The sequence below is a fragment of the Netta rufina genome (assembly GCF_964035555.1).
Source record: "Netta rufina genome assembly, chromosome: 4".
In the NCBI taxonomy this organism is placed as follows: Eukaryota; Metazoa; Chordata; class Aves; order Anseriformes; family Anatidae; genus Netta; species Netta rufina.
In genome coordinates, this window is record NC_140127.1 from 2,798,018 (window position 1) to 2,870,106 (window position 72,089).

Genomic DNA, 72,089 nt, shown 5'->3' on the forward strand with positions numbered 1-72,089 from the left:
GAAAGTACTTCTGTATTATTTTGTGGGGGTTTTCCATTTAACTGGAAACACACACAAATTAAATAAGCAGTACACCAGTTCACTTTGCGTGACTGGTATCTCTAACCAGAGATAATGGTCTCTCTAGCACAACACGTGACATACCTGCTTGTGGCCCTGCGTTGGGTAGGGACTGGACAAAATGTTCTTACAGATCCAAGCAATTTTGTTGAAGCAATCCCAGCTTGAAAATGGATGGTACTGCAAACCACACGGATATGGAAAGCTTAAAAGACCTGTATATTCACATACATATCTTCACTGGAAACTGAAGATGGACCTACAACTTTGTCTTCATTTAATCAGAATCACGGTGATTCATGTAACTTTGTCTAGCATATTGCTTAAATTGATAGTTTACGGTCAGAGGGTTAAAAGCTTAGGAAATGACATTGCTTACATAAAAAACTACCCTCCTGAAGCCCGTCAGCCTGAACAATGATATTTTCCTTTTAACTTGACCTGACCAGCAGGGTAGCCTCCGGTTGCACTCACACACTGTCCACACTTGCAGCTCCGTTATTCCCCACTCCCATACAGCAAATTCTCTGATGTTCCCAACAATCAGAAGAAAAGGGGCGTCTCCTCCCAGCAGCTCTGGGTTTCTGGCAGAGCTAGCCGAAACCCTCCAACTCCTCTTCATCTAGGCACATGCAGCACTGCAGTCTCAGCACCCAGACCGTGCTCACCATGTACATGGTCCCCATGGGCTACTGCATGGCACAGGGCATCTGCCTCCTCCAGGGTCACCCTTGACTAGGTGGCTGCTAACAACACTGGGGAAAAAACAGAGCAGTGCAGGGGTGTTGTTAGCACACTGGAAAATAACATAACAAAATGAGTGAGATGATAATTCCCAGAAACGGTGCATCATGCAAGGTATTGCATAGAAAGATCACATTTTAATAAGGATGGGACAGAAAGCTGATATGTTGTAGGCACATGCAAAAACAAAGATGTTGCACAGAGTGGTGCAGGTCTAAAACTCAGTAAATAGCTCAAGAATGGCAGTCAGGAACACCCTTGGCAATATTTAGATCACAGCTAAAAGCAAAAGTGAGTGATGTGGCTGAGAGAGGGGGATCCATGAGGACCCCCTGCACAGAACATAAAAGCACCCAAGATCAACTGCTATATGGTGGAAATAGCCCCTTCTGACTTGGAATGGAATGTGAAAAATTCTTCATGCTGCTGAAGATTGCATCCTGAGATAGCTTGGCCAGAGAAGGGTCACAGCATGTGCTTTTTTGGGAAGACAGCTATGTGAAGAAGAGCTGGAAGGACATCACAGAAGCATGAGGCAGACAGTAGAAGGCACTCACTGCCATGGTGGGACAGCCCTAAACCTGAACTACCGTTAGCCTTCACAGACCTCACACCATAAAATGGGAGAGGGGGAGGAAAGAAAGGAGAAGGAAAAGGTCACATGCTTGCTCTTCCCCCTGAGAGTTATCTCTGTTCTCTTACAGCAACAGCAGCATTGCAAGGTTTGCCTACGCCTGGACGTATGTTGGCTTATATTACACAACTGAAAATGTCAAAATTACCCACCAGCTTAGCCCTTTCCTCCCACACCCAGCAGAGCAGGACTGCCCAGAAGCTGTCCTTGTGAAAAGACCTGGTGAAGAAGTTTGGGTACATGCCCAAAGGAGACAGGTTTCTCTCCAAAAGGTACAGCAGTAATTTTGTCTTTCACCCCTGAGGGGACATGCCTGCTAGGGAGCATCAGCTGCCCCTCAACACTATTCCTCTGTCCCAGCTATGAAGTCCCTTCAAAATACTTTCCAGGACAGCAGGTTGTATAGGCTGTGTTCACCCAAGAAAGCGTCCTGATGGGCAAAGGTGGAGATGGTGAACTATAGCCAGGATCCAGGTGGATCATGCTTTCTCCTCGATCAACACTCTTGGGTCCATCTCCTACATGAGCTCCCTGGTCTCCAGGCTGATGAAGGTGCAGTATTTCTACAGAGGTGCTGCTGGCCAAGACCAGTGCTGTGCAATTAGAGTGTTTCCCTGCAGCTGGTTTCCAGCAGCTACAGCTGATGTTACCAACACAGGAACAGCCCTGGGTTGCCTGCTCTTCCTCTGTTGCTCATTAAAAAAAAAAAAAAAAAAAAAAAAAAAAAGCCATGGGGACATGGGGAAGGTTGATCAACAGATCAACATTTTGAGAAAAACAAGTGCTCACTTGACCTACTCACTCACAAGACATTGACATCTGGCCACCCTGACCTGTCTGGGCACTATGATGAAAGGGAAGCAGCACCAGTCATAGCTAAGCAGCTGCTCCTTGCCCTGAAGTTGCCCAGAGGTCACCAGTGGGCTGGCTGGCTGCTCTGCCAGAATATGCCCACAAGAGGAGACAACATTGCCCTGACTCCTTTGCTGTGATCTGAGAAGATACCCGCTGGAGACCAGCAGCTGTTGGTGGGACCTGCCTGTGGCCCTTCCCCACCCAAAACAACCTGGCAGACAGCAGAGGAAGAAGAGACTTGGCCTCTCCCATGGACCTGCTCCCAGACCATCCCAGGGGTACCCGTCAGCACCTGCCATCACCCATAGCAAGAAACGTAACTCTTCTGGCATCAGTCCCTGTCCATCACAGATAAACTGCTCCATATCAACCGCAATAACATGCAGAATAGCTGCCTCCATCCCACCACCCAAGAAATGAAAAGATGGATCCCAACCCCAACTTTCCCTTCTTTAGGACCTTTTCCTTTGCAAGTGAAATCTCAAGAGACTCTGCAAAACCATTATTTTATCTCCTTTTTTTTTTTTTTTTATCACATTACTAATAGTTAAGCAACCTTCCCAGCACTCGGCAAGCCTGGCAGACCCCCATTTTTAGCACCTTCCCCCTTGCCTCCCCAGCTGTTGCAAGTGAATGGTTACAACAAGCCTCAGCTGAAGGTCTGGGAGAACCTCTTCTTCTCAAACCAGCTGAGCACGGTGCTTTGCCTCTCCTGTGAAACTCCTGTCTGGCCTGTCTCTGTGTCTTCAGGTACATAAACTGTTTAACAGAGACTCTCCAAATGTTCTCAGGACCCTGAAAGCCAAGAATGTGAGGACTGTGTAGTTATGAATGAAGCTGGTGGCAAAGAAGTTGGTCACAGGACTGGGAATAAACTGCAGAAATACAGGGAGCAGGTATCCATATGCCTAAGGAAGCTAGATATAAGGCAGGAGGGGCAACATTTTTGACTCCTGAAACCTTTTAATTCTTTTGCTGGAATTGTTCCTATATCTTCTCCAGGTAAAGGCAAGCCTCACCTCTTTAAAAGATCCTGACTGATCATTGAGGACAACTTGTTTATTACTTAAAGAGAGAGTTGTCTTATAATATTACTTCAGCCTCCTTAACTAAAAGCTTTTCTTATTCATGAACTTAAAAACATCTTACAGCAATCCCATGAGTGATCCTGTGGAAAGGCTAAAATGATTTCTGTAAGAAAATAATGCAGTTAGTGGGTATTAAGGGAAGAGCACCTCGAGCCAACAACAGGAAACAAAGGAGAAAAAAAAAAAAGGAAGCTGACGAGTCTTTCAGGAACCTAAGTGCCATGCACAGGTGTGGATTCATTTGCCTTTTTGGCAAAAGCATCATCATATGGTCCTTCATTACATGCCATACCTTACACATTGCATTCTTCACTGCTCCATCTGTTATACTAATACAAATTTTGTAAGACTGCTTTGAAAAAGGAAACAAACAGGGAAATGACCTAGGTTTTGTTTCTGCAGGGTTATTTTTAACCTGAATCTTTTCACCAGTTTTGCTTATGGTGCAGCTCCACCAAAAATAAATAAATAAATAAATAAAAGAGAGACAGCATGCTGTAGTTCATGGCTGGTGGCAAGGATTCCTTAAAAAAGAACATAAAAAGCTCTTGCACCTAAGTGATGTGCTCCAGGAAACAAAAAATTGCTGCCTTTGCTGTTGCCTGTGATCAATGACATTACAAATTCTGTATGATTTTGTATTTAAAAGAAAAATCTATACATCAGCTGTCTTTTTTCCAGTAAAGTAATGCAAGAATTTTAATGCATGTCTTCTCCGACAATAGACAGACTTGTTATCTTCAGCGTCACCAAAAGACCCAACATCATGCCTTCTGTATCATCAGACAGAAGCTACAGAGCTAAAAGCAGCAGAAAGTAAGGGCGAAATAAACTTTTCTTCCACCAGGACACTGACAGGCTAGGCTCATAGCATTGAAAGGCATTATCTGCAGTGAAACTAAACAACCAAACTTACAGTCTTAAGATCTGAGCTTGAAAACCTTCCCCAGAGCAACAGCCCCCCTTGACTGGAAAGCCAACCAAGCCCAGAAAAGATGCAAGCAGTATGTAGGACCTACGTAAGCTTTCTGTACGCGCAGAGTTAGGATGGGGCTGCTGGGACAGCTTCTGGCATAGTTACTTCGCCACCAGGAGTGTTACCCAGGAAAACAGTGCCAGGAGGACTGCGAAATGCCAAGAGGCCTTGGTAAAGTGGTAGATCAATGCTTAATGTACACGAAAATTATACACACAAAAAAATCTAGTTAGAAAAATTGTTGCAGCATAATGGGAAGATACAGAAGCATGTAGAAAGGCATAAAGGTAACATCGAGACTAGAAAAACAGGGCATGTCAGAGAAGAACCTCATAAATACAGGCAAGTACTTTAATTCCTTGTAGAGCTCCGTGTTTTCTATGCATTTGTTTTCTTTATAAAGAGTTTTCTCGGTGGGCATCTGCTGGAGTTCAAAATTTTCTTGCTCTAAATCTCACAGGAGTCAAAGAAGAGAATTTATTCAAAGCCTGTATCTGAGATTATCACATATCTGATATTTAGCTTCAAGAAGTAAACAAGTTGTTTGTGTTTTGAATGAGGAAAACATTTTCTTCCTATGAAGCTCTCAGGGGAATTCAGTAAATCTTTGCACAATGAATTTTGAAAATGTCCATAGAAGTTTTAGTCGTCCTATGAGAAATACAGATAACAGAGGGAAAAACAAACAAACAAACAAACAAAAAAAAAAACCTCTATAAAAGTATCTGAGTATCTAAAGTGGAGATCTATCACCTCTTTCCTCACTTTATGATGGCTTAATATTTAGCCCAAACTTGCCAAACCAAGTCAGACTAATGATCTTTAAAGCCTGATGCACCATCACTGCAGATCCAGCCTGTAACTTGGACTTCAAAGACCAAAGCTAGTGATTTGTCTTCTAAGTAAGCGATATCTGAGCCACCAGGGAAAAGGACGAAGCTTTGTAAGAACAAAGGGGAAAGTTGCTTCCCAATTTTACCTAGCTATTGCTTATGTCTTGAACAGAGAGGGACATCTACCACCTTTTAACCTAAGCAAGAATCTGTGTTATTACCGGACAAGTTGCCTACAGCACTGATGGCTCTTGCTAAAGCTGTGTTAAAAGGCAACATGGCAGTAGCTCAAATTAATTGCATATTATGCAATGCAGCATTTTAATTCCTTGAATCATTTTTAAATGTGCGGCTCTTAAATTTTACTCAGTTCTTTGCCATTGGGAAAGGTACACAGGTGAGTTCAATTTTGCCTTCCTGTACCATTATTTTAATACCTCAGGTTTATAACATCACGGTTTTGTTGAGGCAGTGGTTACTGCAGCTTCATGCTGGTGCAATACAGATCAGGTACTAAGCTTTTTTTCTACCTTTTATTTTTCCTCAGGCTGAATGATTTCCATTCCTCTCATTATTTGTTCACTCCCTGAACTGTCTTTTGTCCATTTTATCTGTTTAAGGTGGCCTAAAACCAAGGGCTCAGAGAAACTTATCGTTGGTTTACTTGTGTTTGTTTACCCCTGAGCACAAGGCTGATACATACATTAAGATGTATGAGTGCTGAAGCTTGTTTTACTCGTTGCTTGTGGCTTATTTCGAACTAGCCCCTGGTTCAAGGCTTCCTTTTTCATAGTTCACCTTTGTGCCCAAATTACTAAGCTGGATCAGCAGTTCCTATATGACCTTTGCCATGTCTAGTTTTGAACAATTGATGCAATTGTGCGTTTTCTTGTAACGCCAGTACAGATAAAGACATAAAACACTGCTTATATCTCTCCCAGGTTAATTATTACACTACACAGCCCAATCAGAGCAACACCGCGCAAGAAAAAGTGAGATAAGGAATCCTCCCTGATTTCTAAAGAACCGACACTTCATACCCACACCTGCTTTCCTAATCTCAGCTTCGCCCCTCTGCTTTCCATGGTGAAACATTTCTCAAAAAGGAGGAAAATAGCTGTACATATCTATTTCGCTACATTATCTCACAGTCTGCCCAAGTAATTTCCCAGTTTTATAAGAGGTGGTAAGATTATTATTATTTTTTGGAACAGAGAATAGAAACATAGATATTAAGATTTTGAGCATTAGCTTGTCCTAGATGATGCTTAAACTTGCAGGAACGTAGTAAAATATTTATTTCCATGGAACCCAGACAATGAATTATCTAAACTTTTGATAAAATCTGGTTTTGTCACGCAGTATGCAATTACCTGTCACAAGCAAAATGAGACAAATTGTTTTCACTGCCTCCGAGAAGAAGCACACCAGAGTAGCTCCCTCTCCATCCCTGTGTCATTGCTGTTGGCAGGGAGGGCTCACCCGAGGCCAAGGAGCGCAGCCCTTCCACAGCTGCCAGGAAAGCAGCAGGACACCGAGTAGCTCAGAGCTTCCCAGCTCCAGCCCGACATCACCTCCCAGCTCCTCCCTGTGAGGAACATCAGGCCTCTGGGAGGTGGGGATGCAGGGTCAGGCCCTGCAGGGCTGTGTCAGACACGGCCTGGGAGGAACGACTTTGCCACTTGGGCTCTCCACATCGATTTGCTCTCAGGACTTCTACAAGTCAGCTGTGTCAGTGCTGATATCACCCCTTCCGAACCAGGCTGCATTTTCAGGCCGCCACCATTTTAACCCCAAGGAGCCTGCTTCCCCCTCCAGCCCACCCCCAACTCACTGGACCCGAGGCTGTGAACCTGCTCAGCAAATTACCAACAGCCCTCGGGAAAAACGCACCTCAAAAAAAGAACTGAGTCTGATCATAATGAGAATATGTATTCATATCTTCAACTGACAGAAGCCCTTGAACTTCCAGGCAAGGTTAAAAATGAGCAAAACCAAATCATTTGGATTTGTTAACTAGAGGCCTTCTCCTTTCCTCCAGCTCTGTCTCTGCTTGCTAGAGGATGGATTTATGGCTTGGAGTTGTACTAAACTGAGCACTCTGAAACAGACAACCATATCAAACAGGGATTTTCAGTGCAGGATCACAAAACACAGCAAAATATACAACTAAAGTATGTGTGGTGTTCCTCTAGCTATGAAGACAGGAGCAAAGGAAAGCACTCCTGTGTCAGAGGATCTTTTCTCCCCATTTGCAACAAGTTGAACTGGAGAGTGAAATCTGGCTGGAATAAAAGTGTCTGTGTGGCAATTTTTTTTTTTTAAACCATCTTAATTTATACTGAATTTTGATTACATTTTCTGTCTCATGCATGAAATAAAACGGAAGAAGAAAGGTGGCAGAAATTCTGCATCTCCAGAAAGCTGGCAGTACTGCAACTACTGTGTAGTAGTACTGTGTAGTTGGGACATTCCCTTTGGAATGGTTTGCTTCTCTAGTAGGTACCTTGACATCTAAAATTGTTCCAGTAACATTCCAGTAAAACTATAAAGAGCGACACAATCAAGCCAGATGCCCTACGGTTCAAACTAAGTTCTAACTAAAAATAAAAAATTAAAAAAAAAAAAATCAAACTAAAACAAAACAAAACAAACAAAAAAAAAAACACCAAAAAAAAAAAAAAAAAAGCAACACTGCTATAGACCAACATCCAAAATTATTTCTTTTTCCCTATCAAGCAGTGTTATCAAGGAAAGGTCTCCAAATCTGCTCTAGAGCCATGCCCCATAGAAGGCAAAGTTTTGAAAGAACTTTTTTTTAGCTGTTTCTGGCATATGGTGAGATGGAAAACAAGATGGAGACCCTGGAAACAAGGTCTGCCCTTTGGACTGCTGATTGTTGGCCGTATCTCCTGTGAAAATAAGAGAGACCTGAGGCAAGAGCAAAAGGCTAGGAACCAAATTTGAGGTACCTCGCAAAAATGAAAGTGGAAGTTAATTCACAGACTTAATAGATGGCAGGACAGGATCAGATAAATCATACAGGGAGATGAAGACACCACATGAATGCTCGTTATAATGAGTTAACACTGACATCAAACTGTTACAGAAAAGAGGGCTCTCAGCACTTGGGCATCAGTGTGAAAATCATCAAATTTAAAGATACCAGTGCACAGGACAACTGACTGCCAAAAATGTGCAAGCTCATTTGCAAGAAGTAACAACGCTAACACTAACTCTTACCTGCTTCTAGTTCTTGCGCCTGAACATACAACTATGTCATTAGCAACATATAATCATAGTGACATTTAATATAAAAGAATTTTTAAGAGAACACTTTTAAACTCATTGAAAGTCGCTGTCTGTGGTTCAAACAGCAATTTGACAAACTTTATCCTTCAATCCAAATTTCCCCAAATCATGCTGAAATGTATGGTGCTGTTCTTCTAACGAGCAATTCCTGAATTGCCTCACGATGGTATTGCAAGAAAGCTCAGAAGGGAGGTTTTGGTATTCCTCACCTCTCAGTTTTTTGGGTTTTATTTGATATCTAGATAATATAAGCCAAAGGCATCCTCTTTGCCATAAGGAGCACACAAAGATACGAGTAACTTCCAGCAAATACATTCCTAGTTTTCCTTAACCACTGCTCAAACTTCCAGCCCTCAATGAATGTGAAATACCATCTTTTCTAAAAACGTTTGTTTCATTACACAGTAACTAAAATCTGTTGAGGTATTTTTGAAACAGCAAAGATCCCATGGCTTGCTGCAGCTGAGCAAACCAAACTACCAGGACAACTGTGAGAAGTTCCCATGACAGCGTTCCCACATCGCCCAATTGAGGAATTTAGAAAAATATTGTTACCAGCAGCTGGCTTCAAGGACAAGGTCTATGTGACTGCTAATCACAAGGGGGTTGTTTTCTTGCAGGTGGGCTTGTTTTCTTGTAGTTGTTTGTCTGAGTGTTTTTGACCAATAATCTTGTGTGAGACACTGTCCGCCCCTGTTAAGTTCACTATAAAAGTTGGGCTATTCGGGCAATAAGATGGAGCACGATCTTACCATGTCTGTCATGTTTTCGGCCGTTCTTCCTGCGACAAAAATCATCCAAAGATGCATGCCAGAAACCTATTTTTGTTACTTTACAATGATGTAAGTCAAATTCAGCAGCTTTGTTTAAAACAGGCAAAAAAAACTAGAGGGATCAGTTTCACGTAATGAAAAGTGTAGTTTTCATTAGGATAAACTAACCCTCAACTCATCTCTGGTATTTGCCACAGTGATCAAGGACTGAAGGCTATCTCAGAAGACTGTTTTTTGGTTGTCTATATAAAGACTGTTTTCTCTGTTTAGTGCATAACAAACAACATTGATCAAAGAGGCAAGTAAACCCTCACATTTAGTATCATGATTTGGTATGCAGCCTGGAGCCACATATGTATTTTTACCGTGCCTTGGTGCCTTTTTAACATTCCCTAAACACTGACTTATTTAGATTCTGGCTGAGAGCTGATACCAATCTCTCTTGGATTTTTTAGTCCTGAAAAACAAAAACATTTGCTTATTATGGCAAAGAGGGTTTGTTTGTTTGTTTGTTTGTTTTTTCCCCCCATTTGCCCACAATACAGATTTGGAATATATACCAAAAATACAGGTGGGTTTGGGGCTGTTTTTTGATTGGGGCAGTAGATATGTGTAGCACGTACAGCTTTCCTCAGGTGACTACATGCTGGCACTGACAATATCAAACTCCTCTTCACACAGAATGTGCTGGAATACAATTTCTATATTTCATGAGTAAAATAATTATCCCAATGAAAGGAAGGAGTTAGGGTCTTCCTGATTATAGCCAAGTCTCTCCTACCGCTGCTGCTGGAGTAAATAATATATTATTTGAGTATTTTACAGCTCTGTAATGAAATAATTCACAGAGAACAAACATGTTCTTCTCTGAGGAAGATCCCTCCTACCCCCTTCTTCTCCTCAGACAACCTTCATCTCCATCCTTCCATCCTATTTGTGAATTATAAAAAATTGAGCAGCGTTTTTCAAGAAGCAAGTGCAATAGGGCTGTAGCTCTCACCTTTGTTCTGTGAAATGCATATACCTTAACTACCCTGAGCAGTGATTAAAGAGCAGTGATGTGACTCCGGAGACTCTTGTCCCATATTTCCATAACAATCTTCTCCTGAAAGGTGCTGCCTTCATTCTTAGAAATAGGAGAACATTTCCACTCCAGGGAATCCCAAAATATTTGGAAGCGCTACTACCACTCCATTTTTCTTTTTTTCTTTTTTTTTTTTTTTGATTGCAAGTATGCAGACCTTGTATCCCAATGCACAGAGTATTTCTTGTACAGAACTGGATTTGCTGTGTCCATCAGCTTTGTCTTTGACCCCTCCCCTTTCCTTCCCCTCCCCCCACACCCCCACCAAAAAAAAAAAAAATTCAAACAAGTAACGTGATCTCACTGAAGGAAAAATTACAGTAACATTATGCTGAAATTTGCCCTGTGAACGACAGAACAATCATAACTCTTGTATTTACTGGCCACTAGCCATCTCTAGCATTGTGCAGCAAGATGAGTCATTTATCAAGACACCAAAAACACCTGAAATTTACTGAACATGTTCATGTCTTCCAAAAGCCACCAGAGAAAATTAAGCATAGCTTAATATTTGATATTAATATTTAATATTTGATATTAATATTTGATAATAATCAATTTTTCTAATACTTGATAATAATCAAACACCTCTCTTCTGTTCCTTACCAATGCAGCTGGGCACACGTGAGTGGGTTTATTTATGTATGAAATTTAATACAGGTACCCGCACAAATTAACAGGAATAATTTAGCACCCTGGAAATAACAGGGTTATAATTTTGCTTAAATGTGTGTATGTACATGTATGCACATAGAATAAAACCAGAAAGCAATCAGCTGCATGAGAAGTAGTATCTTTCAATAACATCACAAAGATTAACACAGAATAGTATTAGAAACTTGGTCTTGCAAGTGCTCTGGAGAGTAAGAAATAAATGGTGGCACATTTATTGATTTTCCTTAAACTCTGAATACATAACCATCTCTAGAACCTATTTCTGTAGGTGATAATTAAACTGTCCTGCTTTTATGGCTTCTTTATTCTTTAATAGTTGAGCTATCCAAAGGAAATAAGAAAGAATATCAAAGCCTATGGTGAGTGCCCAAGTCTCAAGCACCTCTGAAGACCTTTATGGAAGTGCCCCGCATCTGCTACACCAGTTGTTGTGGCTACTTCTTGGCTGCCGATTTTTTACATTGAGTATTTTTTTTTAATTTTTTAATTGTTCCAATTACCTTACCCCACAGATACGAAGCACCTGTTTGGGAGAGCAGTTAAACCCACTGACAAAGCTGCATGAGGGCTATACATTACACAGCTCCGCTGTGCTGTTGGCAAACCTGCCCCAGGAACAGCTCAGAAGCAACTTATTTTGCACCAGTTTTACTCTCCTGTCAGACATGTCTTGTGGCAGTGTTCCTCCCAAACCATTGCCATTAACCATTTATTTCTTCTAATACATATTCTTGTATTACTGCAGGGGTGAAGTGAAAAATAGCTACAGCGTCAGATCATACTCTGACTTACGAGAAAGGAAATTTGAACAAAACAGGTGTTTTTATAGTTCAGGTTGATCAGACTAATATAATTGATAAGACTAATATTGTGCTAATTTCCTCTTCATGCAACCGAACTGAAATTGTTTCTGAATAGTCTCTATAAATACATCTCATCTATCACTGTTTTTGGTAATGCTTTCTAAGAAAAAAATATAACATGTACAGAAAAATAACAAACATTCACAAACTAAAACATTTAAACTGACCTAAAAAAGTCTGATTAAGCATTCAGTCTTTCAAGTGATTCAACAATCCTGTAGGAAATAGATCTATGTTCACAAAATATAATGTTTTGTTTCAAAGACATGTCATGCATCACTGCATATACTGAAAACATGAAATTTGTGCATCTTAATAGCCAGTCACATACACACACACACTCGGGGTACTTCAAAATAAACAGCACTCATTTGAATAAAAAATACACTTCCAACAACAGATTTTCTCTATTAAATCCATGTTTATTGCTTAAGTTTTATCACAGTGGAGATTAAATTACGCTTAATCATCCGGTCAGTGCTTTTGTACCTTCTTCAATACCAAAAAAACATTTAAACCAAGTCATTCATACACTCGAAGTCTTATTACCATCCCACCATTCATCGCCTCTGTGTGCTCCTTTAGTTGCCACAAACTGTAAGATTGTAAAAAGGTATAGCTAATAGACCTATTTGTAACACCATTTTCTTCAAGTATTCAGAAAGCAGTACATGTAGCCGTACTGCATATTAGAAACATATCCGTACGGTTATTTATTGCTATAGGACAGAGGCTCCTGAGGGAATGGTAGTGAAATATTGCATCACCGTGTATGAAGATGATCTCAGCGCTCTGTTAGCATCACAACTTTTCCCATGTTAGTGAACAACACTAAGTAAAATGGGTTTCCTTCCTTCCTCTTCCAGGCATGGGATTTCAAACTACAAATAAATAAAGCATACACTCACAACGTGTGTAGTGCAAATTCCAAGTAAACAGAATGACATGGAAATAAACGCATAGTTGCCAGCTCTGGTTCGGCAGGGCCGCGATCATTTATTTTTTTTATCTTTTTTTTGTTTGTTTGTTTAACGCCCAGCCTCCCCGCCCTCGGTTCGCACCGCACCGCCGCAGGAGTCCCGTGTCAGCTAGAATGATTGAAAGAGATTGTTGCAGAAGGGGCCAGCCGGAGCAGGGGGTGGCAGAGACGGCCACCACAGCCCCTGCGCTCACTGGGCTGGGCTTGGCCTCGCGCCTCCCGCCCGGCCTCGTGCCCCGCAGTCGCAGAAGTGACATTGGCAACTATGGGAAACATGGATTGCGCGGCCCAGACCAAGAGAAGGTAATAGTTTTCCAGATACAACCGTTCGAAGAGAACATCTACAACATTGTGATTTAGAAAAAAACGTAATAGTAATGAGAATTAATAGGAAAGACATTCAAACTTGTAGTGTTTTCCTGTTCGCTTGTTTGTTTCCTAAACCTCACACGGTGGTTTGATTCTGCACTGCTCTGGGCCATTACGAAACATTCTGCGTTAAGCACAGGGTAGATTTTTTTTTTGGTTTCATTTTTCTTAATTATGCATATCTACTTCCCACACAGCCATATTTTAAACTGAAATAAAACTCCCTAATATTTTCATGGCATAAATTACATATGCAGAGAAAGGCAACAAATACAGTTTTGTATAAATTAAGAATTAAGACTTATTGTAGGCTTGCTCAGTACCCTTCTCTCTGAAGTACTGGTAGTGAGCAGGAGAGTCATGCAGCTTATCAGAAAAGATAGTACACATCTTTACCATTTTTCTTCAGTGCTCATTTTAAGATTTTTTTTTTTTTAATATCTGTGTTCTCATTCTGCAACTTACTATTTCTTGCAAAAGCATTGGGATTTTTTTTAAAACAGCTTTCTTATACACACTGAGCCTTCAACAAATGAAACACAGCTAGCACTAAGTTCTCTCAGCTAAAAAATGGATATATTAAAATAAAAAAATAGAAGGATAAAACTCTGCAAATAAAAAGAAACCTTTCCTCATTTGGGACACATTTAGCTTTTAAAAACTGAAAATTCATAAATACGATCATCATATAACTTTAGAGAATTAAGGCTTCTAAAAACTTCAGTGCCAAAATAACCTCTCTGCATCAGTATTAAGAATAAAGTATCTTCTATTTTCGGTTGTGCTTGCTTTTCTTTCATTTTTAAAAAAAGACTTTCCTTAGTTCCATAGAATTTTGTCACGTAATATTACATACTGTAGGGGAGTGTTAGAACTGCTTATTGACATTTTAAGTAGTTGTTAGACTAAGTTACAGCGATAAAATTTGATTACTGATCTGATTCATTACTATTTTACATGGGGTGGTTGGCTCATTTCACCTTTTTTTCATGTTTCATGTGGCCATTTCTTCTATACTTGCCATTTGGTATCCCGTTCTGGTAATGTCCATTAATAGCGCTATGTTCATCATTTGACCAAAGATGTTTGCTTTTTTTGCGGATAAATTTTGTTAGCCTGGCCAGAACATAATAAAATAAGGCAGCACCCACTAGAACAACAAAGGCAATATCCAGTAAGAAATACTGATAGAAAGAGATGCTGTAAACAGCGGCACGTAGATGTTGCGCTCCGTTGTGACGGAGGATATAGTTAATCCAGTACACAGTCCGGTTAACGGGATGACCGGGTTGGTCTTTGTGAATTTCAGACAGCCTCTGGGCCCGTTGCCTGTAGCTGTGTGAAAGAAACAAAGAAAATGGGACAAGGTAAAAAGCACAGCCAGCACTCTGAGCAATGCAAGCCTGTAAACACGTAAATATACTCTAGAGGCCAGAGTACGTCATTTACTGCAGAACTCTCACAACAACCCACATTCAGAGGAACATACACAAGGGATGACCTCTCTGCATCAGTCTTTACAGCTCATTGACAAAGAATTACTACAAATACAGACCCATGGATGAGCCAGGTTGAAATCCACCCTTCAGCAACAGGCCTGTAGCAGTGATGAAGAACCGAACTGACCTGCTGACAGATGGGAATCCTATCTGATCTCAGATGAACATATTTGCCCTTCCCACTCAAAGTGGCAACATACCCTAACACGCTGCTCCCTCACGCTATTGTGCAACTGTATTAATAGGGAAACAGAACAAAGTGAGAATCTTGGCTTGGGTCTAGAATTCCTCTTAGGTCTTAAGTTCAGCCTAAAACTGATTTTTCATGATGAGCTGCCCCTGGAAGCTGATCACATCAAATTCCTTCCCTTCCCTCTGCTGCAGGGTCAACGGGTTATTTGTGCAGGACTTACCTTTATACTAGGGATAATTATACAAGAAAAAGCCGAAGCAACTGATGCTACCAAGATGACTTCAGCAACTTTCCCCTTCACTGAGATTCTGCTGCTAACGAGCTCATTTTGTACAGATTTCTCCTTTTCCATGGCAAGTGCTGCTTAAAAACTTTGCTCCCATGAGAGCAAGAAACATTGTCTTCACTATACTCTAAAATGTCTATTAATTTAATACAAGAAGCAACCAGCTAAAACATCACTTTTTTTAATCCAGAGATAGACTGTAAATTGACTGTCCTCATACTTTAATATTACTGAGCAAATTGATTTGATGGGATTAAAAATAGTTACAAAACCCAGTTCATGAGCTTGTATTTATTCCACCTGAATGACAAAGAGTTACAGAAAGGCTGGCGCCCTCATTCATAATAATTTGTTGCAATGACAGTGTTCTAACAAATGGCCCCCATGACCCCTACACATATATTACTGGCCAGAAGACAAAGAATTTTGGGGTTTGGTTTTGTCTTTTTTTTTTTTTTTTTTAAAGTCATGGGACTTTAGAACAGTCACTTTTTTTTTAGTACCTCCACATTTTCAGCTACAAACCAAACACATGACCTGACAATCATACAGGTATATTTTCCCACAAGCCCCCCTAGGGAGCATAACAGATTTAAATACATTATTGTGGTGTAAATCAAGACACAAAAAGAGGTGTTGGTCTACAACAAGAAGCTAGTCAGGCCAGGTGTGTTTCTATAACCTTGCTGTCCTTCCATGGCATCTGTCACAACGACAGAAAAGCAAGACAATTGAGTTTTGGTATGCTGATCAGTGAGCTTGGCATCTATACAGGAACACGTTCAGTTGAGTAATCTTGTGAAATGGGGACATCTATCCGAAGACTTGCCCCAGCTGTACACACAATTAGTCCCAACACAAACTTCTCCCCTTGCGTGAAGGCTCTGCATATACATATCTAACCCATAACAGTAATTTATGACAAAAGCAAGAAACAATCACTCGTTCCATACCTGGGATCATTAATAACTTTTACTAGTGCTTCATACAATTCACTCTCAGTGACAGTCTTCCAGTTCAACAATATTCCCATGCCTTTGGCCTGTACTCGGGTCATAGTATCGTAATGGTCTCCAAAAAGGGGAATTCCCACCACCGGGACCCCATGGTACATGGTTTCAAAAATGCTGTTCAAACCGCCATGACTAAGAAAAGCTTTAATGTTAGGGTGACCTGAAAATAGAAGAGGCATGAAGACAAAAAGAAACTTTTACATCTCCTTAAGGTAAAGTTATCGAAGTAAATGGTACAACACATTTATCACTGGGTTCCTATGACTCCAATTCGGGAAGGTAGAATGAATCCAATTTGTTCTGAAGTTCCCCTCCACTTAAACTCTCTCTGCAGAAATTTTGCATGCATTAGATTATTTCCTTATATACAAATCGAGAGGAAATGGCCAAGGCAAAAAAAAAAATATCTCATGTATACAAGTTGTGTGAAATTATTAATGGATTAACTAATACACTGTCTACTCCTGAGTAACTGCAGTTGGTGACTACAACTGTTATTTACCTATTTAGCATTACAAATGAACCAGGGAGAGAGCATTTTTCCTCATTGTTCATATGAAATACAAGCTATTTAATGACGGGACAACTCATGTTGCATTCTCTCTAAAGCTTCACATGCCTTACTTCAGGCTAGCAAGATATGACAACAATGACAGCAATATACTACTGCTACTATGCAATGGAAAAATGAGACTGCCTCAGAGCAATTTAGTAACCAAAACAAATCTACCTGGTTTAGAAGTCATTTGCCTAATCACTACATTATGATAAATACTCTGGTTGACATGCACGTACATTGACGCGCACACATTCTTAATGCATTCATCAGCACTCATCGTAGTACAGAAGTTATTTTGCAAACACAAATAGGCATCCCAGAGCCAACACTAAGCACTTTGCAGTCCCTGGGATCCAAAATATTCAGCTGCATTTCAACACAGGAAGAAGGGAAAGAAAAAGTAAATACATACACTCTAAGAAACTGTACCAAAAGCTGAAAGAACATCAAGCTTTAGCTCTGCATCTGAGAACTCAGTATCTCAGGATAGTTAAACAGAGAGGTTATTATCAGCTTGCAACACATTCCAAATTTCTGTTAAAGATTTAATTGGAGAAATATATATATATATATATATATGTATTTCAAATTATTATTAATAATAAGCATATAACATTATGTTCAGAGTCTGAAGACTTGTTTTGGTGCGATGGGAACAAATTTTCAATGTCTGGTTTGATGATTCTTCCATGAAGAGACCAATGAAGACCATACCACACTTCTTCATAACCAAGACATCAGTAGTTACAGGCATCAGTTACCTAAAACAGCAGATTCTAGAAAACTCCTACTTATCCTTTAGGATTATTTTTTATTTTTAACTGCACAGATTGCATACAAGATTTTGCATAGCAAATGTCCCTATTATTAAGCTAAATAGGCTTTGGAATAACTATGCTTTTCTACTCAATTGACCAAAGAAAAAAATGGAGGTGATACCAGGTAAAGAGAAGTACCATCAGAAAGATGTTTCATTTCATCATCTTGTGTGAATTCTGTATTCTTGCTCTGTGACTTGTATCACAATGACTGCTATTTCAGTAGAATGTTGTTGGCTGTTGGAAGAGCAAACTGAACTTGAGTGAGAATAATCAAAGTATCATTGTTACAGATACTCACCGAGAAGGTCGTTTTGTGGTAACCATTCTATAAGCTTTGTATTATTGCCTAGATTCCTTGGTTTGTTTCCTGAAAACCTAAAATAAAATCAAATTGAAGCTAAGTTATCAAAACCTCAAAAATTGATAAACTCTAAGCAGAGAATCAAACCAAATGATCCATGAGAGCCGAGCACATTTCTAGTTACACAGAGATACCATTTATTTACCATTAAAAGAAAATAGCCTCAACCAAAATACTATATAATTAATAACTAGAAAATGTTTTTTCATCACTCCATTTCCTTACAGCCTAGTTCAAAATTCAATGTTTTCTATTTACATAATGGCAATGCAGTTATTTCTAAAAATGTATACAACTTACCATGGTGACCGACAGAAGGTTTTATAACCTCTCTGTGGCTCCAAGTTTGTTACTTCACTGAAAACACTGATTAGCACTGCATAACTCCACTGAGAACATCCCATCAGCACAAAAATAATAAGCCCTATTATCATTAACACAAGGCACTCCCTTTCAGTTAGCCTGTTCCTTACAGCTTTTAAGAACCGACACCATCTCATTTTAAGAGAAATTAATACTACATGGAAAGGAAAGGGTGACAGCTCAGTTTATGAGGCGAGAAGCTATTGGTAAAAAAGTTGAGATTAGACTGTAAGGTGCATTTCTGTTACTTGCTCACCTGCCTGAAATCTAATGGAAATGTCTTGGTCACCTGAGGTTTTTGGAAGCTTTATGAACAGAATACATCCTCAAACTGATTTATACATCATGTACAGTTTATATGTAAATTACATATATTTTAAACAAAACAAAGAGGGGGAAATAAGCTAACAGTGACTAGAGAATTTCTTAGTTTGACAGGTCCATCAGAAGACCTAAAAACACTCCTGGTTATTAGACAGCATTAGAACTGTAGCTTCATAGAGAATCACCTACGGATTCCCAATTACTTGAACCATATAGAATATATAAGCTATTTAGAAAGACACGTTAAAAAAAGGCAAATTCCTGACCTTATATAAAAGCAAATAAGCCACATTACTGGTTTTGGTTCTAACTAGTATCACATAAGCAGAAGAATACAAAGAACTGCAAAGATTCCCTTGATTTGGCATCCTGACTTAAGAGTTACAAACAGTACCACCTTTCCTATTCTCAGGAATACCTAGTACAAAAACCACCTGCTTCCAACACAGATCATAGGTGAACAATCTGAAGAGCAAAAAAAAATCTGAGTAAAATTGGACTAAATTTCATATTTAGGTGTCTAACTGTGGATCTCAAATTCCCATAGATCTGACAGAAAGCCACTCGCTCAGCTCTCCCAAAGGCCATGTCTTGCACCTAGTCCCAGAGACATCTTCCCATCGCCTGAATCATGCTGGAAAGAAAGAGAGTTAAGTTTCTTTATCCAAAAAAGCCCCTTAACAGATAATAGATGATAAAAACAGAAGAAGAAATGGGAGAAGTGGGGGAAAAATGTTGCATAGACTGCTAATACAACTCTGAAAGTTCAGCAAGAACAGCAGTCAAACCATTGACCTGATGAAGTGTTACTTGGAAGCCAATGGCTCACGTGTATCCTCCGAATCACACTCCAGAGAATTACGCATCCAGAGAGTGATGCTGCACATGAAACAAAGCTGGCTAAGGACAGTTGATACTGCATTTTTACAGTAACTTTAAGGAGCTGCTCAAGTTTTTACAGCCAAAAAATCTTACTGATTCTTACTTCTGCACATTTTTCTTCCTCTGATTTCTCACAGAGAAAGCCAAATAAAAGGAGCAATATTGAAAGTCCCTGTTTTCAGAGGATAGGGGGGAAGAAACGAAAGCAGGAAGGTTGGCAGGGGGAGCAAGCCTTGAATCCTTCCTTCCTAAGATTGTATCAGCAGAATGTCATTCTCACTCCCTACAGGGATTTCTTTATCACAAGTGATGAGAGCATGTCACAAATGTTATAACCTCAGAAACTCTTTTTGCTCTCCCTAGTCCTTCCAGGATATGAACTCAGCACAGGCGTATATAACCTATGCCTTATCCTGCCACGAAATCGTTGCTCTTGCTTGTTACCAGGGGAATACAGCATTTCCATATAGACTGTCTTTCAAAAGAGTCAGGTCCTCTGTGCCACCCAGACTGCCTGCATTTCAGATTCTGCCTTAGATGCGACTCTGAAGATGGCACAATAGGAAGTGACTGTGCTTCAAATTACCCCAAATACATCTGTCATCACACTTACCTCCAAATAACTCTCTGAGGCAGTCTTCCCAGTGCAAGTGCTAACTTATTTGCTATGTCTTCTGACAGATATTTCACTCCAGCTCCGAATGAAACGAGGACAAAGCCATTTTCATTAGCACCATTCACCCATGCCTGGAGATCCTGTTAAAGCAAAATTTGCATTGAGCACTGTAGAAGCACAGGTGTTTACCAGCTAAATAAGTAGAAACAGATTAAGTAAGCATTGCTTAGCACAATCATTTGCTGGTCCCTGGTTGCTTCATAAGGCAAGTTTCAGAAGTAAAATGCTTTGGAAATTACAAAGTACAATGACTCAGAATACAAGGTATGGGCTATGAACACCAAAATTCTGCCAGGTTTGTTTTAGCTTCCGTATTAACAACTAACTTCCTGAGACAATTTCTTTTCAGTTGACACACAAGTAAAAAAAGAAAAAGAAATAACTCTGCATTTTAACACAGCAAAATATAAATAGATCTTGTAGTATCAGCCTGGTTGCAAAACACAGTAAACACACTAAGTCAGGGACTCAACTGGTTGACCTCTGTCCTTAAAGACAGCGAGAGGTTATTTTTTATTTGACTTATAGAAAAATAATAGAACACAACAGAACCCAGAGCCTTCAAAAGGCACCTGGAGGCATCATGGTGCTCCAGCCCCTGGCCCGAAGAGAGGAAAAGCAAGCAAGAGAGGACTGCAGCAGTGTTGGTGCCAGCCTTCTGGGTGATGGATGGATCCCAGGGAGCGCTGTCACCTCCACCCACACATCAGCTCGGAAGCAAGTTACAACGCCCACCTCCAAGCGACCTTGGTCACCGCAGAAATTACAGGTGAAATTTCCCCTGGGCTTGAAGCAACCAACAAGCCATAAATGTAGCCTGAGCCTCACTGGCACAAGACACTTCAGGGCTGGTACGCTTACCCAAATCCAGCCCAAATCCTGCCGGGCCCGGGGTTTTGCTGCATTGAAACCATGCTGCACTGGGCCAGGCGCAGGTAATTCACCCGCAGCTACTGCTTCAGGCAAGCACAGTTAAGTTATAAAGGAGACAGCAAAATCTGAACCCTGGGGCTGACTTTGTGGAAGCAGGGTTTATGTAACTGATGAAAATGCAAGCCAGCAGATGCGAGTACCTAACACCACCGGGATGGCAGAGCTCTGCAGAGTAAGAGGAAAAACCATCTTAGTGTAGTAGATGGAGCAGAGCTGCAAGCTAAACAAGTCTCCAACACCAGAACAATGTCATTGGGCTTCAGGAAAAAAAAAAAAAAAAAAAGGCAAAAAAAGGTCCGGTGTACCCTTGGTTTGTCAAAACCAATTAAATTTCTATTTCTAATACAACTGTTCACAGTGGAAACTAAAAAAAACTATACCACTGACCTACAGACATGTCAGTCTCCAAAGGATATCTTATTTTTCCCAGGATATGGTTTAATCCTAATCCCATCCAAACTAAACATAAGCCTACTCAGCACCAGAAGAGCAATAGGAAATGAGTAAAAGGAAAACTAAGCACTGGGTTCACAATGTGCCAGTAATGGTTCACTCTTGTCCCAGTAATAAACAGTGGGCCAGACAGTAACAGGGCAACGCTGCCCTGTCGTACCTCGGGATTGTGCACTAGCCCAGTTATGCAGTGAAAAAAGGGATTTCCATTTTCTCTTGACTCCATGCTTCTTCGTTTTTCTTCATCCTCTTCCAGTGCCCTTTCTTTTCTATTTTTTTTTCCTTTGTCTGCAGAGGGAGGGGGAAGAAGGGAAAGCAGAGGGAGGGAAGTGTCTGTGACCTGCCTGGAAGCTGAATCATTTATTATTGGCTACACTTCTGGCACAGAAGTTTCCAACCGGGTTTGTGATTTAAAGTTTGTCCTTGAATTTTACTTAAGGACCTAAGGCATGCTCCAAATGTAATTATATTATAGTCGCGTAGCGGTTCAACTACTTACATCTTGAGCTATTTCCTATCTCTTCTTTAAAGCTAAAAAAAGAAAATCCACTTTGGGGGCTCCAAGATAAACTTTTCTAAAAAGCAATTGCCTACTATGCTCTAAAAGACCTATCTGTGCCTGTCTGTAATATTTCATCAAGTTATATTCCAGGAGCTGAAGTCACCTATTACCAGGTGGACTTTTTTAGGCTCGCTTGTCTCCCAGCCCCTGCGTACCCTGCACTCCCTTTGCTAGGCACCCTTTGCTAGGCAGGTTGCAATTTATTTCCTAGGAAGTGCTTTCAGTACGACTAATCTTTTGAGCTGGAGCTCCTCGTGGCATTGAAAATATAAGACAAAATACATATCAGATCTGCTGATAAGCTCCCCAGCTACTATCAGCTTAAATTTAAACCAGGTCCCTTCCTTTGGAAGACAGCAATGCACACACAAAGCCCACATAAATTCGCTGTGATGATGCATTGCAAGCCCCCGGGTCTCGTAAAGCCCTAAAACCTGGTGTTCCCTGGCACCACAGAAGTGCCCCACAGCATGCCAAAGATAATCTCGGTGTTTCTGAAGGTGTGGAGTTCTGCCTGGGATGGGTGATGAGCCCGCAGGGAGCTGGCAGACGAAGGTTAGCAGAGCAGCACAGGCTGCAGGGTGTGTGAGGAAGAAGTGTGAGGTTTGCTTCAGACAACTGGAAGGAGCCTCTAGAGGTTCCCTGGTCTTCACAGGGGACTTAACACACTGATACCTGCTGAAACCTGGAGGTAACTCCTGTGCCTTGCTGCCAACTTCCTGACAGGCTCAAAAAGCCAGTGAGGGGAGACACTCCATCAGACCTCAGCCTTATAGACAAAGAGGAACTGGACAGGAGCGTGAAGGTCAGGGCAGCCTCGGCTGCTGTGACCGTGAGATGGAGTTAGCTGTTCAGGACGCTGAGAGGACAAGGAAGGCAATAGCAGGATCTCCTGGACTTCAAGAGAGCCAGCTTTGGTCTCTTCAGGAAGATGCTTGGGAAAAAAAAAAAAAAAAAAAAAAAAAAAAAAAAAAAAAAAAGTGAGATAAAGCCCTGGAGAGAAGAGGGGTTCAGGAGAACTGGTTGATAGCCAAGCATCACCCCTTCCAAGCTCAAGAGCAGCTGGAAATGTGTTTGCTTTAAGAAGACAAAAACTCAGTACCCAGCGCTACTGCTCAAGTATTTCTCATGCAGCATCAGAAATTCCTATCATTACTCATGCTTGGTCAGACATGGGGTTTCTACTAGGGATCGGCTCGTTCCAGCTCGGATAGGGCTCCCAAGGCTCCTGCTCCTGCCCCTTTGTGCCTAACTGGGAATTGCAGGAGACTTCACAACTCTGTGATCCACTCACAGAATGACAAATTACATGTCGTTACGCATACAGCGAGGACGTTTCCTTGTAATGGCATTTCTAAAACAGCATTTGAAAAGCCCCATGTCTGTAGCACAGCTAAAAGAATTACAATTCTCAGTACTTAATAAGTATTGAATAATGTAGGAAGAAAAAAGGACACTTTACGCCATACTGTGGCATTGGAATCACCCTACGAACAGGCTTTTGCATTTTATTACTGTGCAACATAAAGCTGGTTGCCTTGCTGTTGTTATGACTCACTTCACGGCCAAACTTTTGTAACCCTTCCCTTTGAAACACGTCTCTGGTTCAACAGGATGCAATAAATGTATAAACATTACGAAAACAGTCTTTCCACCGAGGAACTTAAAATCTTGACAGGCGAGACAAGAACCTGCCATCAGGCTCCAACAAACAAGTGTTTGCTGTCTTCGGTAAGATTATAGAAATTAACAGGATGAGTTGGCTCGTTCTGTGCGAATTGCAGCTTTTTGAAGGGACAGGTGAGACGGGGTTTGCCGTGCTTTGAGCTGGGCAGGTGCAGACCAACTCGGATCCTCCAGGGGTGTGATGATAAATGCAAGCACAGCTGGCAAGGCACTCCGCTCAGAGGAGCAGCCCACATGGCTAAAGCAGGCTTCCAGACCACAATGCCTGCTCGACCCAAATCAAAAGCACAGGAACTTGAATTCGTCCTCAGGTTTTCCTCTACAACACAGAATTTTACAGGGCAAAACTGCTCTGCGGCACCCTACAAAGGATCCAAAGACTTTCAACTCAGTTCATCGTACTTTGACATCAACTGAAAGGCTCTTCTTTCACTCAGATTTGTTCGAGTTTTCCTTAAGCTTTAATTCATGCTGGTAGCAAGAGGAATTGCTCGTCTGCCTTCTGATACGCAGCCCCTTTCCAAGCTGCCTCCCCAGAGGGGTGCTGGAAATCAGCGCGGTGCAGGAGCTGCAGAAAATGAACTGCAGACTTGTCAGAACAAGGGTTCTCCTTGCATATATTTGTATAATTTCTGGCAGAGCACAGCATTAATTAAATAGGATCACTAAGCATTGCTAAAACTGCAAGTCAGGATAAAAGGAGGAAATGAAGGATGGGGGAACCGATATCCCCTCCTGGTAAGGCCACCAGAGTTAGTGACCTGAAGGATTCTCTCTCTCTCAGGTCCCTTTAACTTTCTGTAACTATTTCTCCAGGCAGTTTTCACTACGGATTTTCTAAGATAAAGTTCTAGCACAACTGAATCCGAGTGAGTGGCGTTTGTAGATCGTTGGTTGCAAAACAAATCTGCATGCCCCGCTACGTTAGCTGGGCCATGGTACAAAGGCTCAGTATTTTCTTCCCCCGTTCTTTGTGTGTCCTACAAGGTATGGAAGCGATACAGCAGATAAAAAGCAGATTCTGATCTTGGCACACGGAAGAGGCCACTCTCAGTACTACAGCTACATACTTCACTGGTGCAGATACATTCCTAATATTTACTTTATGAAGCATGCAGCAGGAACTGCAATGAAGGATTAGCAGCCCAAAACTTTTGTTTTTCTCTAATCTTGCAAAACCCGAGTCACAGAAGAGAACACAGTGATGCAACAGGACTTCTTTGTGTCTAAAATTTCAACATACCTAGCCACTCTAGTCTGTAGTCACCTTCCTACCTGTTACTGACTTAGACCACATTAGCCCTAGCGCTCCAACAACAAGAAATCTCCTGCATCAGGGCAGAAACCAGGGAAACCAGCTTGGTGCTCAGCTGGAGAGAAAACAACACACACTCAGTTAGGTTCCAGTTAGTGAGCTCGGGAGACAGGTGGCCTCAAAAAAACCCACTGACTTTCACTAGAAAACAACTGAAATCACCACTCCAACTGGCACTGTATGAACTCCCAAAACTGTCTATGAAACTGAAAACTTGCACAGAGATCAAGGCTTACCCAGTACGAACTTAGCTATTTCTTCCTCCAAATCCGCTTACATTTTTGTCCTCCAGCACTCGCTGTCTTCCTGATTCAATTACACACCATATGAAAATTGAGCCAGAATGAGACCCACCTTTGGTTAAGAAAAATAAAGCGTTCCTTGTTGGGGCAGCATTTTACACTTCTCATTTGCAGCATGATAGCGACTTCATTTTGCCCAGTTTAAACGACGTTCACATTTGTTGTAAATGCAGCGTGATTTTTTTTTTCAATGCAAGGGAAAGATGATTAATAACTGAAATTACAGCTTCTGAGGTCTACACCTGCAGTAAAGGTCTGGGGCAGGGGGTTATTACATAAAGAGCTGCATTACTGAGCCTTCTTCAACCTTTTCTTCAAACTTCAGCTGAACACAGATGCACCTTTGGCTTTTACAATTAATTCAAGCCTTACATACACGTGGTAAAGACAAACTAACTTTTCCAGTGACTGTTGTAGAGTCCTTGCCCATTTTTTTTCTTCAGGTGTAAGTATTTTCCGGTTTTGTTGCGTAGAAGGAAAACCTCTTGCCTCAGTTACTTCACATCCTAGCACAGCCAGCAATTGCAGACATTTCCTTCGCTGAGGCTACCCTGCGCACTTGAGAAACCAGACACTAAGAAGCACAGACTTTGTTTCCCCCTTTCCAAAATAGGAATCAAAACCTGAACAGCTAAAACCCCAAAACCATGAAGTACCTGACAGCAAGGTCCTCAGAAGAAGGTAGTCAATTCTGGATTGAGCTGCCAAAAACTTAAATCAGGCACTTATACAACTTCCAGCTAAAGAAAGATTATTTTCTTTTAGTAAAGTTACACAGAAGAGAAGCTGATGTTAATGAATTACCTTAGACACACAGGTGCATTCTGGGGTTCCCTTGAAATTTTATGCAAAGCAGAGCTGAAAAGCCTAAAATTTGGGGAGAGATTCACAAAACCCCCTTGAGTGAGGGAGGTTGTTTGGTTCTCATCCAATTATAACTTTATATATTATGACCCCAACAAAACATCATCATGTAGTAAATACATTCATTACTTACTATTTTTACTGAGGTGATTAAGATCCATGCATGCTAAGGTATGAAACATTTAACGGTGTCCCACTTATTCTGCTGGGCCAAACCCTGCCAGGTCCTTGTCTGCTTTCATGTTAACGTCCACACACATGCCTGCTCTTTGGGTAAATTAGTACAACACTAAAGGACTGAAATAATAAACTTTCCTCTGAAACCACCTGCCAGTTGAGTCATATCCCTCATTTCACAGGCACTGACTGCCTGATCCTGGCAGGCAGGGTCGCAAGGAGGTACCGACTGATGTTCAACACCACCCCACACCAGGTGTGCTTTCCCATCCCTTTCACGGTGGTAGCTAAACATGCTCGTGGGTTTCACGGGGGGAAGAGCACTTGCACAGCCCAGGCAGAAGCAGCCCGCTGCTGTGCCTTCCTGCTCCTTCCTTCTCTAGGGAGGGAGCTGACAGGGACTGGCTGGCCTCGTGCCCGATTCGTCCCACGTTTACCTTCAGAGCACTCCTCGAGCTCCGCATACGCACTGTGCGCAGGCTGCTGCTTTTTCAGTGTTGGCAATATTTATTGCACTCACAGCTTAGCACAGGCACAGATACTACGACCCTGCCACGTTCTCTTTTCTGGTTTCAGCTGCCTGTGTGCAACCATCCCGGTACGACGCGATGTTACGAAGAGTGAAGGGTTTTGCATGTACGTTGCTCTTTTCCTTAAAGCCTCCCTGTGCTTGCATAGGGAGAATAAGCGCTTATTGATCTACGCTCTTCTGTAGGCAGGACAGGGGATGGGGGAATAAATAAAATAAAAATCTTTTTAGCATTCTCAGACAGGAATGTTATTGTGCCGAGCCCACTATGCGAGCTTTGTTCAGTTTGGTTTTCTAATTAGCAGGCTTAGCTGCTAAATGCACAGCTGTGACTATAGAGTGAGGACCCAGCTGGCAGTAACCAGTGGTGCCTAATACTGAGCCTTGCTTCAGATAAACAAAGTACACAAATACAAACATAACCGGGTTTAATATCCGAAGCTTCCCCTGTTCAGCTGCTCGATTCAAATGTGTGATAGCACAAGTGTCTGTTCTTTGAATATGGTTGCGAGCCACCACTCTCCAGCGGGGAGCACAGGCACGCTATGCAGCTCCTGCTGCAAAACGCTGCTCAGGGTGGACAAAACCAGATCTATTTGAAAATAAATAAATAAAATAGCCACATGAAGTGATCTTTAGAAGCAAGACACTGAGAAATAAACAGAAAGGTACACAGAATATTTTTTTTTTTAGTGGCCTAACTTTTTAGCATCTTCTAAATAGCACTTCTCTCATGTGAGGTACTTAAATATTGGATTAATACATTTTAACTTAATTTCAAATTTTTATTTTAAAACATTGCTTCAGCAGAGGCAGCTAAAGGCCATGTATATGCAGCTGTATGACCTCTAATATCACTGAGCAAACAGGGTCCTATCACATTGCCTGAAAGCTCTAAAATAACACACCTGCCCACAGCAAAGCCAGAGCAGCAGCAGCAGCAGCACTCTGGGCAAAGTTTGACGTTTGTATTGACTTGCCATGAGCTTGCAAGTTAGCTTACACCTGATGGCAATATCTGCTGTGACAAGCAAAGGACAGAGACACGGCCACGAGCTTCTGCCTGCAGTGAGCAGCGGACAGCCCGCACCTCCCTGCCTCAACGCCGCCAGCTGCCTGCTGGCTCAGCCCAACCCTCTGCGTCGGCTCACCCGCACAACACGATGAAGGTGATTTTTTGGCCAGCAGCCTTCCTGCGTTTTAAAAGCAATGACCACACGGCCAGTGTGCTGGCTCCACTGTATCAGGACAGCGTTTGTGTTACCAGGCACCACTTCGTGAGCACCAGCCTTGCGGCTCCCAACCAGGGCACGACCCTTCCCACCCCACCACCTGCCTCTCAATTAATTGCGTCTCAATTCACCGCAGATTTTTTGTTCTCCTTCCTCAGGTACAAGCTGCTGTCGATCACCCACTTCTCTACGGGGATCCTGTAACTAAACTTACTGTTTCTGGTCTGTCCCCTCCCTTCTCTCCCTGGACTCTTCCTGCTGTATGAACTCAAACTGAAACTTTAAAAATTAAACAGAAAAGGTCACGTATTTTAAAACTCTCAACAAGCTATGTATCCCCTCTTCCCCGGGTACAGTGACATTGTCTGACCTGCACCACATACCATTAAGCAGCTCATCAACTTCAATCTATTAATGAGACCCGCTGTAAGCAAAAAAAAGTCCCTCCAGTTGATTTTAAAGTTTTGTTCATATCAGCAACAAATAAGGCAATCCCCAAACCAATAATTTAGGCAGACTAAATTCCTCTATTTTCTTGCTGGTTAAAGCCAGCTGTAAGCCACACTAGCACACGAAGCAAGATGTAACATCCGAGCTGTTTTCTGCGAGGTCTCCAAGCAGCGGTGAGCGTGCTGCTGGCACAAGTCACCCAGGAATGCTGCTGATAACAAAGTGCCTCTTTAATAATACTAGGCACAGATTCAGCCTTGCTGAGAAACAAATTCAGCGTTTTCTACCGTTTCTCACTAATTATTTGGTATACACCGTACATTTGCCTCATCAAACATGCACTGAAAAAAATGTTTTTAAAACCTAGTGAAGCTTTTCAGCGCCTGGAGGGCCACATTTTATTGTCCCTGACCTTTGCCCACTTACAGTCCAATACCAGAAGAATGGTTAAGTCCTTTTAGCTTTGAAAAAGAATGAATTTCGGACCCCAAACACAGGTACAAATCACAGCACCACAAGCTTTGGTCTTTTGTCCTGCATCTCATCCTTCTCTAGAGTTACAGGCGCATCCAGTGAAGCCTCCAAGAACGCGGTCTACCCAAAACTAGAGGTCAACCAGAAAACTGCTGCGCAACACTCTGATGCAACTCTTCATCAAAAATCCATTACTCACAGGGACTTTGGCAAACACCCTGGGAAAGCAACCTTGCTTTGCAAAGGAACGGGAGGCAGTGGAAACAAGAAGTTTGCCCTTCAAGAGAGGTTATTCAGACAGCTGCATACCGGTGAAGGGTACACTAAAGGTATCCTCACCTCCACGATTCAAACAAACAATATTGTTGGCACTATCACAGAAGCACCAATCTCTTCAAAAATAAAATCTGCACATTCCTCAGCACGCAGCCCCCTCATGTAACTTGTAAGCATGCACAGACAGACTTGGGATTATTAAACACACACCAACATTTTGTCAATCCTACCATTTCAGTAGTTGCATATATAACAGAAAGAGCAGGTTAAACTCTGTGGGGAATATGTTGTTGGTTGTTTTTAGAAAGAAAACTCTAAGTACAGAGAAATGCTTCTACTGACACCACCTCTACACTTTCCACCTCCAGAACACTCGGTCAAATTGAACTTCCAGAACTACAGTAACAAGAAAATGGCAGAGAAGATGAATTTTAAACCTAGACCTCTGTGTTACAGCTACTGTCCTACAACCTCTTCCATAAATCCATATTACAAAGTAATTTAGGCAGGCAATTTTGTCCTTCACTGCTCCAGTACAACGCCTGTACTCTGTGGATGGCAGGAGATCTAACTAACCAGCAGCTTTGATTTGGATAATGACAAGTTGTTACTCATTTCTTGTTCAGGTTGACAAGCCCTTCACTCTCCTCCTTTCTCCCTGTATTAAAATACCTACATGTATATACACACACACACGATGTATGATATAAAACATGCACGTTTTTAACAAGACAGTCATCACCTCTTCTTTAACAGGCATAAAAACAGCTGGCTTCTGAGTCCGTGCTGAAGCCATCATCTCTAGCCTTCCAGAAATCCTCGCCAAGCCTCTCCACGCACACGGACACCCCAGTGGGTACAACCAGGGGGCCATAAACTGGGACAGCTCCTGGCCCCCCCCACGTCCACCTCCCAAGCCTGGGATTGCTTGCGGCAGGCACAGAGCGCAGCCTGAGGAAACCCGGTCAGGCACAGCCGAGCTGCAGGAGCTGGCAGCAAAGCAGCAGGGGAAGTTAATGTTTGATTGCAGAGGTCAGCGATGGCAAAACTTCATTTTGACATGTTTTTGTGACCCAAAACAATTCTGATTTGGGTGAGGTACAAATCAATGCTTTGTTGTCTTTAGTCTGGGACCACTTATCCTGCCCCTGGCTAAACAAGGCCATTGGGGCAGTCTTCCCAAAAAGCGGGGGAGAAAGAAAAAAAAAAAGAAGAAAAAGAAGAAAGGAGAAGAAGTCCAAGGAGAATTATTTGCAGCTTTAGTTCATCTCCCTGGAGAAAGGAGGAAGAGAGTTCATTGACAGGATCACTCGGCCAGGTAATGAAAGCCCTAATTATTTCAGGACATTTGTATACAATGGAACAATGGACAATGAACAAGGTTACTGTACAGCAAGTTTCAGTTGAACATTCATCGGTTCCCCTAAGCTACGACTCCCTCGAAGGCAAGTTTGCAATAAGAATGGCATTATTTGGCAGACAGATGCTTTGTTAGAAGCTGAAGAGGTGTTACCAATTTTCCCAGCACTCCTCAAAAGGTCAGAGAAAAGGCGCTTGAAACCACACTGCTGAAGAGGTTGTGTGCTACCTACTCTTAGCGGCTAAAAACACGGGGGCAATGAAACCATGGGTGACAGTGGTGGGGACTTCTCCTCCCTCACCTGTCCCATCCTGTTCTTCCTCACACGTCACCGATCCCTTCCAGGTGACCCTGCCACACTCCCACACGTCACTGCCATGACGGATGGCTGCCACCTGAGGCTGACCAGCATCAGGATCAATGAACACCCAAGCAGAGTATCAGCCAAGCACAAGGTATCTGCTTTACCTAAATAACCTTTAAGCAATCAGGACATCTGACAAGAAAAGCTGGCTTGATTACAATTTTTTTTTTTTTAAATCAATAACATTATTCATTAGGCTTGCTGCTCTTGAATGTCAGCTCTGAACACATCCCTAACTATTCGAACACTGTTCAAGCTGATGCATGTACCGAACACAAGAGAAAAAAACATGCATTTGGAAATAAGATCTTACCTTTTAAGATCTTAACTCCACGATATTAGAAATTATAGTATGCCAGAGAAGACAATCGTGGAAATAAATCTAGCTCATTATTTGTCCTACATACAGCTTAGCCTTAAAAACTCTCAACTGACATTCACCATTAAAGCACTGCAGATTATCAAAGTGAATTAATTTTGTTGATTTATTCATTTTCATGTTGAAGTGCACAAGACCATTCTAAAATCAGAAAACCTGTTTACAGGTAATAGCTTATATTAACTTTTTTTTTTTTTTAAATGAAGGAAATACTAAAATACCTTCTGCTGCTTTTAATTTTCATCATTTGACCTATGCAACACCCACACTGAACCTTGAATTCTCCATTCCCAGTACAAGCAATCATTTAGCTAAAAAAAAAAACAAAACACAAAACACAACACATTATGCAATTATCCACAAACCAAGACAACTTGCTTTTTGATGCACTGCTGAAGGCCAGGAATGAGGACTTCCATTCCCAACCTCTTGAAGAGGTTCGGTGTTTGCCCCTCAGAGCGCAGGATGCCAGCTTATGTACTCAGAGGACCTCCTTCCCCTTCCAAAGTTTTACTGGAGATACCGACCTGACTTCTGAAATCATCATGGCACCCTCTTCCCCCTCTCTTACTGTCCAGGTACACGCTGAGTCACATTTCTTCCCAAATTTGAAATTCAACACTACAGCTGGAATAGATGTGGTTCGTCAACCTAGCAATACTGCTGCATTTAAGACTGGAGATTATGACAAGGAAAAAAGGCAATTTTTAGTTCTGATGACAGTACCTAAGGAGCTCGGGTTATGTCCTTCCTCGTGTAGCAAAATATCAGTAGTCAGTGGTGATGAAGCTGTATGTGGAAATATATTTAAGGGGCAGAATACATGATGATATGGTACAGTACAGAATTCACACAGTGGCCCACAATCTTTATCGTCCTCAAGACTTTTTGCCTCCCCAGCTGATACATCACGTGCATTTTAAAAGAGCTCTAGAATTGCTTCACATTGCCAGATATTTATTGTCAAATGTATCTCCATAAGAACTATTTTCCCAGTCCTTTAAAACAAAAAATAATAAAAAATGGTATTAGCAATGTGCTAAAATCTAATGCTACAGTCTGCAAGAGCAAGCTGTAAGGAAATTGTTCTTAATATGATGAGTGAAATAAAAATCTGATCTAAGAAACGTGTCCTTATTCTTCCACTCAACTGTAAAGACAAGTCAACCAACACCAGTCTGAACAGGCAACTGTCTGCAAGACTCAAAAAAAAAACTTTTAATAAAGATATTTCAAAGCCACCAATTTGTTACCTAGATCTAGATGAATACAGTAGCAAGATTAGATAAGAGATCTACAGGGAGGAGCAAATAAATTACTCTAATTACTATTTGATGACAACTATGGCTGAAAGGATAGCTTTTACTTCTGAAATGTGAGCATCCTCCTTTGCAGTGTAAATTTACTCAGGTAGAAGAGAATTAAAAAACAACCTGACGTTTGTTTCTGTCTTCATAGCAATAATAAGTGGCATTCAGTCCAAAAGAAGTGCAAGAAAGACCAGCACTGAAGGAAAGCACGATATTACAAAAGTAGCTAAGAGGCTTTAAAAGCTGAGCAGGTATGAAGAAAGAAAAGCTCAATTTGCATGCCAGACAGTAGGCATGATTTTACTTTCAGTGATGTTTTTGATAAATGCTAATACAGATGATCTCACGCACAACTGTATCCAAGCTGTGGGATCCAATCTGTGTCCCAACACACCCGTACAGACAACTGGTTGATCTAAACAAGTCTTTCAAAATAATGTTTACCTTCTTTTCTTGCAGCACAGTTCCTCCTCATTTTCAGTGCCCTTTGCCCCCTCCCTGACTACGCAGTTGGCATTTCCTGGCGCTGCTGCTTAGAAGAGCCATAGGGTTTCTACCCTTATTCAAGGACGTATCTTATCAGGCTGATTAATGCCTAACTGCCTAACAACCTACTCACAAGAGGTTTCCCCATTGTTTCTTAAAACGTGCGTTACTTCAAACTCCAGTTTCACCCAGCTTAACAGGATCCCCCTGGAGAAGTGCTACAAGGAGGCGGCGGAGGAGCCTTTTTCTTTCTAGCTGCCGATGCCAGCTAACCAGAAAATACAAGTAACGCCATACACTTAGTATGTTAAGTCAGCAATCACCTTAGAGACTGATATTTAGCGTCTGTCTCCAGCTTTGGGCCTGTTAAGGCAATCCTACCCTCTATAAACAATTCAAAATGCACTATTTTTGCAGTTACCTGTACAAACCCCGGACTCCTTGCCATACATATGTAAGTTTCTATTCATTTATGGGTAATGCACATAAAGAGGCAGCCACGGCCCCTGGGCAGGGCAGCCCTGTCACCCGGCGCCCCTTCCAGCCCAGCCGAGGCAGCTCGGGGCCACCTCAGCCCCAGGCAGGAGGCAGAAAGCTGCAGGAGCCGTTTGGGTGAGGGCTCCAGCCCCAGGACAGGGCAGCAGCCGAAAGCAGTCGCAGCACCAGCCATCCGCTTTTCATCTACCAGGGTACAGTGACAGAGCTGAATTTTAGCTAGAAAATGAACCCTATTGCCCAATTTACCCACAATACGGTGCCACGGGAAGTAGGATTGCGCATAGCAGCACGGACGTGGATAAGCGATATGGTAGGAGAGAAATGCTCCCACTTTCATATGCAATCACAGCCCACACTTAATGCAAGAATGCATTACCCAGTAAAACTGAAAAAAAGGCAAAAAACGCCTCACAGTTTGCTTTTGTGTTTGTTTTTCTTTCTTTAGCCCCACTGCAATAAATATTTGCCAATACATACGCTACCCATAGGTCTACCTCAAGGTCACTGGCAGCCTGAGTACACTGAAGACTATACTTACGGCTCCCTCTCCTCCCATCACAACATTTCATAGCAACATTCATGGTTCCAGAGCAAATTTAGGAAGTATACAGAAGCAATTTAAGAAGGTTTAAAAATGTATATACAAGTCTATGTTTGTATGTGTGTACAGACATGTTTATATACAAACATGCATTTTTATGCACACATAGGTATAGGTATAACCCCACAGTAAAACAGCAAAGTAAAACTGTTCTTTCCATATTCTTCCATCTCATTTTACAGAAGAGAAAATTCCCGCTTGCTTTGGGGACAGTTTACTTTTTACCCTGAAGACCAATCCAAAGAGACCATAAAAGACAATGACGACATAGCACCCAAATTTATCATGCAACAGAACAGACATTTTTCTTCTTACAGAAAAAAGAAAATACCCGTTTGGAAAATGAACAGCTGAAATTCAATCCAGTCAGAAAGGCTGTCCTGGAGAGAGTGTGGTTGAACTTTGTTTAGACAGCACAAGACCACCTTTAGTCTGCTGTCTCAGGATGTCCGTGTGCTGACTTTCTAAACATGTATCTATCCATACATTAAGGGAGAGCTCCTTAAAGAAGCACTGTTTTGTTCACTAATACAAGTAACAAGCTGCCTGTTATGGGGATCCATCAAATGAAAACCATGCAAAATATGATGTTCCCTAACCTGAATTTGTTCTCCAAAAAACAACAATAGAAGGCAATTGTATCCTCCCCCTGTAGCAATACAAAGAGATACGGGTAGAGACAGTGCCCTAAATGGAGGCCTAGAATTACCCTAAAGCAGCAGACCTTGCAAAAATGGCTCCAAGCAGGAATCTGCAGCAGCCATCTTACTCCCAAATACCTGTTTGAGAGTTCACCTTTTTTTATCACCTCCAAAAAATAAATAAATATATATATATATATATTTATAAATATAGAAATCACGCCTATCACCATATTGATAAACACTCTTTGGAACCACTCTGATGGCTTGAGTAAGAACAGGAGTATAGTGCTGTTAGTTCCTCAGCACTTCTGTTTCCAGCAAATCTGAAAAAAAAAAAAAAAGCCAGAAGATTTTGCTCAGCTGCAAGTTAGGCTACCTACAGGAATGCCCTAATCTGTGCCAAGACTACACGAAGCCTGCCCACTTCTGAATTTCTGGGAAGATGCACTGGATAGTAGCATACAATCAGACAAGCTCCTGCATGTTCAGAAAGCTCAGCAAGTGCTCAAACACAATGGAAGTTGAGCAGGGAAAAAAAAAAAAAAAAAAAAAGATAAGGAAATTGGTACAGTGATCCAAATCCTGCAGCCTGAAGCAGAACTGTCTGATGTTTTCCTGATCTGGTGAAAAAAGGTACTGCTAAGTCAGAACAGGAAGTGTAAAGAAGAGAAAACAAGCCCTCCAACACCAATTGTCAGGGGAAAAACAGATGAAAAGTGGGCCTGAAAGTTCTCATGCAAAAAGCAAAGGCCAAATTAGTCATTTTCAGAAGCAAATCAGCGAGTGGTGCAGATCTACCTACCTATTGCCCAGCCAGAAGTGTCTATTATTAATCAACTCCAAATCATTATCTATTTGTTTATGCACAGATAAATAAATAGTAAGTGCAAACGACATGATCTTCTGTGAAATTTTGTTCTGCCTGTCACGCTCGCTATTGTGTTGCTGAACAAAGGCATTCTTGGCTATCAGGTATCAAGACCACATGGTACACTGTATTAATCAAGCTTAATTATTAATCTGTGCAGCCAGGATTTCTGGAATCTATCCATCCACTATTACTATTTCAGTCTGAAGTTCATTACCTGATGGCAAATAAGAGCACTGTAATTTTTTTTTTTTGTCTGAATACAGCACTGGTGCCTCATTGGTCAACTCACATCATCTCCATTTGTTCAACTTCATAGTTTCTTCATGCAGCTAGCTTTAAAGACATTTTTACCTATCAAACCAAAGGAATCAAACTTTCCATACAAACACTAATACCATGAAATTAAAGATGGTATAACCTGTTAATGGGCTTATTTAAGCGTAAGTTTCTTCACCTGTTCATTCTCCTATTTTAACCCACACTTGGTTAGAAGTAATTTTCAAGTTAGTGTGTACTGCCTTTTCCTCTCCCCTGTTACTAAGCACTTAACTCCAAAGAAAAATACCTCCCGCAACCACAAAAGACTAATTCTGGTGAGCTTGCATCTCAGTTTCTCCCCCCACCCCAAACCGTTTCCAACTACTTCAGGGGTATATTCCCTCGGAGAAACAACAAAACGAGCTCTAAAACATCAAGATACTGATCCCTTTTAAAATTCATTGCTCAGAACCGCCACTCATCATATGAGGTAAACCAGATACCACAGGAATTACTGTAAAGCTCAGCAAACCTTACTTCTGGCAGCGGGCTGGCCGGTTTGGTTAGGATTCCTCCCACATAAACAACATTTGGTAGCGTGGGTCTTGGAAACTCCAGTGCTACATCAGTACAAAGCATCCACAGGCTGGATCCATGAACCAAGTCATACATGGACCGTTCTGGCATAACCTTGTATTTCTGCATTATCCTTTCGTATTTTGGCAGAACCAAAAAGCTGACTCCAAATCTTGAAATAAGATACACAACAGTATTTTTAATCCTCTCAAATAGGTTCATGTGATCTGTGAGCAGCGAGTTAAACTCTGGAACGTAAGAGAGGGGAGCTGGAGCACCCACTTCTGCTGGATACCAAAGGCCAGTGGAAAAGACGGCGTACTTAACCCCTAAAAGGTGAGCTATAACAAATCCACACATCTCATTGGGATCTACCAGGAGCAGGTCAAATTTTTCCTGTTTCAGGGTACGCATGAGGTTTTGGTTGCCAACAATCATGTCACAGTTCTTGGAATAGTGGTCCAGGATATCGAACAGTTCCAGGGCCGTCAGTCTCCCAGAGAAGATACTCCTCATCTTGGACTGGAGAAAGTCATCCGAGGTGCTGCTGTTAAAGATCCCTGGGTAGCGCTGAAGTCTATAGTGATTAGATGGAGGAATCTCTCTGCCCTCAGAGAGGAGAAACACTGTCTGGTGACCTTGGTCATGCAAGGCTGAGGCCAGAGTCTTAAAAATATAAAGATGGCTTTCAAACATAATTGGCGGCACAACAACGATTTTGGCAGCCCTTGCTATCCCAACAGCGCTCCACAGGAGGATGAAAGCTGGAGTGTACGGCTTCATAGCTGAAACAAAAAATAGAAGCATTACATCAACAGAAAACAGGTTGGCACATTACCTGGGAATTAGGGGGGAAAAAAAGTTATGTAATACAACTCAGTAGACCCATGAAAGCTAATCACATCTCCCTATCTCAAAAATATCTTTGCAACAGTCAAGGGGGAAGAACAGAGCCACTAGGCTTCAGAATACATTTGGCTGTGCTCATTTTCCAGCAAGGTCTGCCTTTTTCCCCCCTTCCTCCCTTTCCATCTGGAACAGAGAGTAGATGAGACTTCTTCCAGCACAGATATCTATAGGGCACCTGCACTACATGCAGGAGAACCGACACAGACAGCGAGGCTTGTACCCTCCACAGAGATAGTGCGCACGTTGCTTCTGAATTATATACGCAATCCAACAGCTACAAGATCTTGAAGTCAGCTCAGAAAGCCAGATCCTGCTACGTTCGGGATTATACTTAAAATCACAACTGCATTACTGTCATCGTGATATACTGAGCGAATTAAGCATTCTTAAAAGACACCACACGTGCACACCCAAAGGCCAGAATTCCTCATTTATTCACACATCAGATCCAAAGGATGAACGTGTCATTTATTATTCCTTTCAGCACAGGATATAACACTTTTACAGATACATTTCAGTCTCGCACCCTCAACTGGAACTTCTAATATGACAATTCTTGCTTTTTAGTTTGTGCTCCCTGTACTGAGACCCACACCCCCTACCGCTGACGTGGTTGTGAGCGCTTCTGCTGCAAGTGCTTCTGATGGGTGCCCACTGCCTTCAGGCTTCCATTCTGATTTAAGGACAGCGTTTCCTGCTGTTTTATTTTCATATAAGCTAATAAGAACTAAGAAGATATGTTTTTCCTCTAAAAGGACGTGGAAATTCAGGCAATGTTTTTCTTGGTTAGTGTGACACTGATCGGCCACATCGGGATGGAGAATCGAGATCTGGCAGGGAGATGTTACCAGTAAGAACCAGCGTGACTGCTTTCATCTCTCAAAAATCGCACTCTGTGTATGAGAACAAATGAAATAAAGGGAGTTATACCACATACATGACCATCAGCCTCCACTGAGGCACTTCTACAAGTGCTGGACTCTCCAGCTGCTTTAATCGGCACTTGCACAGACGTTCAGGCATGAACTCTAGCCTACACCACAAACAACGTCACTTTAAAGGCAGTTCTTGACAGTAGCGGGCTTCAAGGGAATGGGAAAAGAATTTTCCTTGCGTTTTGGTGAATAAAGCCAGATGAAAACAAAGCATATGAAAAGCACGGAGAGGGCATGTCAGAATGCCCCTCAGTCACATTAACCCTCCTAGCACAGGGAATTGAGGACAAGCCAAACCAAACAATCTGCTCTTGTCTCGTGCCAAACCAAATCCATGTGGAAACAGGAGTCTGTTGCGGTGTCCTTTAGAAATAAGCAGTACAGAAACTGATAATGCTACTACTCGGGCCTTGTTATCTCCTCACAGTGCTCTCCTGTAACCCTCCTACAGATTGCTTAGTTTTTTGTTTCGTTATTGTTTTTTTTTTTGGTAATGTTAGGTGGGTTACCAGCTCACCAAAAGAGCACCTGAATTGTATTGCCGCAATCTAACGTGGGTCTTTCTGAATTATGTCCCATTTTTTTCCCCTACTCCAGATTCTGCAGCTTGCTTGACTTTGAAGCTTTTATAAGCATGCAGAGTCTAACTTAAAGCTGCAGAATTACGACAAGGTACATAGATTATATTTAGATCAAATTTCTCGTGTAATAAGTCTTCTTCCTGTACTTGAAACCTGTCCCACGCTTGCCTTCAGAGAGCATTACCACCACCTAGGAGATTACTGACCAGCGCTTATGAAAATCCTCCCAACTTATTACCACCAGCAGCCGTGTGCCTGTGCACACAGGTACACACAAGAAAGTTCACACAGGCAAAGAGACTTTTTTTTCCTCCTTTTGCTGTGAAAAAGCCCACACCAGGAAGAGGCACAGTAAAACCTTATGGTACCCAAGAGCAGGTGGTAAAGAACTGAAGCACGGAGAATTCACTGAGATCCCCCCAACACAACACATCCACGGGCTGAAGTACCTCTGGGAAGAACTTGGAGAAGTTTTGCTGTTCCTAGGCACAAAGCTCAATTTTACCAAGATAACACTTCAGGGGAAGAGAGAGGAAATTCCTTGCTGCAAATATTACCAGCGGCTTTCAAAGCCTTTGCTACGCTGCATTCTTGCCTGACATCGGATGAGATCGAGTTGTTTGCTAAGCTGCCTCAATCAGGGTGTCAGAGGTGACCCTAAAACACCTCCTCCCCTGCAACAGCAGTAATTAACATCAAACGAAACAATAGCCCTGTTCATTCTCCAACAAAGTTCAAAAAAGCATTCTTTCTACATGAAAAACAGCTTGCCTCTCCATTTTTTGTCAAAGCTTTAATAGTTCTTAAGAAAAAAAAATGAACGATGATACCAACGCTGAGTAAAGAGTCCAGTACTGCATGGCTCCATTACCTCTCATTGGTTACACTTCCAGCACAAATGCTGGACCTCACAGACCAATTAAAGCATTAAATTGCCGTTTGGGTCCAGGCCTTGGCTTTCACTGGAGGCTTTCTAAAAAACCACAGCACACCACGAGGCTCAGCTGCCCTCCCAGGAGCTCCCCGTTGACGGATGTGACTACCCAGGCCCCCGCTAATTACCTCACTGATCACCTTGTTTCGTTCCCAGCTGTGGGGCTGGCAGATTTTACACAGCAGCAGGGGGCTGTGCTGGGGAAGGATGAGCCCAAAGGATGATGGCTATCACCATCAATGCTGCTGGAGGAGAGCATGCACTACGGAAGCTTGGTTTTAAATAAAAATGGTTTATCAATGAAATATGAAAGGAAAGCGATGAGTCAAACTTGGAAAAAACACTATTGATTACCTCCTCGTGCTATAAGCATTCCCATGATCTAAGTTACTGCTTCTGTCAACAACAGGGATGTTACAAAACCGTAGATGGATTGGGAAATGCAGAAACAGTTGATGTTTCTGAGATCCCTGTAAATCAGAGGTATCAGAAGCCTCAGGGCACGCCGTGACCCAACCGGCTGCCAGCTGCAGGAGCCCCATGCTGTCCTTTGATCTCCTGACCCGACGCGGGCTCCGAGCACAGCACGTCTTAGTGAGCACGCGGGTACAATCCTTAGCCCTAAGGCGCATTTTCCACTGCTTCATCTCTGCACATGCCACCGAAAGCCACCCAGAATTACCTCTGCACTTCCTTAGGATGCTGTCAGTATCACACCACCTCTCCCGATCCCCGCCCTCGCTGCACAGCGCTGCCTTACATGAGAACACGTCGAGTGACTTCATCTTTATGAGCCTCCCCATAAAGCACGAGCTACCTAACATGTAAATCTGTCACCAGAATTACAAGCAGCTACGAAACACTAGTTTTTCCTCTCCTGCTGTGCATCGATGATAACAGATGACACTCCTCTCTAGAAGCCTCTCAGCGCCTTCACTAGTCAGAACCGATCCAAAATGCTGTTACGGAGTTCCCCTTTCCAACACAAGCATCCTCCACAGGGACAAGAAAATATACGTACAGGGCCTGCCAAACCACAGAGGTAACAAACACATGACACTATAGAGAAATGCCCACTAAGGGACCCTTTTTACTGCAGCAGTAAGCATTGACCTCATAGTGCACTAAACCAAAGTCTCCACCTGTGGTGGGAGCCCCCAGGATGTGGCCTCGTAAATTCATCCCTTGGCCAGCCCTGGGCTGGGAGCTTGCAAGGTCTGCATCGAGCAGAAGCACGGGCAGTATGCAACAGCACTCAGTTCACCAACTAACCGTGCTCCCAATTCCCATTTTGCAGACCAGGTAGCAGACACTGAGTGAGGTACCCCCGGCAGCAACACACAACCCCGTGCGTTCAGCTCCCCGCCATCAGCCAGGGGTCCTCTGGAGACCTGAGGTACTCCCAGCACGACACAGAGAGCTGCTGATGCCCATCTCGATGGGAATCTCCAACCCGTCTCACCTCCGAGAGCCACAAGGCTCATTTCAGTGCCAGCCCATCGAAACCAGAGCACTCCCCCTGCAACCCATCATCCACAAACTCCCAGAACAAGCCATCGGCAAAATATCTAACAGGGATCAGCATCCAGCACCACTGCGTTCTGCTGCAAGGGATCCTGTGAAAAGGAATGGTCAAATGTCTGTATAGTAGGAACGAAAAAAAAACACAAAGCCAGAGGGTGACATTTCTCCATCATAGTTAATAGTATAAAAAAATGTCCTAAATCTTTCTGCCTAGAATTTGCCTGCATAGAATAAGATTTCCTTCTGGTGGCATATACTAGCCTCTTAAAGCAGAAGGCATAAAAATGAGAAGGAACAAAACTCAATTTTATTTTTTTAAATACTTAAGACAATAACCACGGAATGAAACCATTTACTCCTCTAAGCCAAAAAGCAAGAAGAGGTATGGAGAAAAAGGAGACGTAAGGAGCAGCTTTACACAAGTAAACGCAACTGCTGTCTGTAGAGAGTTCAGCTCTTGGAAGAAGTTAAAGAAACACCAAGAAGTTAAACATTAAACCTATTCCAATGGCTTCTCATAAAGTTAATGGCTTGCATGTCGTTCTTCAAATGAAAGAGAAAGTACAAGTTTTAACGTGGGCTGCAGAAAACCAAGCACCTACAGAGGACTGTTGAAGGGATGTTTCCAGCTGATTAAGAGTTCTAATTCCTGGTTTATTTTTACTTTAACAGAACATGTTACTATTCACCCAGAAAGACAAAGCAGGACTGAGAACAGGAAATGTGACTGTGCAGATAAGAAGTCCGCGTTTTATTCGTGAAGGCCCTATACAGAAAAATTTGGAAACACAGAAAGAAATGGGGTGACATTTAAGTTCATATTAATCACACAAAGAAGTCCTAATGCTTGAATTAGTATTTTAAAACTGAACTAATACTACGTTTGTATTTCAATCCTAAAAAATATTTTTAAATCATCCTTATTCATAATTTATGCAACAGCCAGCTACAGCACTGAAATACATACCGAAGATAAGATTTACTGCCAACCCTTAACAATGTGCTAACCACCCTATAATTAAAACCCGGACTTCTTTCTCTGGTTTCTTCCACTGGCTGCCTACCTGCCTATTTCTGAATCTCCCAGCAATACCCATTTTCAAACCAGCAATACTGTTTTCAGTGGTTTTTTTTTGTTTGGTTGGTTGGTTTTCCCTAGAGCAGTCAGTTCTAGAAGCCAAAGCAGCTCCCAAGCACCTTGGCACTCTGCACAGCTGGAACAAACTGTGAGAATAGTCACCACTACTCAAAAAAGCAAGCAGTACTTACACACAGTAGTAAAGCAGTACTTTTTAGTCACTAATAACAGAACTCTCCTCACTTCTCAAGAAGCAAATGAAGTTTATAGACATGGAGTTGCGTGACAGGAGGGACTTTTTCAAGTCCCTTCCTGCCTTTCAGCCTTTCTTTAGATTTGCTACGGGTGGCTGAGTTTACCTGGGCAGTTTGGTCAGAAGACTGGGAGCTAGGAAGGTGCCCTTCATACCAAACAGCAGCACTGCACCGACAGCAAAGGAGCAATCTTCCCGGCCACTGATCTCTCTCATCTTACCCAAAGGTTTCCAATTTCTCATTACAATTTAACAGATACCAGCACGCATTAAAAAAAGCAGGCTTACCAACTAGATTTTCACCTCTGCAAGCCCAAGTGCAAATGCTGATTAGCACTGAAATGACTAGCTGCAAGTGGGAAGCTAACAAGGTGCCTCACAGAAGTATAATTACCAAAAAGGGGGAAAATTGAGACTTACATGCATTTCAGCGAACAGCATTCACTGCAAACTGCCAACAGAGTCCTGGTAACATACAGATTTATCACCTGAGCCTTGCTCACAGTATTGTCCTCTCTCTCTACTATCAATTAGTTATATAAAACTCAGTATTTCAAAAAGGAGAATAAAAACCTTACTTTTACAGCTGTCAGCTCATGAATGACCTGATTTGACTCGAAGAAAAGGCAGGAAAGCAGAAAACTTTTATTGACAAAGAAATGAGGCATACTTATCAGTGAATAAACTGAAATATAAGTTGCAAATCTGATGCAGTTTCCACACTGGGATACACCAGGGCACTGCAGAGCAGGGTGCTTTCCGTCACCAAGTCAGATTTGCCATCAGCTAACCCACTGGCTCGCATCTCCACCTGGGGGCGAGAAACCAGCACCATAAGCAGGACAATAAGCAGGACAGCGTCACCTCAGCGGTCAGTCCCACCTTACAGCGCCCACCACAGGTATCAACACACCCAACGTGGTTTTTAGATAGTGTGCCTTCTAGCTGTAGCAAGAAACGTGTTGTGGAAAGCACAGTGCCTTAAAGGCTGCTCTAGGCTGTGGCTGAAAGCCAACAAGTTACCAAGAGCACCAGAAGCTCCCCGTAAAGCGCTGGCAGCTACTGACTGTGGGTTACTACTGCTCTTCATAAAACTGAAGCATTAAAGAGGAGAAAGAAAGAGCACAGGTTATCTTGGGCAGTGGAGCGTGAGGCAGGCCGAAAAGCAGGTTGTTACCTGAAGCGTTACCCACGTAACCCAATTTATTGGAGCCCCAGTGCTGCACTGCCTGTTCGAAATCCCATCAACATCCACCTATTTTATGTGCAAATCTGTTTGCTTTCACTGTTATTAAACACAGTTTCACAGATAAAACATGGTATCCAGCCTTCATAGGCTTGTAAACATTTCAGTTAAACAAATAGAGAGCCAAGCCCTACGGAGCTAGCTGCATGACCAAAGGCCCTGTAAGCAAAGCATTTTATCAAGCCCAAGATAGCAAGGAATGACTAACAAAAACCATTTATACTTAGGTGTAAAGCTGAAAGAGGAAGAAGATATTCCAAAACAAATAAATGGTTCTCTAACACTACTTACAGCATGATTCAGTAATAAAATATATGCAACCCAAGCAAGCCTCAGCTCTATCAGCCACAAGCAAATAGTTGGTGTTAACAACAAAAATACAAAATATACAAGCGCACACAAGCGTGAATGCAGTGCATTACTTATACCAGGGAACAAATAAAAGAACAGGTCTTCCTTTCTATTTGTGATGTGCTCCAAGACATCGCTTCCAAAAAAAATAAATTTCAAGTTCCCCTCAAAACATTTTCTTCAACGCTTAATACCAGCCCACATCAGTATTTCTTGTCATGCACTGGTATACAGAAATGCCAAAATTTGAAGAAATTCACTGACCAAATCACATGTAGTAGCATATTCAGAAGAGGATCAAATGATCACAGACACACGAAGGTTTTTAATTAAAGTGACATAGCAGATAAGGGTAAGAGAAGACCCTGTTCTTCAATCTGAAAGTCCAAGTTGACTCCTAAACCTTCAAAGCTGGCAATTGCAAAACACACAACCTATAATCCCACTTACTGTGCTGTACGTATTCTGTAGGTAATAGGAAGCATTATGCTATAATCCTTTAGGAGCATTAAAGGAAATCAGGCCCATAAACTGACTTCAGGCAGCACACTGCAGTTTAAGATTAGGGAGTAACCGCTACTAAACACCCCATGTGCTCTCAGAGATGAAAGCATCAGAAATGTGTGTACGTACAGAGCCTTGGAGCAGCAAAATACATTGTCTAGGAAGAGATTCTGATAACAAGGACTGCAGAACCTTCAGATTTATATTCTTCAGTTTTTCCTATCACAGATCTTTCAACAAATTACTGAGGTAGTGCATGCTCTGATTGCTATTTTGTGTTGCAATGGTTTAGATAAGTACTGAGATTTGGCTTGTAACTACAGGCTCCTGTTTCAACCAAATGAATAAATTAAGATGTTATTGGAAATGATTCGAAAGAAATGGTGTGCACACAAACAGGGACAGGCCTTTGCATTTACTTTGTGCAGTTTATTCAACTACTGCATTCTTTTATCCAGTGACTGAAGCATTTCCATGACTACAAGAGTGCCACATCCACAGCTGAGAGGAAGATCCACAGACATGACGACGTTGCTGTAAGCATCCATCACAGACCCACTGTGCCACTTAGGCAAACAGCAAAGCAGTTATGAAGGAGTCCACAAGCTATGCAATTTATGACGCCCTTTTCAGTGAGGGCTCATTATTTGTGTTTTATTAAACACAGGGTTTTACCTAAGCTTTTTTTTTTTGCACAGTTCTCAAAAAGATTTAAATAAAAAACGTCACTCAAAAAGTGACATTCAAAAATACAGGTTTTAGAGTCAGCAGGCAAAACACTGAATAGACATGCTAGTAGGTAGATTTTATTAAAAACATTACATGGGAATAGAGCTCGTACATAAGACAACGCCTTATTAAGGTGAACACAGAGCAACAGTGACTGAGGTCTAACGCTCCTGCTAGCACTTCACCACTGGCTTTCTGAAATAACTGCTGTAATTAGAAACTTCGTGGCCATGAAAAGTAATCCTAAACATCTGAAAAGACTGATTATCTCTAAAAAGATAATCTTTATTACTCTATGAATATATTAGAAATTCCTACAAGACTGGTAAATTATTAACAGTAATATATTCAATCGTTTAAACAAGTCACTTATAAACCACAGCAAGCCCCACACGCCTCAGCATGATAATGCTGCAACATCGACAGCACTGGTCACGGAGAGATTTCCCTGAGAATAAATGATTCACAGAACAGTTGTGGTTGGAAGGGAGAGAGGCACCCTCCCAAATAACTGCATGAAAATAAGCTCCATAAAGATTTTGCACCCTCTGAAATACTCACATTCCTCGAGCTAGCCAGCAAGCTAGTTAAAAACACTTCACAACAAAGGAAGAAGAGATTTTAGTAACTCCAGTGAGAGCACAGAGGGCAGGAGCAGCAAGTGGTCTTTTGTTCTGCTGTGTGCCAAGCCATTTGACAGGGGACCTGAAGCCCACCGCGGGGCCGTGGCTGGAAGGGGACATGCAGAGACATCAGTGGGGCAGCTCTTTGTTTTGAGCCCGAACCGGAGGAAATCCCAGCAGATGTGGCGTGGCAGTGGAGCTGACGTGCTGCCCTGGGCCTGGGGACAAGAAGGAAGCTCAGCACGGAAACCTGAGGAAGCAGCGGGCTGCTCCGGCACCCTGCGCCCTCACCCACGGACAGCTCAGGTTCTGCTGCAGCAGCGCCCCGTATTATGCAGGTCTCCTCTGTGCTGCCTGGGGTTACTTCACCCCCAGCTCCTGTGCTGCCTACACACAGCACAAGTCACCTGCTTTGAAGTGTGACACTGGTATTCCTTGTCAATGAATCCGTCCCTAAGAAGTGAGTGCTCTCCCAACAGCATGGTCCTGGTGTAGCTTATGGCAACACGTGCAGCACTGCACCACCAGGAACTGCAGCTGCAAGCCAGGGAGGAAAACGAAGAAATCCTTTTACCTGCAGAGAGAGAAGAGAAAAGCATGCCTCCACCAATGGGACTAGGTGGACAATTTCACTAGGAAGCAGGAAAAGTCGCCCCAAAATCCTTCCCTTTCTCACTGGCACAAGCTGAAATACTGGTTTCATTAAGCACCAAAAAAGAAAGGGGGGGGGTTGAGTAAAACTTACTTATTTTAAACACTTATCAGTGCCAAGATTCTTCTTTGGTAAAATGACTCTTTAAAGAATGGGATGGAAGACATTGCAGTGCAGGGCTGTGTTGCAAACTTGACATGACAAAGCCTATGCAGGCCATCACAGAGTCATCTAGGTTGGAAGAGACCTCAGGCCAGCATAAAGTCTGCCTCAAACAAACCTCACAATCTGAAACAATGTATTCCTCCTAAACAAACATTTTATGGGGGTTTTATTCCAACCTTGATAATCCTTTGGAGGAGCAGGGGGACGCTTCATCTTTCACTACAGCTAGCTTCAGCTTGGTACAAGCTGTCCCTGGTCACGCCATCACATGACACCTAGCAGCACTGAGCAATTCTTTGTTCTGTTGTGACTTCACCCTACAGCAAATAACTACATTTTAATAAGCTGCACAAACAGATTCACAAAGGAAACCATGGCACATTTGTTACTGCAGTGGGAAATAAAACTTTATTCAAAGTTAAAATACTTTATTAAAATTGTTTTCCTCTTATTCAGCTCAATTAATTGCATCGCTCGAGATCATATGCAGCAACAACTTGTACTCCAACGAGATCCAGCTTGGACAGTCTGTTCAGTGCTAGGTTGCTTTGAAACGTTTGCATCAACAGGCAGGTTTTTGTTACTACTTTTTTATTTATTTATTTTCTGCTTTCAGATACGTGCATGTTTTGTGGTGTCTGCTTTGAACCAACTCCTAGTATGAGTCGATAGTTAAAGAGAAAAATTATGCACACAACTGCTTTTCTCCTTCTGAATACAACGCTCACGGCCTGTCAGAATGACAGAAGACAAAAATCAGCTCAGGAACTTTAAGATGTACAGACTGCACTCCAGCAAGGGCTAACAAAAGACTCGAACTTATGCAGCTACTGCATAAGCAATTTTAAATACACAGAAGCTTCCTGCAAGTTTCTAGTATCAGCAGTGGGCTAAAATTGCATTATAACTTCAGAAAGGAAACAGTCTGAAGATAAGGTTTGTTGTTGTTTTTTTTCTTTCTTAAAAAATAAGATTGAGACAATCTAAGAATTAAATACAATTTGTTAATTTACAAATATTAAAGAAAAATTGAACTTGGATCCAACTCAGAGTCACGGTAACGATGACTTGCAGTTCTGAGAACAAGATTCACAGAGGTCAATCTGGGTGTAAAACCAAAACAAATCAAGAAGCCACCCAGATGCGCACCAAGTGCTGTACAAGTGCTCGTGCACCCACCCTTACCCAGTAAAATTCCACCTTCAGGAAGATGTGATCATCTTAATCCACTTCTGGAAAGCAACTAGGACTTTTTGGATGCTACCACTGTGTAATAAGGAATAGTTGATGGTTGTTTATAACAAACATGCTCTCTTAACTACAGCCCTACTGTAGACTATCAAGTTACTTCAACAGTAAATTAAAAATTATGGTACTAATGCAAGATTGACCGTTCCATAAAAAAGTGAGACTACAATAATTTGGAGTCTTCTAATCTTCTAGAGTGCTTTCATGAAAATAAAGCTAACTAATAAGCTAAGCAACTGCCAAAGTATCACAAGGGAGAGTAATTAATGATATATCACTACAACAGTTAAAGACTGTAACAAAGCTGCCATATTTCTAAGGTAGACATGGCATACAGGAGAGTAGGATCTCTTTTACAAGATCCTCAAGCTTCAAATGAGATTTCTCATAGTCAAATGTGTATGAGTTTCCACGCAAGCCCTCCAGATTTACACTAATAGCTCATTTACAGACTTCTAGACCCCACAAGCAACGGATACGCCAAACACTAGGCTGGCCTATCCAGTCACATTACTAAAATCACCTGAAATCTTCCATCCCAAGCTCTCTAAAATGAAGAATTTCTGTAAGCAAAACTTCCCACGAGTATTATATGCTCAATTTCATTTGAGAGACTTCTGTGCCCAAGAAACACCATACACAAAGGCACGGCTCTGAAGGTTCAGTTTCTTTGACATCGCTGAAATATCCCAGGGACAGGCAATAACAATCTTTCAATGACCAGCAAGGTTTAATCAAGGGTCTAATTCTACAACAAATCTTTCTTTGTATTTAAGATGGTGTACACATTTTATTTAGACTGCTGTGACCTCCAATTTCCCTCAGGTGTAACAGGCTTAGTGGACGGAGCCCTAGAAAGAAACAGAAGAGATTCACATCTCATTTTACAGCAAGGTACAGAATAGCAGCAAGATTTACGTGGCCTGTAGCTCACTTCAGAGTATCAGTGCAGCATGCTCAGTGCATGAAGAACTGATGCACCTCTTACACCACATGAGTATTTGCAGCCAGCACTACCCATGGCCCACAAGCAATAACCAGAATTTCAGCTGATGCCCTAAAACCACCAGGAATACACACAGATGTGACTTGGCAACCATGCAGCAACCCGAGAGGTACAATGGTTTAAAATAATAGTAATAATAATAATAATAATGCGGTGATCAGAGTATGCACTTGCTTCTACCTTACCAATCCACTGTGTCAGATGTTTCCATTTAGCTTCCTAGCCAAACTCCTTAGCTATCTGTTTGCTCTTACTGTGGGGAACAGCAGCCACAAACTGCAGCTTAACAAGTCCCGGTGTGACACTGGAAAAGGTTACCAGGGAGCATGTGGGATTTCCATCCTTGGATCTGTTCAGGACTTGGATAAAAAAAACAGCCACAGCTGATCCAATCTTATGCTGCCAACAATCCTGCATTGATTGGAAGTTTGTGTAAGAGCCTCCAGAGATCCTTCCAGCCAACAGTTCTGTAATTCTGTGCACCTGCTGACTCGGCAGGCACCACAGTTGGTTGAGCCTTTCCTTCCCCCAAGGGAAATTCCTGCAAACGCATGACAATCTGCAGCACATGCTCTATCCTGAGTGCAGCCGATGCCAAACTTCACCTGCGAGACCTTCACTGGCAGCAACCTCCCAGTCAAGAATGCACCTCAAGGTACTGCCACTAAGGTCCAAGTGTAAGTCCCAGCACACCCATGTTATACAAAAGCCGTTTTCAGCACTTGCTTACATTATGATAAGTTGGCAAAACTGGCTTCCCAAGCAAACGTACAGAATAAACACTTAACTACTTGCATACGGCATCTACGTTCTCCAACAACTATCCCGTAAAAAAAGTTCTGAATCTTGGTAGTCTGAAACAGAGCAAACTACTTCTGCAGTGCAGGAACAGCATGTAAGAGGAGGGGAAACAGAGTAAAGTACTCATTCGAAGGAATATTTCACTATCTTGTTTCCAACCACATGAAACATTAATGTATTTGGCACATCTCCTACGTTTGCCTTGTTATTCCTGGAGTCTTTTTCCCATGTTTCATCTTAAACAACAGTATTTAATCAACTGTGATGGGGGTAGGAGGTACTTCTTTCTTCCATGGAACAAAAGAGATTGAAATGACTAACTATATCTGCAGTCTCAGCGAGTTCAAGGAAAGGTGTAGCCGAGAGGAGAAACGCACAAGCGCGTTCAGAAGAGTGCATTCCCTCTCCAGGTGCTGCAAGTTGCAGAGAGCACATCCAGCCACACTGCTGAGCTGTCAGGTGCCGTGGGCTTCGTGGCTCTGCTGCCCATTCCTCCTCAAAAGCAAGCTGTGCACCTCCTCGCTGCTAAATTCTTGTGATGTTCAGAGCACTACCCCGGCCAAAATCCCTGTTCCTAACCCACATTTCATTCAGACAAATATGCTTCTTTCACAGTGTTAGCTAGGAAGTATCTGACTTTGCTCTGAACTTGAAATCTCTCATTTTAAACATTAAATCGGGGGGGAACACAGAAGTTCTGAAAACAAAGTTAAGTACAAGTAAGTAGCAATGTGACTCCTGGCCATGCTTTTGTTGAAAATCGTTACGACCCTTTTTTAAAGGCCCAGACTTCATGAATCAGTGTACTTGGCATTAAATTACAGAACCGTGTTCATGTGACTTATGTGAAAGTCAAATGACTTCCAGGTTGAGAAAAAAAACAAAAAACACCAAATTCAGCAGATGTGAAGGCACTGATTAAAATGCAGCTACAACCTAGTCCTTGAACCGGGGAGTTAATGTTTGAAGGCTGCTACAGCTATGCAGTCAATTCCCACATGTAACAGAAGTATGAAATGTCAACTTCCAAAAAGACTGCTGTCAATGTACAGGTGAAAACAATTTTTCTAATTGTTTTAAATTGTCTTAAAATAAGGAACTCTACCTTTTACATTCGCATTGCTACCTCCCCTTGAAGAAAGGGCTTTACCCCACTAAGAAAATGTCATCAGTTTTTGTTCTTTTACAATGCACGTTGTTTCAACACGGCTCATTTCCAACTCAGCTGAGAACCTGAGGCTGGCTATTGAATTCCTGACTTCCCAGTAAAGTCTCCCTTCAGTTGTTGAGCAGGAGGGGAAAACACTCTAAAATCACTCACTTCCCACGAAGCTGAAACACCCATTCACAGAAGGAAAGCACAACACAGAGCAAAGAGGAAAGCTGTGCTTGTTTCACTATAGGAATAAAGTTATGTGCATGACAACTGTGCTACTTACAAGAAATCATGGTCAGGAGTCATGTTATTGCAACTCTGACCCATAATATTTAGAAAACAAGCATCTACACTGTCTTTCAACTCCTCTTTAACCCCTAAATCATAACTGTTACATTTACAGGTGTTTGTTTTTTTTTTTTAACATAAGTTTTGGGGTATTTTTTCTCCATTTAGGATTACTTCCCATAGAAAGATTTTTTTTGAACTGAGCTAGTAACTATGCCTGTTGTAAAAAGTGTTAAATCCTATTTCCAAGAGTCCGATATTCAAGCAAGGATGTTGTGTGTGTCCTTTAGCCCCAGACACAGTTGATTATGTGCATTCTAACGCTAAACAAATGCATTATTTCATAAAAACATAGGTAAGAATGCCAACGTATTTAGGGGTTGAGAACACAGAACACTATGTTAAAACATATAAACATTTTAAAAGCTTCCAAAGGGATTCACTACTTCTCCAGTACACTGGATCCAAGTAAAGAACTGCAATAAAAACCTTCCACATAATTAGAAAAAATAAAGCACATGATTTAGGAGCAATAATTCTATTAAACGATGCTACTGTATTTTACTTCCTGGAAAACTGGCAGAAGAGCCCTCTAAAATGCCTATTCATAAACAACACCGTGATCTGTATCAGGATGTCTGTTTTAAGCCCAAGATACTTTCCAAAAAAAAAAAAAAAAAAAAAAACCACCAAAAACAAAAAACAGCCACATATGCTAAAAATTGTTAAAAGAATAAAACTCCAAGCAAAACAGAGTGAATGATTTCAGTTGCTTATCATGTATCAGCATTTGTCAGCCAGTTTTAGTCTCTTCTTAAATATCACTAATATCACTGAAACTGTAATAAAAGCATTTCTGTTAAGTTTGGAGCTGCAGAGAATAGACATTTACTTTAGTAACCACCTCTTCAATATGACCTTACAACAAATGTCTCAATAGATTTTGAAGCTGTACTGTGATTTTTCTAGTAAGTAAGTGATAAGGGACTCGTTCAGGATAAAAATAAACTGATGCAAGTTCTTGGTACTAGTCTAAAGCAAGACGCCTGACAAAAGCAGCGATGTGGAAAGATGCGCCTCAAGGAGCCCGAAGTGGAACACACAACGGAAGGTAGGTGTGGGCAATAAAATACTCAGCTGTTCAAGTCAGAAGTAACTCAGTTCACACTCAGGAAGGTCAATTAGAAAATAATAAAGTCAGAAAAGGATTTTTTTTTTTTATTACAGTTATTAGTATAATTGCAGAAGGCTCATGAAGTGGTAGGAGCGTTCCAGCTGAGCACAAGCCTCAACAGGCCTGTGCCACAGAAGGCCATACATAAACTGATGCATGGTGGCATCATTTTGGGGATACGAGGCTTGCCACAGTGCCTTCTTACTCAATGTCTGCGTGTGTAGTAACACACCACAGGGAGAAGACACGAGTTTGATCGTTTGTTTTTCTAGTCCTGGGAATAAAACATATTTCCAGAAATCAATCAAGTCAATCTGCATCAAGTGGCATTGTAAAGAAAAATTAAGAGAACTTTCTGCCAAAACTAATTTATGTTGTTACAATTCCATAGCACCCCCAGCATTCATTTACTGGCTCAAACACAACTCCTCCAGGTGAATCTATTAAGACACTTACCATTCCAAATGGCTGACCAGGCTTAGCGCATAACCTCTCACGTCTTTCAGATACGATAAATATGGCACCAAAGTCTCACAGACTACGTTCAAGTTCTCTAAACAGGAACTAATTTTCCTAAGCGCATTACAGGGGACCAACCCAGAGTTACAGCAGCATCCTTCCTGACCTTAGACCAAGCCCAAATCCAGCGGCGACTCCACTGAACTGCAACAACAGCCCGCAGCCACTGCGCAGAGCTGACCCACTGCCCTCTGCCCTGCAGGTGAGCCCAGCCCCACACACCACCAGGATCCTGGCCAGGACGTCTCCGAGGCTCTCTTCCACTTGCAGGTCTCTCAGTCCACGTCCTATTTCAGAACAACCCAACTGAGCTCCGTGTGCATTAATATAAAAACTAAGGGGTATTAATAGAGTACCCTAATGTGATTAGACACGTTACAGTGCACTCAGACTCACCTTAGAGTCCCTATACTTAATAGGCATATGACACAGTGAAATGGATTTCTTGTTTCAAGCGTATGACTTCTCTTGCACGAAGGTCAAGAACAAAATGCAAGCAATGCACGCTCACTCCCCAGTATTTCACAGATAACTCTTTCAACAAAGACAGCTCACAACGCGTGAGAGCCATTTGGAAGAATTTAAGACCCTAGCACGAACTTGTTAGTAGTTCTGGAAAAAAAAAAGACATCACTGCAGCACCCAGTCTGGATCAATGGCTGGAGCAAGGGAACAACAACAAGGAAATGTGAAGTAAAGGTTAATTGCATACAGGGTTGTGTCAGTGCTATAAAACTAGCTCAGCTAAAATACGTTAAGTGACCTTGGGTGATGATTGCTTGGAAAACCAGGCAGGCAGTTTCCAATAGGAAGCACAACTCAGGCCATTTTTAGAATAAACACCTAGAAACAACTGATATTATGTGAATTACTTCAAAAACTGAGCGTCCTAGTCACGGCACGAAGAGCAAAAATACTACTTTCAAGGTGTTTGCTTCAGGGGAAAGACCTTTAAGATTATCTTCTACTAAACTTACCCACTGCTGCTCTTCCTAGGCAATCCCAAAGAGCACACAACACAGGCTTTTTTTTTTTTTTTTTTTTTTTTATGTTTTACGATTTCCTATTGCTCCACAGCCATACTACAGTGAGCGCGCAAACAAGCCATAAAAGACAGGACACCGCTTAATACCTGTCCTAACACCGGGACTTTTATTGACCTCCTCCCTTCGCCGCTTAACTCCTTTCCTCCTAAACCCCACAGAGCCGAGGGGGCAGGACGCCACCCAGCACCCCCCGCAGCAGGGCAGCCCATGCCCCTCGCGGTGAGGTCTCCCGACCCCAAACACCTGCGGTGCCCCCCTTTAGCCCCCCAAAACTTCTCCCGGGCGCCTCCCCTGCGCTGAGGAAGCCGCCGGCCCCTCTTTAGGGGCGCTCGACGGGCGGCTGGGGCTGCCCCCTCCCCTCCTCACGGCGCCAGCCCGGGCTCGCCTCAGGGGCGCGCAGCCCCTCCTCGCCCCACAGCGACGCCCCTCGGCCCCCCACCAAGGGCACGGCGCTGCCCGCTCCCCCTCCCCGGGGGACGCCACAGGGGCGCTGCTCCCTTCCCCTGCGGCCCCTCTCCATCCCGCTCGCCGCCCGGCCGGCACCCCGGGGTGCTGCCCGGCTCCCTCACCGCTCTGTCCTCGGGGCCGCTTCTCCTCGTCGCTGCCTCCGTTAACGCCGCCGCCGCCGCCCCCCGCTCGGGGCTCCGCTGGCCGCCCTTCAGCCCAGGCCCTGCTCCCTGCGGCGCTGCGGCTCCGCTGCACCTGCGGCGGGGCCGGGAGGAGGAGAGGGCACCCCCGCTCCGTCCTCCCTCAACTTCTCATCCCTCCCCTCCCCTCCGCCTCGCCGCCCCGGCTCTGCCCTCGACCCTCCCGGAGCCAGCGGCGGCCCCTGGGCCAGACGAGCAGAGGCTCCCCCCTGGCCGGCACCGGCGAGCCGCTGTCCGGGTCCCCGGGCGCCCTGCCGCCCCATGCACTGCCCCGGCGCCCCGGACGGCGGGCAGGGGCTCCCGGCGGGGCAGGTGCCCTGGGCACGCCTCTGGCGGGTGGGACCGGGGCCAGGCTCCGCCAATCGGCCCCGCTGCGGCGGGAGGAGGAGGAGGAGGAGGAGGAGGAAGGAGCGGCCCCGGTGGCTCCCCGCAGCCTCCGGGTGCTCCTCGCCTCCTCACGGGGCGGCCGGGTGCTGCCCAGCGCCCGGCTCCCTCCGTGGTGGTTGTGGAAAAACACGAGGCACAGGCGCTCACGAGCCCCTCATTTTTGTCTCCCCGGTTCGTTAGAGCTAATTACGGTTGCTTAATCGATCCTGGCTGCCTCGAGTGATGCACGGTCCCTTGCCCTGCCGAAAATGTGAGGTTCCTACTGCTCCTGAACCCTGCTTGGGGAAAGCTGACTGACAGGGCACAGAGCACTGCTGGTCCCTCTCCTCTGCTGTCCTCAAAGAGACCTTACAGCAGGCTGCCAACTATCACCCGGCAAAACTTAAATACAATTGGTAATTCTCCAATAATTATTTTTGTATGTGTCTGTGGCTTTATTTTAACTCACATACCAAACAAAATGGTAATAGACACAGCTGACAGAACAAAATTCTGTGAGACAACAGGCCACACACCCCCACCCACCACACACCTTTTAAAAACAAATTGTTCCTAATGAACGAGTTGTAAGTTCAGAAGTGCTTTTTCGGGGGGTCTACTGAGGTAAATGGTTCTTCCTGTTGAAGTTCTTATAATGAGCCTCAAGGGAAAAAAAGTTTCAGGTAGCCTTTCTGATGTGGCTGAAGATCAAGTTGCTCCTTCAATAAAAGTGGAGGTTTAAGTCCTATCAAACAAAGCAAGGAAGTTAATGAAATTTATAATCCATCTTTAGGTAAGGTGAAAGAATGCCACGATAAGAAAACTCAACATAAGCTTTAAATTGATCTCCATTCTAGTAAAGATGGCTTGCAAAAGGAAATGAAAGGTTAATTTAAGTTAATCCTATGTATTTGGGACATAGAGCTTCCTACAATATTCATCATCATGGTACATCTTAAGAGCTCTTGCATTTCCCACATATAAAACCAATCATTAAAGTTACTCAAATCTCATGCCCCATATGACATCTAGTCAAGATTAAATCAGGTATTAGGCTTTAGTGGGCGATACCCAGATCCTACAAGCTAATAGTGGCAGTTAGCTTTGAGGTAGGTGTTGAGGAGCATCTACAAATCGGGTTCTGAAGTTAAATGCTCCAGAATCAAGCATATAGAGCCATTATTGTACTGAAAGTTTTTGTTACTTCCAGGCAAAATAAAATCCGAACTGTAATGCTAGTTGAAGGCAGAAAGTAATAGTTGAATAAGTTCAGCTTCTCTGAATGTCTGAACTATTGTCTTATTCTAGTGATAATTGACTTAGTAAAATCCAAATTAAACGAATCCACTTTTAGGTTAATAGTGGGCTTAAGACTAGATTTGAACCAAATGTAAATTTTATTCAGGCTTCCCTGAAACGTATTCATATTTCCTGCATGTTTCTGAGTGTTCTTCTCATTTCTTTGTTAGCAACTTTAATAAAGCTGTTCTGGTCGTGGAAATAGAAACGCCCCAAAGTAGCTATTGATGCAGTTATCTGGGGAATTTTAATAAAGTTACTTATCTGACCTCAGTAAGAAATCATTTAAGAGACTTTTCATGGAATTTCTTACTGAAAATGTCTCACAGTGATGGTAACATTTTGAATTTAATTACTACATACTATTTAATACTAACTAAAGAGGGAATGTCGCTTCTAGAGTTCAGATCTTGGAGAGTGTTTTTTCTGTTTGCAGAACTATGTTGTCTTTCTGCTAGAGTTTATGTCATAAAAATATAGAAATACTGCATTAATTCCAGATTTGTTTTTCTTCAGACTTCTTTTCTTAGACTGGACAATGCATGTACATTAAATGGAAAATTACGTCTCTTATGATTTTCTCCTGATTTGCACTGCTCTCTTGGTAAAAGAAAGTAATTTCCTAGATTCCTGGATTGTGATGATTAACATACAATTCTTCAGCTATTTTTTCATAGTTTCTCCATTGTTTTGACTATAAACGCATACTTTAATGATTTCTACAGGGAAAAGTAGAAGTATAACCTTTCTTGTAACTTATGTAAGATAGTGTTAGCTAACTTTGGTTGTTAATTGGTATGAGATCATAAGTAGCCAAACTAATTTATTTAAATAAGGTTTTTAGTTCTATTGCCTTACCAATTTGCCAGATGGATCTAATTATCTAAAATGTATATTATCTAATTTAATTGCAGTGTTGCCAGACAACCACCTCTTTCAGATCTACTTGCCACATCTTGTGACGTTGTTCACAGATACACATAAGCCCAATAAAGGTGTACAGAAGGGTCTGCCTTTACTGTATGCAACTCTTGGCCTTATTATCTCACATAATTGACACTTTCACAAAAGTGGTGTTTATTCTACTGGTATAGGTTGCTACCATAACCATATGTTATAGCTCTGAATGGTGGTTTCCAATAGACAATAACTATTGTTTTATCATGCTGCATTTTGTGGATTTTGTAAGTATGAAATGGTAATTTCCAGTTGACTAATAGATACCTGGGTAGCAGCAGAACATGGGGCTTCTCTGTCATTTTTTCACTTAGAGGAGAAATCTGTGGTGCAGTTACAGTTGTCTCTGTGCAACCTGTATGTTTACAAAACATAAGTTCTGTTTCCTTGAGCAGTAATTTCAATAAAGGAAGAAGGACTCATCTATAAACAAAGTTAGGTAAGATCTCATCTTTGTCTGCTGCTTGTCTGGCAATACTGTAACTTTCTGAGGAGTCTTTTCTTCCAACTGTTTATTTTTTATTTGTTAACTGTAAGGTCAGAACACGTTCATGTAGAAAAATGTTAAAATTATTAATGTTGCTTCACTGTTGTTTTAAAGTACATACTATGGTTAGCGAAGGTACAGCATAGAGTGCGTAAAGTGGGTAAGGGGGTAGAGCAGCTGCCTTATGAGTAGGGACTAAAGAAGCTGGCACTCCTCTGTGTAGAAAGGAAAAAGCTGAGAGGTAGGATATGGTCAAGATTTATTAAATGGTGAAAGAAGTAGAGCAAAGAGATACACAGCTCTTACTCACTAGATCCTTTAATCCAAGCACCATGTGATTCTCACTGCAGCAATTATCAAAACAGACCAAAGAGATGAAAGGAGCAGCTGAACTTGGTTATTTATTAACAACGGAAATTGTGGAAGCACACAGTTTCAGTATGTTTGGAAAGGGGGTAAGCATTTTTATGGCTACAAGTCCATAAATGACTATTATAGGGTAGGGTTACACCTGCAACTGTGGCAGCACAATCAGTGTTTGACCTAGGGAAGAGAGAAGAGTTGATTACAGGAGGTGGCTGGGCTCTCACATTCTCTCTAAAGTTTTTGTTTTGTTTGTTTGTTTTGTTTTTTTTATTCTCTTACTGGCAGAAACTGGGTGGTGGCCTGGAGGGGCTTGGTTCACCCATAGTATATTTCTTTTGTTGAGAACTCAGCTCAAAGGCATGTGAACTCACGAGTCGAGTTTTTTATTTGTTGTTGTGTGTTTTTTTTTTTCCCCACTAGCTTTGTATCAATTTAAACAGAGAATAAAAACTTTGAAAAACAAGATTTGAAAAATCTAAGGACTCTTGCTTTTCTTGTTGGTAGTAAAAGGGAGTGTATTTTTTCAAGGTTTAAGCTCTGGAAAATTAAATTGTGTACTTATTTTTGAGCACTTTAAGGTATTAAGTTTGTATAGATGTTACTCTGAAACGTCATATTCAGGTAGGAAGGCTAGATGTGTGGATATTTCTTGATTGCTTTTTGTTGTTGTTAACTATTGTGATATTTTGTTCATTTGTTTTCCATTTAGCTATAATTCACTGGAATCAGTTCAAAGCCTGTGTAACTCAGTATATTGTTCTCACATTGTAATGCTATTTGACATTGCACGCTTGAGTTATTCTTTAATAGTGCAATAGCCACTTAGGCCTTTTTTTAAAAAAAGGCAGAAATACCAAGATTTGGTGTTTGTGTTCATATTCCAACTGAGCTGTCTTCTTTTCAAAGTATATAAAAAAATCTGCACTAGAAGAGTCAGGTCCAAAGTTTTATTTATTATTATTGTTTCTGTCCATAAACCTATATGTTGAGTTATGATACCTTCTTTAACTCTTTGGGAAGTGAAATGGAAGCCAAAAACTGAAAAGTTATTGGTATCATTCAAATGAAGTTTCAAATGACAAATTATTGTTGCATCTTTTACCAAGCTAATCCAGATAAACTCACAAACCATCTGTATGGCTTTGAAGATTGTAGTTTTAGCTGTAGTTAGAAATACTTTATTATTTACAAATGTAACTCTTTATTTTTCAGGCTTCCAAACTGTGTGTGCAAGTAACGCCATTTACAGCCATTGTTATCCTGTTTAAAGAAGGTAAGAGCTATAATTTTACTTCAGTAAGCTTGAGGAAGAGAACAAATAGCAGACACTAGTGATGGTCTTTTGTCATTTTAAAATATCAAAAGGTATTACAAAATCAAATGTTTAGAGTCTATTGTTATGCTGTGAGGCTTTTACTTAATCTACTTCGTTCATTAAAGATGAAGAAGAGGTTGCAAAATGCTGTGACTACTACAATTAAAAAAAAATAAATCTTCTAAATACTTAGCAAAGCATGGAGGTGGTACTAATTTTTAATCCTAACAGAGGTAGGCTGCTTTTTCAGAACCAAATAAGATTGCTCTGGTTTGTTAGCTACATATTGTAATAGGTACTGAGTTAAAAATCTGACTGCATACAAGGTGAATCAATCCAAAAAAATAAAAAGCCTGGATGTGCTTTGATTTTATACTACTTTGATACACGATTTTAGGAAGTACTGGTTAGGCTTGCAGATAGTTATAACTCAAAATCTCACATGACGATAAGCTGTGGTGCTGCGGTTGATGTTATCTTTTTTTTAAAAGCAGAAAAGGCTAGTACTGTGTGACCAAAAATAAATAAGGTACCTAATAGTGCTCAGAGGTTCTACTAAAACATCTTGCTGTTTGAGAATAAAAAAAGGCAACAAACAGATCTATTACTCCAGTAGTATTTTATTTGATTCTTGTAACATTTCCCACTAATAAGAGTATTGGCTTACTACACCTACTAAAAGAAAAAACACCAGACCCAAAAACCTTTGTGAATTTCATCTGTTCTCTTTACCTCACCTGAAAGGCAGGAGTAACAAAGAGACCCAACATGTCCCTCAGTAAGGACTCAAGGAAATAGTTAACTGAACTGAGATCCAGCTGGTCATTCGGTACTGGGGTAATTGACAGGGGTGTGGTATGGTATGTTTGTGTGTTCAGTTTTCTGTTTTATAAATGGGTGTTCATAGTCTTAATTGTAGAGTGGCAAAAGCCTGACTAAACAAATACTTACTCATATGGGTTCTACATTTTCTCTTAGTCTCACGAAGTAGACTTTTTTTTTTTTTGGTTCAGTTTTGAGAGGGTAAGATAAGATAGATAAACCACATTGGTCTCAGTGTTATGTCTTTGTTGTTAAAGGTCACACTTGGCAATAGTTTAAAAAAATATGCTAAACAGTGTTTCAGCCTCCAGAGAAGAGTTCAGGTCCTTCCTTCCAACAAGACACCTTCTATCACCTAGGACAGTGCTCTAGCTGTGCTCATTCTCCTTGGTTAACTAATAATGACTGTAATTTTTTGCACATTTTCCATTTGTCATAACAATACTGTTTTTATAATGAGCTTGATGAGTCTATGAAAGACATTGTAGGACAGAGTTCCTGCAATAGTAGGATAAGAGTCTCAACCCAGGAGGTCCTTTTCAGTCCCAAATTGTTGACTAGAGACTTACAAAACATGAGGCGGGGTGGGGAAGAATAGGACTCCTCAGCCTTCTTGTTAGGACATTTGTATGGGGTATAGGGCAAAGATTCTGAGTTTCCAATGCCAGGTGACTGTTTAATATAAATACTCTGTCTTCGTGACACAGAAAGCTAGGAGAGGTAGGGGGGACTGTGATCCAGAAACTGGATTTATTATAAAATAAAACAACAATGCGATGAATCAAAATGGCTAGGGTAATAAAATATGGCCACTGATTCAAGTCCACAAAGCATGAAGAATGTATGAAGTTTTAAGTGCCATAGGTCAGCTCAGCAGCTCTGCAGTGCTTTAGTAAGTCAGCAACTTCTAGTATTAAATTCCTTGTGACATCTGTATACCTTCACTAGCAATGCCTGTTAATCTTCTTATAAGCCTTGCATTGGCTGTGATGGGAAGCATACCAAAATCACCCTGTGTACCAGCAACACACCAAAAAGAAGTTTACCAATGTTTGAGTAGCCACCAGCAACTCGCAGTGTCACGTATTCTAAACGAATTCTTCCCTTGCATACCTGTGTTTCAGCCTGCAAACACCAGTATACTCTCACAGAATGTTGTACTGAAGTCATCACCATCCGTTTTAAAACTCGGCAGGTGAAAATTTTGTAATTTGTCTAGAGAACTAGAAAGGCATTCCTTTTTGTTCTTCGGTTTCTAAAGTAGTAAGTGTCTTCACTGAATTTTCTTGTCCCTGGTTCATTTTTGCATGTTCCAGTATGTGCTTTGAACTACTTGCCACCTTCCTTGCTTTTAAGCAGTCCTGGTAACAAAAGCGTTCTGTCAGGTTCTCTTCTGAGTGCTGCACAAGCCTTTTTCTATCTTATACCTTTTTTCAACACATCTATGTGCTGCAAGCATCATAGTGTGTTTCCTTTCTTCCATTCACATCTAGGAAATGTATCCATACTCTGCAATTCCACAATCAAAATCTATTTGAGATGCCAGCCATTTGCAACTAAGGTTCTCTCTTGTTTTTATTAACTAGCCATGCTGGAATACAGGCTGTGCAATTTCATACTGCCTCTTCTGTTACAAGTGGCTTTACATTTTCTTATAAAAACACTGTGTAATTATTCCAATATTAATTCTGTATTTTTTTAATCAGTTTTTAAAAGTATATCTGCTGACGCTTCCTAAAATATTTTTTCCTTTTCTTCCACCTATTCTGTTATCACTGGGCTGAAAACAAGCAGAAAGCTTGTAAACCTGAATGTGTGGAATGATTCACTTAGGGCAGGGGATGTGCTTTGGAACAAGTTGAAATTAATTTTCTCCCCAGACTACTCTTACTTGTTAAGTTTGTAGTGTGGCCTTCTCTCATTTTTAGGAGTGGTGCTAAATACCTGAAGAAGGATGGGAAATAAACTTCCAAGAAGATCAATTCTTGATTTCCCTTTCTCCCCAAATCAGAGAAAAGAACAGTCTTAGCAGAGTAGACTTCCAACAACCCATGAAAAAAATTGAAAATTTTAATTACATATTTAATGTATATATAGATACTGGAAATCTGTTTCCAATGCTAGCATACTTATTATTTTTGTTTTAGACCAGTGGTATGACATGAGTAATCATTGATATGTGTATTTGACTATGTTTTTCAGATGAATAACCCGTGCACTAACTTTTGAACTTACTTCATGTATTTAATAGTTTAGATTAAATTCTCAACAGCGTAATGGCAAAAAGCTGTGTAAAATAAGAATGTCAATCAGAACAAGGAATTTTGTTTTAAATAGGATTTATGTATCGCCAATGCTGATATTCTATAGAAACAAATTCTAGAAAATCTACTGTAAACAGTTTCAGGAATTAACTAATATTTTACATAACTGAAATACACATTATCCCTCCTTTTTGAATAAGCATTTTGTTTGCTTTTGTTTCCTAGGTATCTTTCCTCCCTTTCCCCTTCTGGAGGGGGAAGTTTGTATTAATCATCACAGTTTATTTTCTTTGTCTTTCTACAAATATATTGTAAAATGTAGTTCTCCAAATACAGAGCTACTTAGCTGGTATCTTGTTTGCATCTATGAACGATGGAGAATGTTGTTAATCACTTTTAACAAGCATACCTGTAAATCTCCTATGCTGATTACTACTAAAGATTTTCTTAAAGCTACAGCTTTTCCTATAACTTTATAGTTGAGCGTTGCTGTAATGATGTTATCAAGAATCTTAGGTGGTGTTTGTTACTTCAATTTTCCTTTTGATAAACTTTCTTGACTAATGCAATTTGCTTTTGTTTATTTTTCCCCTAAAAAAAGTCACAAGCTTACATTTTATGTTCCTTACATAGGGAATAAGATGAACTGTATTCACTGATTCGAATGCAGCAGATACTTAGATTTTACATCTGAAGTACTTAATATCTAGAACAAGGAAATCTGAGCTCTATTTCCTTTTGCTTGAAATCAGATGAGGAAGGAGAATAATTTTCTACCCAACACTGTTATTTCTGCTTAGAAACAGTTAATACTCATGTAACCTGGTCCATGCTTACAAGCTACCAAGGAAACTGAGGTTGGACAGGATTAGTAGAACGAATAGATAACTGCTGACAGAGAAACTGCTAACAGAGACATGTTTGCCCAAATTTGTGATGGAGGGAGAGCAGATGAAACATTTCTTAATTTTCTAGCTCCTTTGCAGTCATGTGCTGATGCTGTCTTACAATGATACATTCCGTGTGTTGTCCTGTTCATATGAATGATCTTCTGCATGACCCTGGATGAACCTTTGGTGATTTAGTTGAAGCTATTATCTGTGACTGTGTACATTTATATTAAAGTTCTCTTGGGAGCTTTGAGTAATATATTGAACATTTTGCTAAAGGAAATTGATTCTTCTCAGTTTTGTTTTAAGGCTGTGTAAATTATACAAGTGGATCAAGATATTTGGAGTAGTGATCCATTACACTGTAATTTTTCCCATTATCCTATTAATCTATTAGGAAAGAGAGAAACTTGGATGATTATCTTCTGAGATTTTTGGATCTATGTGCTTTATTTTTCTGTGAACGGGGAAGTGTACCAAAATCCACTATAGAAATGTTCTACATTTTGCTTTGATTATTTGGAAGCCATGATGAATCTTCCTTCTGCAGAAGAGAAGTCTGGTGCTTAACGTTAACCCAGTAGGAGTTTTAGAATGAAGTCTGGAGATCCCGCCTATCCACAGTAGCTATGACCAGTAAACAGTTACCATAAGGATAGGATTCTGAGAACAAATTTAACTCATATATTCATGGCTCAGATCAATTCTTGAAATCTGCAAAGGCTGGAGTGAAGACAGAAGTGGTTCCTCTCTTTGATTTATTTCATCTCTGTGAAACAGCTGAGAAAGCACTCTTGAAGGAACTCATTAGCAATAGAGGAAATTTGAGAGGTGGAATAATAATAAAAAAAAAAAAAAAAAAAAAAGATGGCATTGGTGGAAATAAAGGCATTGGTAAAAGCAGGGCATGACTGGAAGTTAAGGATAGATCATGAAAATAAAAGAGCAAACTATAATTACCGTGTGACGGGCAAATGGTCACAGAAATCACTGTGTACATCTTATCAGGCTCAGGGTTTTGTGGATCTAAGTCATTGAGGAACAGGAAATTACTTCTTTTTCTTTTAACTCCACAGTAATTTATTTGTGGGCAAGATAAGAGGAAAAAATAATACAAATATTGCAAGAGAGGAGTCATGGAAACCATTGAGTTGCATTTCTGTGGAGTAGCGGGGGGAAATCATTGGTAGAAAGGGGAGGAGAAATTTGCATTTCAGCCACTGTTTTGAATAATGAAATATTTATTCCCTAGGAGAAGAAAAACGGAAACAATAGAGCTGTGTTTGTAGTAAAATGGTCATTTGTCCAGACTCTGATTTCTGGTTCATCAATACCTCTTTGTGAGAGGTACTTCCCTGAAATATGCCTTTGTTTCAAATGGAATGCATCCAGGGGCGTATAGTGTAAGGAGTCTCAGTTGAACAGGCTTAAACAAACAATAAGACAGTGCAAGGGCTGAAATTAAAATGTATATATACTTTTTCTGTACCATGTTCTATTCGTTACCTGATTAAAGCACAAACCAAAGCAGTGTCTTGAAGCTTCCAACCAGATGAGTTACAGCTATGTTAATTTTTTTTTAAAGCAAAATGCAACATCTTTCAAAAGGCAATTACCCCACTTTTCATACTGATTGACTAGGTTCTAAATGAAGAAAATACACTGCAGAGCTCTTTCTATTTTTGTTTGGTCACAAGGATGAACACCAGCTTTTTTGTCTTTTCCCAGACCACTGAGCCCAGCAATCCAGGGTTATACTTAGAGGTGGTAACAGAGATGACTTCAGGGCACTTTCAGTGCAATACATCTATTTTCTCAACAGGCCATCTGCTTGCCCAGAGGCTGCAATAGTTTTTCTTCTCTCCATGCCCCAGTATTATTTGTTGGGAGCAATTAAGAACTAGGAATCTTGTATTAATACATTTTTATTGGTCGTGTCCCTGTTGTGATGGCAGTGTGTTTTAAGGCTTCCTTTCTCTGTCACAGAACCACAGCGTGGCCTAGTCATAGCAGAAGATTTTGATCACAAGGAGACCTGCATCAGTGCTTTTTTTCTGCAGTAAATCTTTTCTCTTCCATTTGCTAAACATAAGGGTCAAGAACATTTCCCCAGATTCCTTGCCAGCCTAGTTCCAATTTGAAAGCCAGCTGGGTGCATCCCACCTCTCTGTTGTGTGCTTTTGCCAAATGCTTGAGTCAAAAGGACCAGTCACCAAGAAGTATAAAAGATGACTGCTATATTATAGTCAGACAGAGATGATGCTCTACCAGTGGAAGCGCCTAGTGCTGCTCTAGAGGTAGATTAGTCTGCAGCGAGGCTAGATGAAGCAGAGCTCTGCCCCCTGTTTGGTGGTGCTGCAGGTGGTGTGTGTTTTTTGTTTGTTTGTTTTGTTTTTCCCATCGGTAAAGTGATTTACATATATTTTTGATACAACAGAGTTCTTCCAAAGCAGTAAACAGCATGCAACGATGCTGTGATTTCCACAGCAAAATGACATGTGTACCAGAAGGCTGGCTTCCAAGGAGCAAGGTGCACACAGTTGAGAAGCAGGGTGCAAAGTAAGGACAAGGATAGCAGACAGGGGAGAGGCAGTTTCTGCCACCTGTTGTAAAAGCAGCAAATGCCATAGTATCAAGGGATAGATATGGCTAAGAACCAGAAAGTGAGGAACTACAGGAATAATAAATCATAGAGAACATAGATGTGAAGGCAGAGAATTAGGAGCATCTGAATACCACAGTGCATGGAGAGTTGACAGAAGTCAGGACAAGTCAAAGAATTTTTGAGGTGACTTGTTCATGGCAAGGTTGGCAATAGTTTCTTTGTTGTATCTATATGATAGCTTGGTTTCAATAACATGAGCATCTTTAAGTCTGCACAAATAATTGACGTGTTCTGCTCACAGAACAAAACATAAATTCAGCCCAATGAAATGAACAATATTTTTGCTACTAAATAGTACTAGTGAAAAACGTTGCAGTTACTTTCAACAAAATGAAAGAAATTATAATAAAATTTAGCTGTTCATAAACATTGACAACCACAGGGATGAGCAGATGGTGTCACACCTTGCTCTCTGGCATGGATCAAATCCTTCCTCTCACCAATGGGTCTTTAAAAATCTCTCTCGCTCCCAGGGTAATGCTACCTTTCCTTTGCATCATCACAGTATTAAAGAATACTAGTGTTGTCTTTCAGTCATTTGAAATATCAAGGAAAAGCAATGTTTTCTGATCATCATCAAGTATGGATGTACATAAGTGCAACATCTTAGCAGATAAATCATGAAAGACCTGTCCTGCAATATGGTGGTTTCTGCTTGTGGGAACATTTAGAGAGGAAGATATAAGCTTTGAGCCTCTTTAAAAAGAAAGAGGTTTGAAATCCTGTGGTGTTTTTTTTTTGTTGTTGTTGTTGTTTTGTTTTGTTTTTTAAACCAAGGAAAATGGCATATAATTAAAAAGATTATGAATAAAATAAGAGCTTTAAAATAATTCATTCTAGAAATATTTTCAGCCTAATTTCAGTTTTGAACTAACAGATATATTTTGGGGTGAATAAATTCACAATGAAACAAAAAAGTTGCAGTGTTTTAATTATTGTGCTGCATGCAATACATCTAAAACATTGGGAGCCAAAACGTTTCTCAGTTTTATGCTTACATATTACAGCTATTTGTTACAACAAAGGCATAATGTTAAGATGGTAATTTAGACGTAGGATTCATTGTTAGCATTAAAGACCTCACTGAGGTCTGCAATAATGCTGTAAAATTATATTGCTGTATAAGCTTCCAAGCACAGATGTGGAGAAAAAAAGGATGAAAGACAGCCATGGCTATCTCATTCTGTTTGAGTGAGGTGCAGTACTGGTGAAGTTACTTATCTTTAAAGCATACAGCAATAGAAACATTACTAACAGGCCACTTCATATCTGTTGTGGGATAAAGATCCTGTAAATGTTTTTCTTAAGTTATAAAAGAGGGTTTATCCTCACAACATGAAACCTTGAGCTATCACAAGATCTCAATTCTTGTCTTACCCGTCAAAAGATCTGCTGGAGTTCATTTGCTTCTTTTCTGCCAGAACAGATGGCACAGAGGCAAAAGGTGCTGGAATAAGTGAGGTCAAGTCAACAGAGCAGTCAGGTAATTGTAAAGACAGTGTTTCATTATGTGACAAGTAAGGACATGATACTGATAGTGACTCAGAAACTGTGTTGTAATCCATGCTGTACTGCAACTGTAGATAAGAAATAACCCTCAAAAACTTGACTCCAAATTGTAATTAGGTGTGAAATATCATACAAACCTTAAGGCATTTGTGAAACAGTGTGCAAGTGGTATTAGTGTGGCTATTGTATAGAGAATAGCAACTGAATTTTAGACAGGAGTTGCCGAAATGCTTTTCAGTAGCATAGTAAACGTGAAATCAAACTTACCTTACTCTGTCACTTCTGATGTATGTGCGGTTATAGCTTATGTTGACCAAACCGTGCATTTAAGGAGTCATACAATTAGTGTAATCAGTAAGAAAGCATTGTCATCCGTTTCTTAAGCATCATTGATGAGCTTCTCACAAAGTGAGTGTCGCACATCTACGTAGCTGGAAACATTTACATAGATACCTTCCATACATTGTACGCGAAATGACTGAGTATGGTGCCTAGTACAAGTAGATGTCACCATTTGGGGGGTGCTCTGCATGGTAATAATTGACTCCACTTTTAAATGCGAGTTTTGCTGGGTCACTAAATTCTCTAAGTGCAGGAAATTGGATCTTAAATTACTCTGGCATTCTTGATCATTAATGTTGCTTTCCTTATGGGGAGTCTAAAAAGGGAGTGTTCGTATGAGAACAGACCACTTTTGGACTAGGATCTCTAAGGCTCCTTATCCCAGAGGCAAAAACCTGGAAAACTTCTGGTCCAAGGCTTTGAGTAGAAGTATGAATGAAAATCTTTGTTCAGTTTGCCCCAAGAAGCCAGTCACATCTCCACTCACTGTAGGTTTCAAAATAAATTTTAAAATATTTATATACCATCACAAAATACTTCGTTTAAAGGGAATGGATATTTTTCCAATGCTAAAACTTCTGAACATCCGCAGCAAGTCTTCTCATGTATAGGCCTTAATATTGCAGTCTGATACTGGCTTCTGTTTACTTCAAGGCTGCTGTGTAGTTTCACTAGTTCTGAGCAAACTTTACAACTGCATTAACAGACAAGAAGGTACGTGTGTGTGTATGTATATTCTCTATATATAGGCCAGTCAACCAGTCACACAACCTTTGTTTAGTACAGAGGGTTTGTCACTCCTAGTTAAGGGCTGACGGTGGCATCAGAATTGTTTCCCAAGAAGGGCATTAAAGCTCGTCAGTTCTGTTACAGCTGTGATGTAAAAAGTGACCACGAAGGTCTGTGGAAATTGTGGTGACTTTACAGGGTGTATTTATTGTGCATAGAGAGGAACTGTACAATACGGCATATTTTTTTTTTCCCTCTCACCAGACTTCGGCAACAAAACTCAGCCAGACTGGGTTTGTGTTATTTCTCTTGTGCTTTTGGTAATGGTTGGCCAAGCATGTGTCCTTGGGGAAGCCTCAGAGAATGGTTCTTGATCCTTAATGTATGTTTGCCAGAAAGTACAGCTATCCAGGAAATTTTCTTTGGCTCAGAGTATAACAAGCAGTTTCTTGGTGCTGTAGGTGATGTGATTTACTCGTCAAGAAAAGATTCCACTCGGCAGAGCCAAGATGACTTTAAGCAGGCAACTTATTTTCAAAGGCATACTTAAATGAGCAAGGAAAGGACCATTTTGGCTAAGAAGGAGGATAGAGTTGATAAGATGAAACAGCCTGTCTTCAACTCTTTTGTGTATGCAATACATAACACCAGCTCCATTTGACTGATAGCACTAGCAACATAGATTACATCCTGCTGTGTCTGGTACCATGGCTGTATATGGCATGATGGGAGACAGAATGAAAATCTGTGGACTGAAATACAGGGAAAACAAAAGCATGGTAAGCAAATAAAATGTTGTGGAAATGCATTATACCCAGAACATTGCTGAAGCAGGAGCAAGTAAAATAATTACATGAATCTTGAGGGGGGTGGGGAAAAGAGCATACAAATTTCTATTCCAAAATAGCAACATCTAGTAGATGAAACATTTAGTAAAATAGTTAAACTAGAAAAATGTCTGTGTAAGGTTGGAAGTTATACCCTTTTTTTTAACAGCTGCATCTAAAGGCCAGAGTTATGTCCTGCTGCAACATCAAAATGATGTTAGAAAATAATTATATGCCAGCTATATGAAACAAGAAACTACAGGTAAGGCTCTGGCTTTTCTGTTGTAGACTAATCCCTTTGAGTTTAGTGGTTGTGTTTACCTCTCAAATTTTGACTAATTTGGGGTCTGCAGCAATACCAATTAGCACTGAAAATCAAGGAACTGTACTACTATACTGCTTGTCATGCACTGCTGCTGGGAAAAAAAGCTATAACTTAAAAAAGCCATACTCTGTAAAGTACTACTATTATTTGTACTAGCTAACATTTCATACAGTTGCAGATTCTAATAAGGTTAAAGACTAAATAAAAAGCAAATCAATCATTTCAGGTTTAAGAGGCTTGTGATTTATGATCCCCTATTAGGGCATTGCATTAAGAAGTTAATTCTTCTGTGCCATCAAGGCAGAGGTGGAGTAATGAGTGTTGATGTCTTATTTGTGTTTGCAAGTCAGTCCTTTCATTTTGTGCAATTTCTTATTTTGGCTGGGCTGACTTTCACCACTGAGATTTTTTTCATCACTGAGAGTTTGAAAAACCTGACTGATGCTTGTGCCACAGTGTGGTGGTTGGTGAATAGCCTAATTTCCCAATCATAGTTGTAGTGATGCTTTCTTTTTTTAAAAAAACATTTTGGTGAAATTAGGATGAGAGTTTAACCATGGAATGAAGAAACTGGTAGTGACTTGTTCTTTGTGAGATACTGGGAGGACTTCAGTGAGGCTTAAATAGAGGCTTAACTCTGTCTCTCTCCACAGGGATAAACTTCCTGTCTGTCACGCATAGTTTTAAACATCTTCTAGAAGAGAAGGAAAGGGTTATAGATATGTGACCCTGCGTAACAAATCCTGCAGTAACAAGCTCATGTGGAGGGACCCATGCTGAGCATTCAGATTTCCTGTGTGATGTTCGAAGGGCATCAGGCGCTGGGTACTGCACAACTGGTTTTCAAATGACCCTCCAGCCCATCTTGTCTACCAGCCATCCATATAGAGAAACTGCCTTTGAAGCCCACTAAAGATCTGAATAAATATTTCAATTCTTCTTATCACTGGTATAAGAACAGATGTTTGGTAAAGACAATTCCCTTCTTAATCTTCATGCTTGACTCACTCTTAGGCAAAAATCACTGGATCATGTCATAGGCTGAAATTTACCTTGCAATCCATGCAGTTTTAATCTACTTACAGTGGCAGGACTGGATTTCCCTCCCCCCCCCCCCCCCAACCATGCCTGTCAATGTCAGTGCACTGATATTTAGATGTATATCTACCTAAAGCATCATCAATTTGAAGAGGCATCGGCTTTCGCCTATATGCGGACCACTGGATTCATGAGTACAATTTGGAAATCATTTGTACGTGTGACTAGGAATGATGAGGGCTTGAAGAGCTGAAGAAAACAAAAACTGACCATTTATAATGTGCATGACTACTTAGGCAAAAGGTTTCTTAATAGCATATACATCATTTCTTTCCAGCAATAGTTTCCTGGAGGATGGGAGGTGAGGTATAGATTATGTGTCAAAGTGAATATACAGATGTCACAAATCACTGTGGTGCACCATGATTGTTTAAGTATTCTCTAAGGAGATAAAGATTTTTTTCTGAAAAATATTACTATGTATGGTTTCCCTGGAAAGATTAAGAACTCCATGGACACAGAATGTTGGCTGCATTTTGCCTTTTGAGATACACCTTGAAAAGATGGTATAAGTGAACTGTGGACCACAGATGAAGCAATGTGTTTTAAAAGGGATATATTAGAGAAAAGCAGAAGAGGAGAATTTCAGATCAGAACAAGAGTGCACTGCCCTCTTATTGTATAACTTTACATAGTT

General features: G+C 41.4%; 1 protein-coding gene across 1 annotated transcript; it reads right to left on the bottom strand.

Annotated features, from left to right (window-relative positions):
- Nucleotides 1–14,216: 14,216 nt before the first annotated feature.
- Nucleotides 14,217–37,605, bottom strand: UGT8 (UDP glycosyltransferase 8; the record flags this gene model as incomplete). The annotated part of the gene is made up of 5 exons (XM_084285439.1): nt 14,217–14,580; nt 16,177–16,396; nt 17,915–17,991; nt 20,160–20,302; nt 36,784–37,605. 5 exons carry the CDS (start codon nt 37,603–37,605, stop codon nt 14,217–14,219), a joined length of 1,626 nt encoding a protein of 541 aa, XP_084141565.1.
- Between the last annotated feature and the right edge of the window lie 34,484 nt (nt 37,606–72,089).